At 44.4% G+C, this 72,089-nt stretch overlaps 1 long non-coding RNA gene across 1 annotated transcript; it reads left to right on the top strand.

Annotated features, from left to right (window-relative positions):
- The first annotated feature begins 32,818 nt into the window (after positions 1–32,818).
- LOC130294080 (uncharacterized) lies at positions 32,819–38,875 on the top strand. Its single transcript, XR_008848374.1, has 3 exons — positions 32,819–33,100; positions 35,722–35,763; positions 38,784–38,875. It is a non-coding gene; the product is annotated as an uncharacterized LOC130294080 (long non-coding RNA).
- The last annotated feature ends 33,214 nt before the right edge of the window (positions 38,876–72,089 follow it).

Genomic DNA, 72,089 nt, shown 5'->3' with positions numbered 1-72,089 from the left:
AACTTTTTTTTTTTTTAATCAACTGGTGCCAGGAAATTAAACAGATTTGTAAATCACTTCTATTAAAAAATGTTTATCCTTCTAGTACTTTATAAGTGCTGTATACTAAAGAGAAATCAAAAAAAGAAATGCATTTCCTCTGATGTCATGACCACAGTGCTCTCTGCTGACCTCTGCTGTCCATTTTTAGGAACTGTCCAGAGCAGCATATGTTTTCTATGGGGATTTTGAGCAGGGGATTTCAGCTGAGTGGCATGCAGTTTTGTCAAATGTATCAACCCCATAGTTCATCCCAAAATTAAGTGTGGCAACGTACTATTAAAATTAAAACACAGAAATCATCTGGCCCAGATGGCATCCATTCCAGAGCTTTGCAGGAATTAAATGGTTACTCTCATAAAAAAATGTTTGTTTTTAGTTAAATAGATTATGTAAAAAAAAATTTGTTTCTAATATATTTTATTTTTTAAAAAAAATCACGTCATATGTTTTTTTTGTACATTTGAAAACCTGACCACTAGGTGTCACCCTATATGGCTCAGGATTACTCCCCCCCCCCCCCCCCCCCGCCCATGACGCTCATCACGTTCAGACCATTGCTGGCCGGGCAGCGTGGCGCAGCGTGGTCCGGAATACGCGTTCACAGCGAGCATAGCACTCGTGCGCCCCCGGTGCGCAAAATTTTAATATCCCCTTCCCCCTGCATCTGGCTCTCCTCATTCATTGCAGTGCGCGAGCTGCAGTCTCGGGAGAGAGAGGACATGGGCACATGCTGCAATCAGGAAGACGGGCGGAAGAGAGCCCCGGCCAGGCTACACATGGCGTCACGCCGGCCGGGGCCGCCCACTTCCTGATTTTTGAGGGTTTTCTGAAAGATGGGAATATCTTTATGAAATAACCTTCTGATACAGCACTAACATGGGTTTATGTGGGAGCGGTCCTGTCAGACTAATCTGATCAGCTTCTATGAGGAGGTCAGTTATAGATTGGATCGGGGGGAAGCTGTGTCTGTTGTATATCTGGACTTTTTTAAGGCATTTGATACTGCTCCACAAAAAGGTTAGTACATAAAATGAAAATGCTTGGACTAGGGGAGGACATGGGTTAGCAACTGGCTCAGTGATAGGAAGCAGAGGATACAGTGGGGATCAAAAGTTTGGGCACCCCAGGTAAAAATTTTATTAATGTGCATAAAGAAGCCAAGGAAAGATGGAAAAATCTCCAAAAGGCATCAAATTACAGATTAGACATTCTTATAATACCAACCAACAAATGGGCATTAAGTAGATCAAAAAGAACCAATGTCTCTGTGTATCACAAATTACCAAAGTCACAGAATATAACTACAGAGACAATAATTATGCAAAAAAAGTGTATAACCTTTATTAGAGTGATTATTAAAAACACATAAAATGGAACAGGTACAGAAAGATAAATATAGGCGGCTCAAAAAAGTGGTGTAAGACTGAGTAGCAATATGAATAACAATTGATTGGACAGGCACCTTAATGGATATATACAAAAAACTGCTGCGGAGTTATATAGAAATGACCAATATATAGGCAGGTCTACCCACAGGGCTATACACCAATATGAATATATAAGCTACTCACATGACTAAGGGGTTACCCATAAAGAAATGCACATCCACATAAACAGATGAGGTGCAGTGTTGCCAATACTATAAATGAGGCACTATGTTGTGGGGCACATAATGACTGCCAGTGTGTTGGCAGGTATCAGCCACCACAAACAATAGCCTACAATACAGGTAGGTAAAACACCACACAACATTCGCGTGAAAGAACAGGAGAACCCTTACCACTGAGACCATTAAGGTGCCTGTCCAATCAATTGTTATTCATATTGCTACTCAGTCTTACACCACTTTTTTGAGCCACCTATATTTATCTGTCTGTACCTGTTCCATTTTATGTTTTTTTTAACAATCACTCTAATAAAGGTTATACACTTTTTTGCATAATTATTGTCTCTGTGGTTATATGCTGTGATTCTTATAATACGTCAACAAAAGTTAGATTTTATTTCCATCATTTACACTTTCAAAATAACAGAAAACAAAAAAATGGTGTCTGCAAAAGTTTGGGCACCCTGCAGAATTTATAACATGCACTGCCCCTTTGCAAAGCTGAGACCTGCCAGTGTCATGGATTGTTCTCAATCATCATCTGGGAAGACCAGATGATGTCAATCTCAAAGTTTTTAAATGCCCAGACTAACCTGACCTTGCCCAAACAATCAGCACCATGGGTTCTTCTAAGCAGTTGTCCAGAAATCTGAAACTGAAAATAGTTGACGCTCACAAAGCTGGAGAAGGCTATAAGAAGATAGCAAAACGTTTTCAGATGTCAATATCCTCTGTTCGGAATGTAATTAAGAAATGGCAGTCATCAGGAACAGTGGAAGTTAAAGCAAGATCTGGAAGACCAAGAAAAATATCAGACAGAACAGCTTGCAGGATTGTGAGAAAAACAATTCAAAACCCACGTTTGGCTATGCAATCTCTCCAGAAAGATCTGGCAGACACTGATGCATTTTGGAAACAAGTTCTGTGGACCGATGAGGTTAAAATTTTACTTTTTGGCCGAAATGAGCAAAGGTACGTTTGGAGAAGAAGAATTTAATGAAAAGAACCTCTGTCCAACTGTTAAGCATGGGGGTGAATCAATCATGCTTTGGGGTTGTATTGCAGCTAGTGGCACAGGGAACATCTCACGAGTAGAAGGAAATATGGATTCAATAAAATTTCAGCAAATTTTGGATGCTAACTTGATGCCATCTGGGAAAAAGCTGAAGTTAAAGAGAGGATGGCTTCTACAAATGGATAATGATCCTAAACACACCTCGAAATCCACGGGGTATTACATCAAGAGGCGTAAACTGAAGGTTTTGCCATGGCCTTCACAATCTCCTGACCCTAACATAATTGAAAATCTATGGATAGACCTTAAAAGAGCAGTGCGTGACAGACAGCCCAGAAATCTCAAAGAACTGGAAGACTTTTGTAAGGAAGAATGGGCAAAGATACCTTTCAAGAATTGAAAGACTCATGGCTGGCTACAAAAACATTTACAAGCTGTGATACTTGGCAAAGGGGGCAGTACAAGATATTAACTCTGCAGGGTGCCCAAACTTATGCAGACACCATTTTTTTGTTCTGTTATTTTGAAAGTGTAAATAATGGAAATAAAATCTAACTTTTGTTGACATATTATAAGAATGTCAAATCTGAAATTTGATGCATTTTGGAGAAATGCATCAGAAATGCATCTTTCCTTGGCTTCTTTATGCACATTAATACAATTTTTTACCTGGGGTGCCCAAACTTTTGATCCCCACTGTAAGTATCAATGGAACTTTCTCTGGTTGTCTGTCAGTTACAAGTGGGGTATCACAGGGGTCAGTACTTGGTCCACTTCTTTCCAATATATTTATTAATGCAGTCATTTTTCCGCCACGATGTCCCGTCACTGTATAACGCCCGTAATAAATTACGGGCATATACGGATGCAAACGAGGAGTTACAAAACTGTAAGGCTGCAATGCGATTTAGTCACGGCCGTCAGGGATGTTATAGTGACGGAACTTGTGACGGAAGTTTCTAAACGGAACTATTTCATAGTGTGAAAGAGGCCTAAATCTTTGATCCATAGAAATTTATCAAACTTTCACAGGTATAAACATTCACAGGTACAAATGACAAACCCCTCTTGAGTACATTAATAGTGTTGCTCGCGAATATTCGCAATGCGAATTTTATTCGCGAATTTCACATATTCGCGAATTTGCGAATATTCGCGAATATAGCACTATATATTCGTAATTACAAATAAATATATATATATATATATATATATTTTTTTTTTACCCTACACATCACAGTGATCATCCCTCTCTGCTTCCAGCTTGTGTGGTCTAAAGAAGGCTCTAATACTACTGTGTGACACTGGCGTACGAAGTTTCGCATATGCATAGCGCGAATATTACGAATATGCGAATTTAGCGAATATATGACGAATATTCGTCCATATATTCGCAAAATATCGCGAATTTGAATATGGCCTATGCTGCTCAACACTATACATTAATTTGGTCACTGGTGAGTAACTTGTCAGAAAGATTGATTATCTCTAAGGTGTCGCCTTTTGTTATGTTGGTCTCTGGTGGCGGGAGATCTCCTCTAAAAAAGAGGAGGATGATGCTAGTGAGGAGGAGGAAGAGGAGGCACCTAGTCCCGGTTGGGGGTTGTATCTTGATGAATTAACTTCCCATCTGGGATTGCGATGGGGTGGGTTACTGGGCATGTTGCTTTCGAATCCCTCAGTTGATCTTGATATTTCTCAACAGTAGATTTTAGAATAGCTTCTTGACGAATATATTCCGGGTCAGTCTTAAACTGCAGTGCACGTTGTGCTACTTCACACAAGTTTTTGGATGATTCAGCTAAGGTTTTTCTCTCCTCCTCAAGGAGAAGAGTCATAAACCGCATATACCTCCCAATGGACTCCTGTTCCCATTTTTCCAGCAATGTGTGATTTTGGGAACGTTCCGCAGGAACAATAGTAATCTGGAGACAATTTTCTGTTTAATATAATTCTCAAGTGTTTTAATCTCCCACCTGGACTTGATTTTCTTTCTATAACAGTTGGTCTATTCCTTGAATGTGCTTTTGAGTGTTGGAGTGCCTTCTCCTGTGTTGGTAAAATTATATTTTGATATCTATGTTCTCTGTCTATATATATATATATATATATATATATATATATATATATATATATATATATATATACACACATATATGTGTCTAACTTGGTGTTGGCCGGTTTTATCAAGTTTCAATTAACCACTGTCCTAGTCCTGGCCAGCGCCCAGAAGGTGGAAAACTGTACAAATGACCTTGGTAGATAATAACCCTTTTGTTGCATAACAGGCTTTTTCTATGATAAGGAAGAAGATTGGTAATAAAGTTATACACCATTATCCACCGGGGTTTCCTTAGCCAATAAACTTACACTTAGAGTGTTGCCATATAAAAGAGCTGTAATCTATTTTGGGGTATGATTTTCTTCTGTGGAGCTGTTTCTCTGCTTGTAAGAGAACATCCACCTGTATCGATACATGTGCATTAAATCTGTTTACTAATCAACATGGCTGGAGTTGACTGATCACAGGGAGAAATAGATCCTAACACCTGCAGGAGTCCACTCCTGGTCTGAAAACACATTTGATACATCAGTCAACCATGTCTCATTGTTAACAGTAGTGTCAAGAAAACCTGCCATAACACTAGTCATAACAAATTTCACCGCAACCAAAAATACTCTTAGTGTGACAAGAAGAGAAATCACTGAAAAAAACACTAAGACTTAACCTTTATTAGACCATTTAAAAGCTCAACCAATGAAGGTCCTCAAAAACCATGAAAAAATGTATAACACTATACCAAAGGCCCAGAAGCCACGATAAGGGTCCAGGCCACAATAGTTAGACCAAAAATAAAAGATAAAATTTACACTACTCTATTACTCTGCCAGTCACAAGGATATTGTAGGCGTATAGATGGTAATATACCTCCTATCTAGGGGTGGGGTATAGGTAAAGGAGGGGAGGGGGGAGGACCGGCAGGGGTAGAACAGGCCCAAGTGATGCAGATGGCCTCTACCTGACAATCTCCATAGAGGTTTCCTACTTCCCTCCCCCCCCCCCCAAAAAAAAATGAAATTCTTAACATTCTTCAAAGGAATTGCTCTATTCTACAAGCAGATCCCCTCCTTAGTGAGGCGGTCACAGACCGTCCACTGGTGACATTCAGGAGAGGACACAATCTTGGGGATTGCTTGACTCACAGTCATTATGCTCGACCTGTACCACCTGGTACTTGGTTAGATCGTTGGATTGTAGGCAACTTTAGGTGCAGTGGGTGCAAGGCCTGCATATACAGTACATGTGAAAAACTAAGATTAACACCAGTTCTACAACTGGCGAGGTCTTTGTTTTGAGAGATTTTGTCAATTGTCAGACTAAGGGTCTAGTGCAGTGGTCTTCAACCTGCAGACCTCCAGATGTTGCAAAACTACAACTTCCAGCATGTACGGACAGCCGTTGGCTGTACGTGCATGCTGGGAATTGTAGTTTTGCAACCTCTGGAGGTCCGCAGGTTTAAGACCACTGGTCTAGTGTATCATTGCCAATGTGGCTGTCCGAAACACTACATTGGCAAGACTACCAGGGAGTTCCGCCGTCGAATATGTGAACACGTTAAAGGGGTACTCCGGTGAAAACCTTTTTTCTTTTAAATCAACTGGTGCCAGAAAGTTAAACAGATTTGTAAATTACTTATTAGCTGCTGAATACTACAGAGGAAATTATTTTCTTTTTGGAATTCTCTCTGATGACATCACGAGCACAGTGCTCTTTGCTGATGTCATTATAATAATAATAATAACTCTTTATTTATTGTTGTCCTTAGTGGGATTTGAACCCAAGGCCCCCCAGCACTGCAAGGCAGCAGTGCTAACCACTGAGCCACCATGCTGCCCTTAGCATACATCTGCTATGCACAGTTTCTAAAATGGACAGAGATGTCAGCAGAGAGCACTGTGCTCGTGATGTCATCAGTGTTCCAAAAAGAAAGGAATTTCCTCTGTAGCATTCAGCAGCTAATAAGTACTGGAAGGATTAAGATTTTTTAATAGAAGTAATTTACAAATATGTTTAACTTTCTGGCACCAGTTGATTTAAAAGAAAAAAGGTTTTCACCGGAGTACCCCTTTAACGACATTTTACATCAGCGGGACACACCCATTGCGAAACACGTACACCTGATACATGGAGGGGATCCCAAGGTGTGTTCTCTTTCAGCGCTGGAGGTTATTCGTTCATCCCCAAGAGGGGCTGATTTGGATAAATGATTAATGCAAAAAAAAAAAAAACTCTTTATAGGTTTGGATCAGTAGCTCCACAGGGCCTCAATGAGGTTCTATCCTTTACCCCCTTCATCTTATGCACATGTGGTTTCCCGGTACCGTATTGCATCCAGTACCTAGTGTAGACGTCCCCAAAGTCAGAGTAACTACGTTCAAGTAGGGTTCCTCAGGTGGGACAGCCCCTGGTCGACTCTCCTTAAGTCTAACTGTAATGTTAATAAATGTATATATTAATAATTATAGCTATTGTGACGATCCGTCTTGGGGATTAGCTCTGGGATCGTCCTGGACCACGCCACAGGATGCGTTTCTTCTCAATAAACCAGCAAACAAACACTTGTAATGCAAATCTGGCACCTTGCCAGTTTTATTAGACAGGTTGCAGGGAAAGAAATAAACAAAAAGCAGGAACAAAACAAAATCCTAGACCGTCTGGTCACTGACTAAACAGATCAGCTTGTCCTGACTAACAACCGCTGAGCTTCCCTCAGCCGGTTAAACATATGTCCCCTGCAACCTTCTACTCACAATGTCACTCTCTTTGAGCCCCTCATAGCTCGGGCTGTGTACTCCTCAGCAGGCTCTGTCTCTTCCCTACAGCCCACTTGCTGTCTCCTAGGAAGAGCCCCCATTACACTGAGTCTCCATCTCATATACACTTCCCTTCCCTCCTGCCTCATTACTTAAGAAGCAGGTGAGAGCTTCTGCAGGGTGAGCCAAGGAAATACACCCTTTCCTTGCCACACTGCCACATATCCCCCCCCTTTGCTCAGACCACCGGGAAGGAGCACATGTATTTGAAAGGCAGAAACCATCTGCCTTTCCTTTCTCTTGGACAACTTTTGTCCCACAGTCTCTGAAGGCCTTGACTTTTTTCTTCCGGACTTTTACCAGCCACCAATTGCAAGTCTCTCGGTCACACCTCTCCAGTACTAGGTTCTTCACCCTGGTGTGGGCAGGGTTCTTGAAATTAAGGAGTGAGAGAACCGATGCTTCTAACCTTTGTCTTCTTCTGGCTTGCCGGACCGCTGCCTCTGCTTCAGAGAATCTTTCGGCCTCAGTGGCTTCACCAACCACTGTCTTGTTCTCTGTACCGTCAGAGGACCTCTGACACGGGTCCATCTCAGTTTCAACTTTAGAGGACTTCCCACCTGGTTTCACCTCAGTCTTGATTTCAGTGGATTTCTCACATGGTTTCACCTCATCCCTTCCAGCTTTCTCTTCAGGGGCACTAGCTTCCTCAGGTTTGGCTTCAGAGTCTTTGGCTCCCTCAGATTCGTGTGTAGAATCAGCTTCTACTACTGCAGCTTCTTCAGACTTACTCTTCTCTTCACCTGTAGCTTCAGTTGTGCCATTCTCTTTACTCACAGCTTTTGAGGTTGACTCTGGTTTAGCTTCTGCTTCAGAGGATTTCTCTGCATCAGCATTACCTTCAGAATGTTTGGTCTGCTCAGGTTCAGAGGATTTCCCACCTCTCTTCTCCTTAGTCTCCACTTCAGAGGATTTCCCACCAGGTTTCAGCTCAGTCCTAGCTTCAGGAGACTTCTTACAGGACTTCACCTCAATCTTAGCTTTAGAGGACTTTTTGGCATTCAGAGAAAGCATCCCTGTATCTCGTAACTTCCGCCCCAGAAGCCTTTCTTGAGCCAATTCCGCCATATCTTGGTCTCTGCTCTCTTTTAGGACTTCCTGGTCCTCTTCCTTTTTCTCACATTTTCGCAGCTTACACTGGAGCTTAGCGGACTTCGTCCTCTCTCTGTCAAGTAACTCTGTCAAGTCCCTGACAGTATCTTCCGAAGACAGCAATTGTTTCCTCAATTCTTCATTGTCCGCCAGCACAGCCACCTGCTCGTAGATTTGCGCTCCCAGCAAAACCAAGGCAGCTACGTGGGACCTTCTGCGCATTTCGTTCTGCTCTTCCAGGCTCTCTTTTAAGATCTTCATGTCATCTTCCAGCTTTATATATCTCAGCTGCTCACTCTTGAGTTGTGTGGAGATCATCTTCTCACTGTCCAGCAACTGTTTCTTGGACTTCACTAACTCATTGATAGATTTTCCACTCTCACCAATCTGTTCAGATAGATCTGAGATCTCCTGTTGCAAGTTCTTGTTTTCATGTTGCAGAGTCTCAACTTGTTCCAGGGCCTCCTCATACTGCTCACGGAGCAAGTCATTGTCATGACTAGCAGATTGAAGAGCATGTGCAAGGGCATTCTTCACCTTGACTTCCTCCTCAAGTTGTCTCTTAGCGTTAGAGACACTCCCCAGATTGCTGGCAAGATCATCAACTTCCATCTTCATTTCATTCTTCTCTTTTTCTATTTTTTCCATGGCTAGCAGGCTAGCCTTGTGATCACTCTGCAGAGCCTGATATGCACCATGTAGAAGACTCACTTCTTCTTCCTGGAATGACATCCGCTTGGCCAGACTCTGCACTTCACTCTCCTTGCTGGTCACAAGACCCTGGGAGTGGGACAGTTCATCCTGCAGAGCCACGAACTCACTTCTGTGGTGCTCCATTATTTTTTCCAGCTGAAGCCTCGCTTCTTGCTCTTTCTTAAAGTCAGCATGTGATTTGTCCTTCTCCTCTGTCAAGCGATGTACCTCTTTTTCTTTCTCCAACAACTTCACAGAAACCATCTGCAGGGTTTCTTCCAGATTCTGGATCTGCTCCAGTTTTTTTCCAAGGCCAGCTCGTCTTTTCCGAGACCTTTTACTGACAGCAGTCTCCTCACTCTCGCTGTTAGACCTTGAGACATCCTCTGGTCCTCTGTCAGACACTCGACCCAGCTCTTCTCCATCTCTAGATGAAGTCTCCCCCTTTTTCGGGGTTGCGGCCACATGTGCCTTGTTATCATCATCAACAGGTGCCACCGACACCTGGCACTCTTCCTCTCCCACCACGTTGGCAACTCTGGAGACTCTTGCTAAACACTCCCGTCGGACCGGCAATCCCTTGGCGGTAAGTTTGTTGCCCCTAGCAACAACTTCAATGGCTCTTGGCACCAGCGAGTCAGGGGGATTCCTGATCAGTTCCTCTGAACTGTCTCTTGGCTTCTTGGCAGACTTTTCTTTTGTCTTGTCACAGTCTCCTTCACTTAGGACTCTGTCTGTGACCGTAAGTGCAGCCCCCAGCTCCACTGGTACTCTCTTCCGGAGTTTTGGTTTTTCCGCAGCCATCTCTGGAGCTTCTTTTCCATTCACCTCTTTAACTTGACTCGCGGACTGTTCTTCAGCTCCCCTAGTGGTCTGGCACACTCCCACCTGAGATATACCTAGGGTCTGCTGACACTCCCCGTCCTCAGCTGAGTTACTGTCCCCTGCTATGTGGTGAAAACCAAGTGTTGTGAGCCTATCAGGTGTTCCTGCTCTATTCACCTGACTATCTTCCCACAACTGCTGAAAAAACGGAAAATCCTTCCCCAGCACCACTTCATACTCTAAGGTAGGCTCTATTGCAACCTTGTGACTTATGGTGCCATAGGGAGTAGAAATACACACATTAACTGTTTTATAACCCCAAATACCGGCTTGTATAGACACTATAGCGGGGTCTGGCTTTCTGCAGCTGGTCTTTACCAGACTTATTACACATTTTGGATCTAACAAAACAGTCATCTTTTTACTTTCTATTTCCAGCTCACACAGGTTTTCTTTTGTCCTGCGAGCGGTGGGAATAGAACTCTTTACATCAGAACACATTAACATAAGTGTTTCAAGAAAAACATTATCAGCCTGCATGGGTTCACAATATACAGCACCATTCACACAGTCCAGTAGAGACCCCCCAGTCCTCACTCCTTCCGGAACCTTTGTGTGCGAACTCTCAGGTGCACTCTCAGCATCCCACAGCTGCCAGAAATACGGAAAGTCTCTGCCCAGTACAATTTCCACTGTAAGTTCCGCACATACCTCCATCATATGGCTTACTGTCCCAAAACATGTATCAAAGGTAATTTGAACAGTCTTACCGGGCTCCGGGCGGGACTTCACCAATGGAATTATTTCTGGCATAATCCGAGATACAGTCTGGCAACAATCCAAGTCCACCCACAGTGGGATTCCGCCCACTGACAACTCACGGGACCTCGGCTTCGTCTTGGCGACCACAGCTTGTGGCCCACGTCGGTTGCTCCCAGCAACGACCTTTCGAGGAGGTCCCATTTTCTTGAAAAAAATTCTCGATCCGTTGTCCCTAGCAACGCTCCTCCACAGACACCAAACTGTGCTTGAACTCCTCTGCTGGGCTCCTCCGACTTGCAATCTTGCAGGGGGTTGCTCCTAGCAACGGCTCCTCTCCAATTCGCTTGTTGGTTGCCCTTAGCAACGGCGTGCCCGCATCCTCCACCAAAATGTGATGATCCGTCTTGGGGATTAGCTCTGGGATCGTCCTGGACCACGCCACAGGATGCGTTTCTTCTCAATAAACCAGCAAACAAACGCTTATAATGCAAATCTGGCACCTTGCCAGTTTTATTAGACAGGTTGCAGGGAAAGAAATAAACAAACAGCAGGAACAAAACAAAATCCTAGACCGTCTGGTCACTGACTAAACAGATCAGCTTGTCCTGACTAACAATCGCTGAGCTTCCCTCAGCCGTTTAAACATATGTCCCCTGCAACCTTCTACTCACAATGTCACTCTCTTTGAGCCCCTCATAGCTCGGGCTGTGTACTCCTCAGCAGGCTCTGTCTCTTCCCTACAGCCCACTTGCTGTCTCCTAGGAAGAGCCCCCATTACACTGAGTCTCCATCTCATATACACTTCCCTTCCCTCCTGCCTCATTACTTAAGAAGCAGGTGAGAGCTTCTGCAGGGTGAGCCAAGGAAATACACCCTTTCCTTGCCACACTGCCACACTATATTGTATAGAAATGTATAGTACTTACCTTGTTTTAGCGTCGCAGGACCTTCGGTCATGTGACCATGCTGGTAACCTCTATGGTATGTTGCAGGACCTTAGGAGGTCCTTGGGTCACGTGTTTCCCACGAGTCTCTGTTAGGGGGATTGACATCCGTTTGGACCAATTAGCGTTAGTCCAGCCCCTGCCCATATGGGGGAGCTGCGTCCAATTTTCGCTCTCTTGGGTTGCTGCTCTCAAAAAGCTCAAAAATGTTCGGAGAAGGTAGAATGCGCCGCAATGTATAATCACCCACGCTGATATGGCGGACATACACTTATATGCATGTGGAGCGTCTTGAACATCCCACCTTCTCCAAACATAAGTATTAATTTATATTAATAAGCACACATGTTTGTAATTGATTATCATAAGACCATTCTCTGTTTTTACTTATACTACACAAGTGTGTGGTAATTTTATTATATTAATCACTATATCTAGGTATTTTATATACCCCTTATCACATTTTTAACTATTTTATGCACGTGTTCTTGCACTTTATTATGCTTTTGTATTAATTGAATTTGTATTTTGTATGATTATGTACACTGATTGATTGTAATTGATTTGCACTTGTATGTATAAATATCCTGTTGCATCACTGTTATTTAGCTTGAGAAGGGTGTTGTGAGAACACCGAAACATCGCTCTTGTTCATGGAATAAACACAACTTTATTTTTTCACGAATTTGTGTGCCGCAGTCGCCTTGCTGTTTTGGATATATTTATATATATCCTCCTGGCTTTACATGTTCCCCTTGTTCTATAAGCATCTATGACAAACTAAATGACAACATGTTAGCCATTGAGATCCAGCAATGAATCATTTACTTAATAAAATACTAATTGGTTTTCCGTTCATAAATCTACCAGGGTTAGATGGGCTGCACTGATTATAAAGGACAGTTGCACACCAGGAAAGAAGTTGCAGTTGTCATTAATATATTTTAACAACCCCTCTCAGCTCTTATAGCCTCTGACTTCTTCCATTCAAAAAACTATAAAGACACCTGCCAATTAAAAAATATTTCCTCTGCAGATTCATCCTTTGTATGCCTTCTTACCCCAGCGACACAGCAATTAGGGAGGCACTTAATTAAACAATGAATGGCGTGTGCTGAGAATAAAGAGTGAATGCAACAATAGATAAACTTAACATACCAGAGAACCAGTTGTCCTGTTACTTGACCAGAACGTATTTCTCGCTTTTTTGTTTGGTGTTCATATTGAGATTGAATAAAGCGTGACTTAAATGTTAACTGGAAAATAAAGAGCAGCTCAACGTTTCCATATTTAGGTGATGCCCATGGTGCAATGAAAAACCAATAAAATTGATAGCGTCTTCGTCTGTTTTGCATTCAACATAATATAATGTATAAGGGAAGTTAAGTGAATGTGGGACCATACAAAACTCTCCTAATGGCAACAGATGAAGATGCATATTGTTCTATTTAAAGTCTACCTAGCCCATGAATTTCTGCCATGTATTTAAAAGTCCTGGCTCTTCACGTTTGGCTTTAAGGTTGGTAGTTATTTATTATTATTTTTTGCAATGGTTCAATAGTAAGATTGTCAACTAAAAGAACAAAATATATCAAGTTCAATATTTTAGCTAGGTCACTTTAGTATGTACAGTATCTCACATAAATAAGTACACCCATCACATTTTTGTAACTTTTTTCTTATATCTTCATGTGACAAAACCGAATGACACTCTCCTACAGTATAAAGAAGTGCACACCCTTATAGCTTTGTTTAATGTTGCTGTCACTTCAAAATAACTTAACACACAGTCATAAATGTCCTTGGCAACAAAATGTAATGTCCATTTTTGTATTTTTCTGTTTTGGTTTCTGTTCAGACACTAGGATGTGTCTGAACAGTTTTCTGCTCCCTGGCTAGGGAATAGTTAATGCTATTTTTCTAGTTGTAGCTCGACCGGGGTTATGTAAACCCGAACTCTGCTGGTACTATCTGCCAGTGATTAGTGCATTACTCTTACTATGACTGTTTTATGATTCACCTTTGCTATGTCTGTCTGTCTGTTTATATTCAGAATTTTTACCATGGTTGTTTCCTGTTATGATATAGATTTTAGTCTGCTTGGTTTTAGTATTATGTATGTCCGTTCTGCTTTAACCTTGTTATCTTAGTCTGTGTTCACTCTGTTAGTCTTGTGCTTGTACCCATGCTCAGTATTTAGTATTCCTGTTAGAGTCCTGACCCATATTCCTCCATGTCATGGAGTTTGGTTTTGTAATATTCCTGTTTGTTATCTTGATCCGTATTCCTCCATGTTTTGGAGTTTGGCTTTTGTGGATTCTGTCCAGACTCATCCAGTTCTTAGTCCAGTGTTCTGTGTATTATATTTCTTTTTCCTTCAAGCCAGCATTCTGATATCTCGGTGAGATTACCCTCTGGCTAGGAGTCTATTTGGCTTTGGTATTTATGTCCCTCCATGTTTGGAGTGGCATGTCTTGTTTGTTTCTTTGTTCAGTGTCCAGTGTGAACTGTGTTCTATGTTTCCTGACCTGTTTAGTGTTTGACATTCAGTTAATCTATTTATCCCCTGCATATCCTGGTTTCTGCTGTATACTTATTCCATATCTAGTTTATTGTTTATTTATTTATATCTCACGTTAATCTTGATTCCGGTTTCTGAACTGTATGTTAGTACGCTTTACTCTGCCTTGTTTGCATATTTATATTTGTTCTGATTTTTGTATTCCCGTTATGTTTCTGACCTGTCCCCGATTATGTACTGTATTATTTTTGTACCTTTACCATTGCATTTTAGCTCAGGAAGCCCAGTTGTTGATCCATTATTTTGGGTGGTTGGGCAAGTAGGCAGGGAGAGTGTTTCTAGGGACAGCTTAGGGCTCACTCTCCCTGTCCACCCCCGGTCATGACACAAAACTTAGTAGACCCAATTTGGACATTTCCACCTTGGGGTGTAAAGTGCCAATATTTTGTGTGGCAACCATTATTTTCCAGCACTGCCTTAAACCTCTTAGGCATAGAGTTCACCAGAGTTTCACAGGATGCCACGGAGTCCACTTTCACACCTCCATGATGGCAACATGGAGTTTAGATCTGGAGACATGCATGGCCAGTTCATCACCTTGACCCTGCCCAGTCTCTGAAGGGAGGGGATCATGCTCTACTTCAGTATGTCACAGTACAAGTTTGCATTTACTGGGCATAGAATTTATCATTGTTATCTGTGCTCGATTGCTCCAGTCTGCAGAGCCTGGCTGTAGCATCAAGGGACAGAACAGCTGGTGAGGAGGCAGGTAAGGGACATCCCGCTGTCCTCTCAGCTGATCGGGACATTGCCATTTCCCTGCGCTGATCCCAATCAGCTCCACTGAGCTGCCAGGAGTCTATTTTCGGCATTTTAGATGCCTTAATCAACTTTGATCGCGACATCTAAAGGGTTAATGCCAGGCATCGGCCTGATCGCCAGTGTCCGGCATTAGCCACGGGTCCTGGCTCGGGTCCTAGCTGCGGGTCCTGGCTGCATGACTGTGTGTATATATATATATATATATATATATATATATATATATATACAGCGCTACATTGATGAAAACGAAATAAAATGATGCTCGTATGGGTAGGCAACTTTTGCCAGATAGTAGGATTCAATCAGAAAAAAAAATGGAAAATTAATCACCCTTGTGCACACTGCAGAATTGCTTTATAGATAATGTGTGATGGCTGAATTTAGCAGCTGACACTCACAGTCAATGACCGACATCTGAGATTGGGCTGACATTAGTCATTATTAATCTCTTAAATGCTGCTGCATTTCGGAGGTTTGTGACAGAATAGCAGAAATGACGCTGTCATCTCCATGTGACTGTGGGGGGCTTATTGGTTTCTATGGCAGCCAGAGGCCTTCTGAATGCTGATATGACTGAGCAATGCTATGCAATTGCATAGCATTGTTCAGGATAAGCAAACCAATGATTGCTTATAATAGACCCCTATGGGGACTTAAAAAGTGTAAATGAAGTAACAAACATTTTTGTTAAGTATAAAAAAAAAGCCCCTACCCTAATAAAAATTGATATCACCTTTCTTTTCAATTTTTTACATAAAAAGAAAAATGTTTTAAAACATATTTGGAATCATTGTAGGTGGAACTGTCTGACCTATTAAAATATACTAACATCTACTGATTCAGTATGGTGAACGGCATAAACAAATAAAATAAAATAAAAACTGGGGAAAAAAAAAACCCAACCCCAACATTTCACCCATAAATAATATATCTTTTTGTTATGCTAAACATTTTATGGTCATGGTTTTGGAGCAAAGTACAATTGGTCCTACAAGAAACAAGCCCTCATATTGCACTGTGTTACTTCGTTACATAAATAGTTTATAAGGTTGAAAATCAAGTTCAACCTATATCCCTATTATGTATAGGACATATAAAGGAAGGACTTAGACTTCTTCTTCCTTATGGATCCACTTCTGACTTTGGCTCAAAAACTGCAGAGGCAGTTTTCCAAAAAGCCTGAGACTCATGACTATTGCCCTATTTCAGGGGGGAAAATTCCTTTCCGACTCATAATACAGCAGTCAAAAAAAATCCCTGGATCAACGTTCTGTCCCTATAAATCTATTATCCATAACCTGTAATGTAATTACTCAACAGAAACTCATCCAGTTCTTTTGTGAACTCAAGTTTACCATGACCACTTTCTCTGGCAGAGATTTTCATAGTCTAATTGCTCTTACAGTAAAGAACCCTCGTCTGTGCTTGTGTAGAAACCTTCTTTCCTCTAGAAGTAGAGAATGCCCCCATGTTATACATATAGTCCTGGGTATAAATAGGTCATGGAAGAGATCTCTGTACTGCTCCCTAATATACTTATACATAGTTATTAGGTCACCCTAAACTGTCTTTTTTGTAAACAAAATAACCCTAATTCTGATAATCTTTCTGGGTACTGTTGTCCTTCCATTACCCGTATTACTCTGGTTGCCTGTCTTTGAACCCTCTCCAGCTCCACTATATCTTTCTTGTACACTGGTGCCCAGTACTGTACACAGTATTCCATGTTTGGTCTGACTAGTGATTTTTAAAGTGGTAGAATTATTTCCTTGTCGTGATCATCTATGCCCCTTTTAGATGAACCCCATGATTATTTTTGCCTTGGCAGCAGCTGCCTGACACTGGTCAATACAGGTAAATTTACTTTATTATGTCAATTGTCCACATAATCCCAGCCTGGATTTTTCCTCCCCATATGTATCACCTTACATTAATCAGTGTTCACCCTCATGTGCCACTACCCAGCCCAAACCTCCAACCTATACAGATCCAATTGTAACAGCGTACTATCCTCTATAGTGTTTACCAGTTTACAGTGTTTAGTATCATCTGTAGAGATGAGTGAACTTTTGAAATTTTTTTCGATTTCGATCCGAATTTATTTGTGGCGAATCCATATTAAAAATAGCTATTTCTGGCCTACAGAGAGCATCAATAGGGGTGTAGAACACTTTGCTGTGTTCTAACATGCATATGGAGTGTGCTGGGGTAGTGAAATAATACTGTTATTCAGAATAACATGCAGATTACCGGCATCGCTTTTAGGATCACTGCCGCAGAGCGGCACAATGACAGAGCCTGGAGGTGGCATCAGTATGAGGAGACCATATAGTGGCTGAATGACACAGCTTGGAGGTGTTGAGGTGTTGGCAGCATGAGGAGACCATATAGTGGCTGGATGACACAGCTTGGATAAGGCTGAAGTATGAGGAGACCATATAGTGGCTGAATGACACAGCATGGAGGTGTTCGCAGCATGAGGAGACTATATAGTGGCTGAATGGCACAGCATGGAGGTGTTGGCAGCATAAGAAGATCATATAGTGGCTGAATGACAAAGCTTGGAGGTGTTGGCAGCATGAGGAGACCATATAGTGGCTGAATGACACCGTGTGGAGGTGTTGGCAGCATGAGGAGACCATATAGCGTCTTAATGGCACAGCCAGGAGTTGGCAGCAGCATGAGTAGACACTAGGCCTTCACAATCCCTAAGATTATGAAATGAATTCTGAATTTTAAACCGAAGATTTGGGGTAGCTAGTGCTACCATAACAACATTTTTATTCCCAGACCCAGGCCCAGCAGCATCAGTAAACCATATATTGCCTTAATGGCAGAGCCTGGAGTTGGCTGAAGCATGAGGAGACCATATAGTGTCTGAATGGCACAGCCTGGAGTTGGTGGCACACGAGGAGACAATAGGGCCTCACAATCTCTAATAATAAAAGATGAATTTTGAAATTTAAATTGAAGATGTATGGTACCTAGTGCTACCATAAATATATATAGGTAATGTCCTAGGCTCAGCAGCATCACTAAACCATGTAGTTGCTATAGGACACATACAGGAACAGGCAGCAGCATGAATACACAAGAGGGATTCACAACCCCTAACATTAAAAGGTGAATGTTGAAATCTCTATTGAAGATGCATGTCAGCTAGTGCTACAATCCAAAAATGTAAGGCCCAGGCCCGGCAGCATCAGTAAGCCAAGTAGTTCCTGAAAGAGTCTGGAGCAGTCATCAGCAGTACAATAGAGGGTTTCATAACCCCTTACATTGAAAGATCAATGTTGAAATTTCTATTAAAGGGGTATTCCAGAAAAAAACCTTTTTCATATCAACTGGTTCCAGAAAGTTAAACAGATTTGTAAATTAATTCTATCAAAAAAATCTTAATCCTTTCAATAATTATCAGCTGCTGAAGTTGAGTTGTTGTTTTCTGTCTGGCAACAGTGCTCTCTGCTGACATCTCTGCTTGTCTCGGGAACTGCACAGAGCAGAAGAAGTTTGCTATTGGCATTTGCTTCTAAACTGGGTGGTTCCCAAGACACGTGTCATCAGAGAGCACTTAGACAGAAAAGAGCAACTCAACTTCAGCAGCTAATAAGTACTGAAAGGATTAAGATTTTTTAATAGAAGTAATTTACAAATCTGTTTAACTTTCTGGAGCTAGTTGAGATATATATATATATATATACATATATATATATATTTTTTTTATTCCTCGATAGCCCCTTTAAGCATATATTTAGCTTGTGCTAAACATACAAAAATTTAAGGCCCAAGCCCAGAAGCATCAATAAGCCAAGTAGTTCCTAAAATACATAGTCAGGAGCAGGCGTCAAAAGTACACCAGAGGGTTTCATAACCCATTACATTGAAAGATCAATGTTGAAATTTCTATAAAGCATGTATTTAGTTTGTGCTAAACATCCAAAAATTTAAGGCCCAAGTCCACAAGCATCAGTAAGCCAAATAATTCCTGAAAGACACAGGAGCAGTCAGGAGCAGGCATCAGCAGTACCCAAGATGGTTTCATAACCCCTTACATTGAAAGATCAAGCTTGAAATCTCAATTAAGCATTTATGTTAGCTAGTGCTACCATAACAAATTTGGAGTTAATATCCCAGTCCCAGTAGCACCAGAAAACGATATATTGGCTGAATTACACAGCCTGGAGGTGAGGAAAGCATAAGGAGCCCATGTAGAGTCTGAAAGTTACAGCCTGAAGGTAGCTGAAACATGAGGAGACCATTCAAATACAAGAATTTTAAACAGAAATCTAAGATTTTGAAATTGAAATTGAGGATTTTGAAATGGAACTTTTAACTCCCAAGTTTTAGTGTCCCGGGCCCCGGCGTTTGGGTACAAATGACCTAATCTAACAAGGAGTTCCATGTCACATGTCAGCACAATGACAGCCTGGAGGTGGCATTAGTAGGAGGAAACCATATAGTGTCTGAATGGCACAGCATGAGGAGACCCCAGGGCTTCAGAATCCCTAAGAAAAAAAAGACGAAGTTTGAAATTTAAACTGAAGATTTTGGGTAGCTAGTGCTATTATAACAAAAAATGTTATGCCCAGGCCCAGCAGCATCAGTAAACCAAATATTGGCTGAATGACACAGCCTGGAGTTTGCTGAAGCATGAGGAGACAATATAGTGTCTGAATGGCACAGCCTGGAGTTGACAAGACCATTGAAAGCAGCAGCACGATGGGACCATTGAAATCTATGATTTTTAAATTTAAGATTTTTAAATTGATATAATGGATTTAGTAATTGAAATTTCACTACTCTGCCTGACATACTTATTGCGTATATGAGGGGAGTACAATATGCTTCAGTTTGCTTAAAACAGTATTTGTCTAGAACAGAAGCAGACAGATTAACAGGTACGAATGAACGACTTAAAGCCTACTGGAACTGAGGAACTTCAAATTGGTAAATATACCACCTGGGATAGTCAGTCAATTCCAACAGCCGGTGGTCAGTATCCACAGTTCCCTGTTTCCGCTAGTCCTTGGCAATATTCCTTTTATTACTGGTCTGTTATCAACATGGCAATAATACTGGGAGAGTAACTGAAGGATAGCCACATGTTTCCTACAATACACAGTCAATATATGGAGACCATATAGTGGCTAAATGACACAGCCTGGAGGTGGCTGAAGCATGATGAGACCTTATAGTGTCTGAGTGTCACAGCCTGGAGTTGGCGGCAGATGAGGACAGTGGCGTTGCTAGGGTTGGTGTCACCCGGTGCGGTAGAAAATGGTGTCACCCCCATACCTACCCCCCCCCCTTCAGTAAGTTTTTAGCCTGTTGTGACAGACACCACTGTTGTAGCGCATTATGAGAAATTCCAGTATAATAATCAGATATACCAGTTGCCACAGAATGGGAAAGTGTTAAAGAAGTTTTCACCATTGAAATATACAGCTCCCAGAATTACTTAAAGGGGTACTCCACTGGAAAACATTTACTTTTATATCAACTGGTGCCAGAAAGTTAAACAGATTTTTAAATTACTTCTATTTAAAATCTTAATACTTACAGTACTTATAAGCTGGTGTATGCTCCACAGGAAGTTGTGTAGTTCTTTCCAGTCTGACCACAGTGCTATTTGCTGACACCTCTGTCCATGTCAGGAACTGTCCAGAGCAGGATAGGTTTGCTATGGGGATTTGCTCCTACTATGGACAGTTCTTGACATGGACAGAGGTGTCAGCATAGAGCACTGTGGTCAGACAGAAAATAAATTAAAAAGGAAAATAACTTACTGTGAATCGCTTATACAGCAGCTAATAAGTACTGGAAGGATTAAGATTTTTAAATAGAAGTAATTTACAAATCTGTTTAACTTTGTAGCACCAGCTGATTAAAAAAAATGTTTTCCAGTAGAGTACCCCTTTGAGCAGTGGTGAGGTTATGCTGGGAGTTGTAGTTTCACTGACCTAACTGTAGAACTGACAAGTGACTACAGCTCTGATGTAGAGAGGAGAATGTACAATGGTATCAGTGACTACAGGTGACGTCTTCTCTATAATGAGGAGAATACACAATGATATCAGTGATTACAGGTGACGTCTTCTCTATAGTGAGGAGAATGTACAATGATATCAGTGACTACAGGTGACGTCTTCTCTATAGTGAGGAGAATACACAATGATATCAGTGATTACAGGTGACGTCTTCTCTATAGTGAGGAGAATACACAATGATATCAGTGATTACAGGTGACGTCTTCTCTATAGTGAGGAGAATGTACAATGATATCAGTGACGTCTTCTCTATAGTGAGGGGAATACACAATGATATCAGTGATTACAGGTGACGTCTTCTCTATAGTCTTCCCTTATCTAATTCAGATGGTACATACCGCCAGGACTTGTTCCAGCTAAAACTTCTGTCTGTAGAATGTGACGCCCAGACGTCTCCTCACTATGTCAGCGCATTCTCATCCTCTATATGAAAACAATTATTATTATAAACCTGAGAGACACTGTATCTTCTAAATATAATACTACTATACACTATACTCTTTGATTATAAACCTTCCATACACTGTACCCTCTGAATATAATACTACCACACACTGTACATTCTGAATATAATACCAACACATACTGTACCCTCTGAATATAAATCTGCCACATACTGTGCCCCTGAATATAATACCGCCACACACTGTACCCACTGAATATAATACTACCACATACTGCGCCCTCTGAATATAAATCTGCCACATACTGTACCCTCTGAATATAAATCTGCCACATACTGTACCCTCTGAATATAAATCTGCCACATACTGTACCCCTGAATATAAATCTGCCACATACTGTACCCCCTGAATATAAATCTGCCACATACTGTACCCCCGGAATATAAATCTGCCACATACTGTACCCTCTGAATATAAATCTGCCACATACTGTACCTCTGAATATAAATCTGTCACATACTGTACCTCTGAATATAAATCTGTCACATACTGTACCTCTGAATATAAATCTGTCACATACTGTACCCCTGAATATAAATTTGCCACATACTGTACCCCTGAATATAATACCGCCACATACTGTACCCTCTGAATATAATACTACCACCCACTGCGCCTTCTGAATATAATAATTAGAGATGAGCAAACTACAGTAAATTCAACTCGTCACAAACTTCTCTGCTCGGCAGTTGATAACTTTTCCTGCATAAATTAGTTCAGCTTTCAGGTGCTCCCGTGGGCTGGAAAAGGTGGATACAGTCCTAGGAGACTCTTTCCCAGGACTGTATCCACCTTTTCCAGCCCACCGGAGCACCTGAAGGCTGAACTAATTTACGCAGGATAAGTCATCAACTGCCGAGCCAAGAAGTTTGTGACGAATCGAATTTACTGTAAGTTCGCTCATCTCTAATAATACTACCACAAACTGCGCCCTCTGAATATAATACTACCACAAACTGCGCCCTCTGAATATAATACTACCACAAACTGCGCCCTCTGAATATAATACTACCACAAACTGCGCCCTCTGAATATAATACTACCACAAACTGCGTCCTCTGAATATAATACTACCACAAACTGCGCCCTCTGAATATAACGTTGCCATACAGTGCACCCTCTGAATATAATACTACCACAAACTGCGCCCTCTGAATATAACGTTGCCATACAGTGCACCCTCTGAATATAATACCACAACCGCAGTAACACCCCTCAACATCCGTTAGCTGATGCTATTACATAGTTACATAGTTACATAGTTACATAGTTAGTACGGTCGAAAAAAGACATATGTCCATCAAGTTCAACCAGGGAATTAAGGGGTAGGGGTGTGGCGCGATATTGGGGAAGGGATGAGATTTTATATTTCTTCATAAGCATTAATCTTATTTTGTTCCAGGAATGTATCTAATCCTGTTTTAAAGCTGTTAATTGTTCCTGCTGTGACCAGTTCCTGAGGTAGACCGTTCCATAAATTCACAGTCCTCACGGTAAAGAAGGCGTGTCGCCCCTTGAGACTAAACTTTTTTTTCTCCAGACGGAGGGAGTGCCCCCTCGTCCTTTGGGGGGGTTTAACCTGGAACAGTTTTTCTCCATATTTTTTGTATGGGCCATTAATATACTTATATACGTTTATCATATCCCCCCTTAAACGTCTCTTCTCAAGACTAAACAATTGTAACTCCTTTAATCGCTCCTCATAGCTAAGATGTTCCATGCCCCATATTAGTTTAGTCGCGCGTCTCTGCACCCTTTCCAACTCCGCAGTGTCCCTTTTATGGACAGGTGACCAAAACTGAACAGCATATTCCAGGTGAGGCCGTACCAATGCTTTATAAAGGGGGAGTATTATGTCCCTGTCCCTTGAGTCCATGCCTCTTTTGATACATGACAATATCCTGCCGGCTTTGGAAGCAGCAGCCTGACATTGCATGCTATTCTGAAGTCTGTGATCTACAAGTACACCCAGATCCTTCTCTACCAGTGACTCTGCCAGTTTAATCCCCCCTAAGACATACGATGCATGCAGGTTATTAGTACCCAGATGCATAACTTTACATTTATCCACATTGAACCTCATTTGCCAAGTGGATGCCCAGACACTTAGTCTATCCAAGTCATCTTGTAACTTATGCACATCCTCTATAGACTGTACTGTGCTACAAAGTTTGGTGTCATCTGCAAAGATAGAAACAGAGCTGTTAATACCATCCTCTATATCATTGATAAATAAATTAAACAACAGCGGTCCCAGTACTGAACCTTGGGGTACACCACTAATAACCGGGGACCAATCAGAGTACGAATCATTGACCACCACTCTCTGGGTACGATCCATGAGCCAGTGTTCAATCCAGTTACAAACTAAAATTTCCAAACCCAAAGACCTTAACTTACCTGTCAGACGTCTATGAGGGACAGTATCAAATGCTTTAGCAAAATCCAGAAACACTATATCCACAGCCATTCCTCTGTCAAGGCTTCTACTCACCTCTTCATAAAAGCAAATTAGATTGGTTTGACAACTTCTATCCTTAGTAAACCCATGCTGGCTATCACTTATAATACAATTATCCCCTATGTATTCCTGTATGTAATCCCTTATAAGTCCTTCAAACAATTTACCCACAATGCACGTTAAACTTACCGGTCTATAGTTTCCTGGGGAAGACCTAGAGCCCTTTTTGAAGATTGGCACCACATTCGCCTTGCGCCAGTCCCTTGGCACAATACCAGACACCAGAGAATCTCTAAATATCATGAACAGGGGTACAGATATTACTGAACTTACCTCTCTAAGAACTCTTGGGTGTAGTCCATCCGGTCCTGGGGATTTGCTTACATTTATATCACTTAACTTACCTTGTACCATCTCTACATTAAGCCAGTTCAGTACATTACATGATGTGTTACCAGCACTGACCTGGCCAATGTCAGCTCCTTCTTCCATAGTGTATACAGAACTAAAGAACCCATTCAGTAGCTCCGCCTTCTCTTGATCGCCTGTGACAACCTCCCCATTATCATTATTAAGGGGTCCTACATGCTCTGTCCTTGGTTTTTTTGCATTTATATATCTAAAAAAATATTTAGGATTAGTTTTGCTTTCTTTGGCCACCTGTCTCTCATTTTGAATTTTTGCTGTTTTTATTACATTTTTACAGATTTTATTAAGCTCCTTGTACTGTTTAAATGTTATCGCTGACCCATCAGATTTGTATTTTTTGAAGGCTATTTTTTTGCTGTTTATTGCTCTTTTAACATCATGTGTCAGCCATGTAGGATTTAGTTTCAATCGTTTATATTTGTTCCCCTTTGGTATATATTTAGCTGTATAGTTATTTAGAGTTAATTTAAAGATGTCCCATTTACCTTCTGTATCAGTATTTGAGAACACCTCCCCCCAGTCTATGTCCTGTAGTGCAGCCCTCAGCCCAGGGAAATTTGCCTTTTTAAAGTTATATGTTTTTGCCTTCCCCGCCTGTCTTTGTTTTCTACATTTTAAGTCAAAAGTAACTATATTGTGGTCGCTATTACCAAGGTTTTCCCGCACAGTTACATTACCAACCAGCTCGGGAGGGGGGTATTACGACGGGAGGGGGGTATTGGTGGTGTTGCTAGTGGATGATGGGGGTGCTACTACTCGGGGGGTGTTGCTGGAGGATGATGAGGGTGCTACTAGCCATCCCCCCTGGCAGTATCATCCATCGGCAGGATCATCCTCCTGGCAGGAGCACCGCCATCATCCACCATTAGGATCTGCTAATGGAGGTGCTGCTGGGGGGGGGGGGGGGTGTTGCTAGTGGATGATGAGGGTGCTACTGCCAGGGGGGGAGCATTAGGTAGGCAGCAGTTCCCCCACATTAGGTAGGTCGCAGTTTCCCCACATTAGGTAGCATCTATTCCCCACATTAGGCAGCATAGATTCCCCACATTAGGTAGGTCGCAGTTTCCCCACATTAGGTAGCATCTACTCCCCACATTAGGTAGCATAGATTCCCCACATTTGGTACCAGTTCCCCCACATTAGGTAGGTACCAGTTACCCCACATTAGGTAGCAATTTCCCCACATTAGGTAGCACAGATTCCCCACATAAGGTAGCACAGACTCCCCACATAAGGTAGCATAGACTCCCCACACTTGGTAGTAGTTTCCCCACATTAGGCCGCAGGTTCCCCACAATGGGTCAAAGTCTCCCCACAATAGATCGCTCGTTATACCCCCCCCCCCCCCCCACACACACACACACACACACACACACAACACAGAGAGACACACACACAAACACACACACACAGTCAGAGAGACACACACTCACAGACACACACAGTCACACACACATGCACACAGTCATGCACACAGTCACACACACACACAGAGTCTCACACACACAAACATAGATAGAGACAGACACACACACTCACCCATCCAGCGCAGCGCTCCTTCTCACCGGGCGCCGTGCGAGTGACGTAACTGACGTCCTCCTGCGCGGCCATACGGTGTGACGTCAAGCCGGCGCAGACGTGGGAGCGGAGGCCGGGCACAATGCTGGAGAAGGTGAGGGGGGTGTGATGAGATGATGGACGGGCGCACAGTGCAGGAGAAAGAGGGGGGTTGCTGATGGACGGGCACACACAGCGCGGGGGGGGGTTGTGCTGACGGAGGCCGGTCGGGCACAGATGGGGGAGGTGGTGTCTGTGTAGCTGTGGGGGGGGGGGGTGCGGCTACGGAGCGTCTTGGTGTCACCCCATTAGGTTGGTGTCACCCGGTGCGGGCCGCACCCCCCGCACCCGGGTCGCAACGCCACTGGATGAGGAGACAATATTGCCTCACAATCTCTAAGAATAAAAGATGAATTTTGAAATTTCTATTGAAGATGTATGGTACCTAGTGCTACCATAAACATATACAGGTAATGTTCTAGGCCCAGCAGCATCACTAAACCATGTAGTTGCTGAATGACACAGACAGGAGCAGTCAGCAGCAGGAGTGCACAAGAGAGTTTCATAACCCCTAAGATTGAAAGATCAATGTTGAAATCTCAATTAAGCATGTTTGTAAGCTAGTGCTAACATCCAAAAATGTAAGGCCCAAGCCCAGCAACATCACTAAGCCAAGTAGTTCCTGAAACACACAGCCTGGAGCAGGCATCAGCATCAGTTTACAAGAGGGCTTCACAGCCCCTAACATTAAGTTAATGTTGAAATCTGTCTAGAAGATGTATGTTAGGAAGTGCTAACATCAAAAATTATTAGGCGCAGGCCCAGCAGCATCACTAAACCATATAGTTGCTGAAACACACAGCCTGGATCAGGCAGCAGCAGAAGTACACAAGAGGGCTTAATAACCCTTAACACTAAAAGGTGAAAATTGAAAGCTGTATAGAACATGTTTGTTAGCTAGTGCTAACTTCCAATAAATTTTGGCAAAGGCCCAGCAGCATCGGTAAAGCTAAGTAGTTTCTGAAACATACAGCCTGGATCAGGCAGCAGGATGAGTACATAAGGGGGCTTCACAAGCCCTAACATTAAAAGATCAATGTTGAAATCTTTATTGAGCATGTATGTTTGCTAGTGCTAACCTAACATTTTTTTAGGTAATATCCAAGACAGTTCCAGCAGCATCAGAAAACAATGTATTGGCTGAATGACACAGCCTTGAGGTGGGGAAAGCATAAGGAGCCCATATAGTGTCTGAATGGCACAGACTGGAGGTGGCTGAAGCATGAGGATACCATATAGTGGCTTAATGGCACAGCTTGGAGGTGGCATCAGGAGTCCTTAAAGTGACCCTAATGCAAGGAATTTCTGAAACTGGGGACCAGCACCTTAATTATGTTTTGCAGTATCCATGGCAGCACAATGAGAGTGGTAGCATCAGCATGAGAAAACCATATGGTGACACAATGACAGAGCATGGAACTGGTAGCATTAGCATGAGGAGACCATAGAGCAGCATAATGAGAGAGCCTGGAGGTGGCAGCATCAGCATGAGGAGACCATATTGCAGCACAATGACAGAGCCTGGAGGTGACAGCATCAGCATGAGGAGACCATATTGCGGCACAATGACAGAGCCTGGAGGAGGCGGCAGCAGCAGCATGAGGGCCATGCCAACTGAGGGTTGAGTGCGAGAAACCCACTGACTGTTGACTGGGGGTGTCGAATGTCACTTGAGGTGAAGTCAATGACCGAGTGAACCGATCAATCACGGCTGCTGGGTTGCTGGTCGCGACACGACTGCTAGCTGACACCGGGAGCTCAGACCTCTCTCTGCGACTCCGGCTGCCACACACCCCTACTCTGCTGTGACCTCTGCCTGCGCCTGATGAATTTAGGCCTCTGCCACTCCTCTGTGCATGTCCTGGCAATACTCTTCCTGACATACTTATTGCGTATATGAGGGGAGTTCAATACGCTTCACTACACTTAAAACAGTATTTGTCTAGAACAGCAACAGGTGTGTACTATTGGCTATCCTTACACAGTATCTAGGCCTTTGACAGATTAACAAGTCCAAAATAGTACACTACTTAGATGTAGGTATGCGGTATGCACTGATTAGAGCAGAAAAATGCGCTACAATAAGCCTAACAACTCTGTATTTTTGTAAAACACCAGCTGGTGAGCACTTTAGCTTGGACTTTCATAGTATGTAGGTCCTTGACAGATTAACAGGTACAAAATAGTACACTACTTAGGTGTACGTATGTGGCATGCACTTATGAGGGCAAAAAAATGTGCTCCAATGCGCCTAAAAACTCAGTATTTTTGTAAAACACCAGCCGATGATTACTTTTATCTGTCCTTTCACAGTATGTAGGCCCTTGACAGATTAACAGGTACAAATAGCACACTACTTAGATGTACGTATGCGGTATGCACTTGTGAGGGCAGAAAAATGCGCTACAATGAGCCTGAAAACTCTGTAATTTTTTTTTAAACACCAGTCAGTGATTACTTTTGGATGTCCTTTCACAGTATGTAGGCCTTTGACAGATTAACAGGTGCAAAATGGAACACTACTTAGATGTAGGTATGTGGTATGCACTTATGATGGCAAAAAAATGTGCTACAGTACACTTGGAAAACATATTTTCATAAAACAGCCAGTGATTACTTTTCCCTGACCTTTCACTGTATGTAGCCTTGTTACAGATTAACAGGTACAAAAAAGTACACTACTTAGATGTAGGTATATGGTAGGCACGTATCATGGGAAGAAAAATGTGCTACAGTCTGCTGAAAAAACATATTTTTGCACAACAGCTGCAGTACACAATAGTGCAGCGCCACAAAAAAAAGTGTATTAAACACAAAATTGCACTCTGTCAAAGAGTATTAAGAATAGAGTGAACTGCTGGTTATTATACAGACTAGTATAAGCAGCAGATGATTTCTTGTGGAAATAATACACAGAATTGCGCTGAAAAATCATTCCTGCCTCCTATGATACGGTTCATGAAGTTAAGGCAGCTTGTTGATATATATGAGGCAACGAAAAGCTATCTGCACCTCTCTGATAAAATGCTGAATAAAGTGACTGGGAGGTTAATGGCTGGCGTAAAAATCCTTTTCCGTGACAACAAGCAAAGCACTGCACTGCTCTCTGTCCACAACGCTGATGTTTATCACCGACTAGGGAATCACTTACAAAGTTTAGTGATCCTATATTATCGTAATGATAAATGTCAAGAGGATCTTAGCAAGAAAAGTCACCGAGAAATCGTCCTCATGATCAGTACAAAATAATGTTTAAAATATAACTTTTAATGTACTACAGACTAAAATTAGAAGATAGCAATTGAACTAAAGTATGTGCTACATGTACTAAATAGTGCTAGGGAGCCCGGGGGTGTGCAGACCCAAATCTTGAGGATAGATAAGTAAACCAGGCCTATAGTAGATAAAGATGGATGATCTAAGATAAGAACGACTGAGGTCCTGGATTAGAGGTTGTAAATATACGACTATTCAGCAATGAAATAATCCATAGATGAGAGAGATGGAGGGATATGTGCCCACTATGATCAATATACCCATCCCTCTTTCCCTGCCTTTTGAGGGACCCACCTCCTTAACAGGGTGGCCTCAACCATGGTGACGTTCCCTGCTCTCACTAGGTGAGGGGAAAAAACAACAAAATAAGGCAATAGATAGAAGGGGATAGGGCTGCACAACCCGAGGCTCCAGAGACAAAGTGTGTGTGATAACCACAATAGTGCAAAACAATCAAAAAATAACCCAACTCCAACGCGTTTCACCTGTCAAATTTAAACAAGATCATCAGGGAAAACAGTGGCACCAAACATAAATATTAGTGATAGTGATAGCACCAATTTTAAAACAGGGCACTTATGATGACCAAGTGTTCCCTCAGAACGCAGCGAACCAAGCCCAGATAGTGGCTAATTCCTCCAAGTTTGCCCTCCTAGTGTGGGATGTACACAACGCTGATGTGACTAACAGTTGGAAGTGGAACGCTGCAGTATGATCAATTCAGCGTGTCTGTGTAACACACAGAGACACGCAGTCCATCCTATCCCTCTGCAGTGTATGGCATTTAATGAGCAGCCGCAAAATGGCTGCTGATTATATAGGGCTGTGACATCACAGGGGTGACTGGCTGCTGATAGGCTACATCCTGCATGTGATTCAGGGTCATCCCACCTACCTCTTTTCCCGCCTTGCCTTCCCACTTCTCAGCATCCCCTGCCCCATGTACTGATATGTGAATCCGCCATTTTAGGTGTCCGGGAGCCTGGAACGCTGTAAAACGGAGTTTAATCAAGCGATTCGCACGATAGAATTGCGGAGATATTCGCATTCGTTGCAAATCCAAAATTTCATGAAATTCGTAATGAATTTGGATTTGTCTGCTTCGATTCGCTCATCTCTAATCATCTGCACAGATTGACGCTATACTATACAATCCCTCTACAAGGTCATTAATAAATATATTAAAAAGAATAGGACCCAAAACTGACCCCTGTGGTACCCCACTAATAACAGTCACCCAATCAGAATATGTACTAGAGATGAGCGAACTTACAGTAATTTCAATTCGTCACGAACTTCTCGGCTCGGCAGTTGATGACTTTTCCTGCATAAATTAGTTCAGCTTTCCGGTGCTCCGGTGGGCTGGAAAAGGTGGATACAGTCCTAGGAGACTCTTTCCTAGGAATGTATCCACCTTTTCCAGCCCACCGGAGCACCTGAAGGCTGAACTAATTTACGCAGGAAAAGTCATCAACTGCCGAGCCGAGAAGTTCGTGACGAATAAAATTTACTGTAAGTTCGCTCATCTCTAATATGTACCATTAATAACCACCCTCTGTTTCCTGTCACTGAGCCATGTTCTTGACAAACATTTTCCCCCAGCCTAAGCATTCTCTTTATATGTACCTAGTAAACTCAAGGGGGAGATTTATGAAGGGATTTAGATGTTTGTTTTTTTTATTGCTTACAAAAGTCACACAAAAAGTTGCACGGGCGCATAAGCAACTTTTTGTGCGATTTTTGTGGGTAAGCAAAAAATACCAATCAGCCCTACCTTAGCAATTTTCAGTTTTCACTTTGCAGTGGTCAGGAATTTAAAGGGGTACTCCGGTGGTCAACGTGTTTTTCCGTTTTTGACTTACCCTATTTGTTTTGTTTCATTTCTATTTTTGTTGTTTAGCCTACTCTATTTCCGTTCTTTGTTGTCTTTTTATCCCCCACTTTGTTTTCCTATCTTTGCTTCAATTTCCTGTTTCTTGCTGTGCTGAAAACTACAAATCCCAGCATGCCACCTGCCTTGCTGGTTTGGGGCGGCTTCTTTTTTTTATTTTTATTTTTTTGTTCCGCCCTTTACCCATCCTACTATTTTCCCGGGTCAGCCCCCTTATACACAGCACACTTATATAATCAGCCCTGGTTGGGATACACACACACAAGGGACTACAACTCCCAGCATGTGTCATTCAGGAGTCTTCAGTCTGTGGTATAACACCAGCATGCTGCCTCTGTAGTCTCCTGGGGGTTGTAGTTCACCACACCTCTGTAGGGCATACACCAGTGTTTCCCAACCAGGGTGCCTCCAGGTGTTGCAAAACTACAACTTCCAGCATGCCCTGATAGCCTTTGGGCATGCTAGGAGTTGTAGTTTTGCAACAGCTGGAGGCACACTGGTTGGGAAACACTGGTGTAACATGATGTGTATGCTGAATAGGCTACAACAGTGTTTCCCAACCAGTGTACCTCCAGCTGTTGCAAATCTACAACTCCTAGCATGCCCAAAGTCTGTCAGGGCATGCTGGGAGTTGTAGTTTTGCAACAGCTGGAGGCACACTGGTTTGTAAACACTAGCATACACTACAACTCCCAGCATGTGTCATTCAGGAGTCCCCCCCCCCCTCCCCCTTCACATATAGGGGGAGATTTATCAAAACCTGTGCATAGGAAAACTTGCCCAGTTGCTCATAGCAACCAATCAGCTTGCTGCTTTCATTTTTATGAAGGCCTGTGAAAAATGAAAGAAGCAATCTGATTGGTTGCTATGGACAACTGGGCAAGTTTTCCTCTGAACAGGTTTTGATAAATCTCCCCCATAGAGATCATTCCCAGTCTGAGATTTATTCTCCTGCAGTCCATACATCTCTAGTGTTGAGCGGCATAGGCCATATTCGAATTCGCGAATATTCGCGAATATATGGACGAATATTCGTCATATATTCGCGAATATTCGCATATTCGTTATATCCTCGTTTTATTTTCGCATATGCGCAAATTCGCGTATGCAAAAATTAACATATGTGAAAATTAGCATATACAAAATTAGCATACGCGAAAATTCGGATATGCGAAAATGAGCATATGCTAATTTTCGCATATGCGAATTTTCGCGCGCCAGTCTCGCACAGTAGTATTACAGCCTTCTTTACACCACACAAGCTGGAAGCAGAGAGGGGTGATCACTGTGATGAGTACTGTGAAGAAAAAAAAAAAAAAAAACGAATATTCGTAATTACGAATATATAGCGCTATATTCGCGAAATTCGCGAATTTGCGAATATGCGATATTCGCGAATAATATTCGAATTGCGAATATTCGCGAGCAACCCTATACATCTCCAGCCCGTGCACCTTCTCATCCTCCCCTTCAGATAACACTTATCTTCTCTGTGTTCATTCTCCTGTGCAGACCTGCGTCCTTAGAATACAGAGCAGGGGGAGGGGAGGTGAGGAGCTGTGTACTCAGCTGGATGAGATGAGGGGGCGTGGCTTATTCCTCTCATGCAGACAGAGAGAAAAATAAAGCTGTGACATCTTGTCCACAACAGACTCAGAACTGTGGACAACAGTAAAAGAAAACCCTCTGAACTACAGAACTTCCTGCCCAACAAACAGGTAAGAAAAACACACACATGCTGCCAAAACATATAACACATGTATATTGCAAAAAAACTAAACTTACAAAGAAGATGCCATATAGTCAAAAAAATTAACCACCGGAGTACCCCTTTAAGACGCACGTAAGCAAATATGAAGTTACGGCACTGTAATTTCATATTTCCCTCTGGCAGGAGGTCTGGACCAATCACAGGTCTGCTCAGGAAATATGAAATTACAGTGCTGTAATTTCATATTCCTGTCGGCCGGGTCCGTTCCCCGACCACCCGCCCGCTGTTGCAGAACTAAAACTCCCAGCATACACTTACAGTGAGGACATGCTGGGAGTTATAGTTACAACAGCTTGTGAGCAGGTGGTAGAAATGGGTGGATGGCCGGGGAGTGGAGCCAGCCGGCTGGAATATTAATTTACAGCACTGTAATTTAATATTTCCCCGGAAGACCTGTGATTGGTCCAAACCTCCTGGCCATTCACAGCTGCCAGAGGGAAATATGAAGTTACAGTGCCGTAACTTCATTTTCCCCACTGGGAAGCCAGAGAGTGGAGCACAATGCCGCCCGCTTCCTTGTCACGTGCCCACGCTGCACTACCACAACTCCCAACATGCCCTTACAGTAAGGACATGCTGGGAGTTCCAGTGGTGTGGTGCAGGCGGAAGATGTGCGGGCAGGTGATTGTAACCCACTCGCCCGCGACACATGACTGCAACTCCCAGCATGCCCTTATAATAAGAACATGCTGGGAGTTGTAGTTGTGCGGCGTGGGTGGGCAGAAGATGTGCAGGCAGGTGACAAGCTGGTCACCCACCCGCACGCACATTGTTTGCCTTCCTGCCCGTGCCGCACGACTACAACTCCCAGCTTGTCCTTATTGTAAGGGTATGCTGGGAGTTGTAGTCATCCGGAGGGTGGGCGGAAGATGTGCGGGCAGGTGATAAGCTTGCAACCCTCCCGCACATCTCCTTCTCGAGCAACACGATTACAACTCCCAGCATGCTCTTACAGTAAGGACATGCTGGGAGTTGTAGTCGTGTGGCAGGGCGGGTGACAAGCTTGTCACCTGCCCCTGCTGCACAAGTACAACTCAACACATTGAAGAGTTAGGGCACTATCTCAGTAATGGACCATAGGCCACTTAATACATACATACATACATTAATACACCAAAAATTTAGGCCAAAAGAAATGGTCATAAAAGTATTAATCTTTATCACAAAAAATGCTTAAAGAGTACCTGTCATCATCTAAACTTTCCCTGATCCCCCTTCCCATCTGTCCCCTTCTCTAACTGTCTATCCCTGTGTTTATTGAGGTTTAAAACACTGTGGAAATACCTTTTTTTATCCCTCTTCATTAGCTCAGGAGCACTGTCTTTCTGAGGGGTGGAAGGAGGCGGGTCCTGGCAGACATGATGTCACATGAAGCCTGGCTGGGGCTCTGCTTCTGCCAGTCTTCCTGTATGCTCCTCTCCCTCTGCAACAGTGTTTCCCAACCAGGGCACCTCCAGCTGTTGCAAAACTACAACTCCCAGCATGCCCAGACAGCCAACAGCTGTCCAGACATGCTGGGAGTTGTAGTTTTGCAACAGCTGGAGGCACCCTGGTTGGGAAACACTGCAGTGTGCATACAGACTAAGTACAGGTGAGGGACGGCAGCCTCTGTCTCTCTCTCTCCTGTGTCTCTCTGCACTAAAATGTCAATTCTGAGAACCAGGGGCTGAGGGAGCAATTACAGAGGCAGTAAGTAAGATGAATGTCAGGGGGGGGGGGGGGGGGGGGGTGGGCGGCACAGAGCAGGGAGTGCAGTGAGATAATACAATGTATAAGATAACATGTGGTGAGGGGCAGGGAGAACACAGAGCAGGGGGGAGGGGGAGGTGACTGGCTGTTATATGAGAGGTATGTGCAGGCTTGTAGCTCACAGGCTGGGAGCGAATCCTGAGCTGAGAATACTGAACTTCCGGTGGAAGGACCAGAGCCCTTCAGCATTAGTCCTAAAAGCTGTATACTTACTATGAAAAGCATAGGATGCTGCTTGCAGACCAGGCATAGAAGAGTGACCCCTAGTGGCCAAAAGTATAAAATGAAAAAACTGGTATAAATATTAATATTTTTTAATGAAGATATATTACAATACCTCTTCATTTATGATTATGAACAACATATTAAAAGGTTTTGTTGATGACAGGTACTCTTTAAAACAATTCAACAGATTAAAACAACAGCATTGGTGAGAGGACGGTTACACACACCGAAGAACGAGAGATGAGGATATCGCAGAAGGCGCCTGGTGACAGTTATAAACCTACATAAAAATAGGTTAAAATTTGAGATGGTATCACAAGTGATATGTCCAATAGGGTAAAGACTGCGCAACAGTAACTAAGACAATGATAGTTATATAATGCAAGGGAAAAGGCTGGAAGAAATAAGGTCACAGACAGCAATATAGAGCAATATAGAGCAATATAGCAATATTATAATATAATATATTATATGTTACACTATTGCATGTTACACTATTGTAATTACTTACCCTCTTACACTGTTTTTATATTCATGTATTTATTTACATGTTTTGCACTTATACTTATATTTTGTTATGTAATTTTTTCACAGGCTATTTCTGAATTTGAAATATGCTTCTCCTTCTGTTGGTGGGTGAGTTTTTTTTTTCTTTTGCACCTTCACGTTTTGAGCACAATCCTTTGCAGCACCCCGGTGTTACCTGTCTGTTTTTGTCCGTAACTCTTTAGCATTCAGTAACCTAGCAACCATCACTCAGGCGCATCACGTGACGGCCGACGCAAGGCGCGCTTACATCATGCGCGTCTGTGTGTATGCGCACTCCCGGAGAATCAGTGTGAATTGACTGCGCTGCGACTGACGTGAGTCTCGCACATCGCGATTCTTCCGCAGTGATGTGCGCATCACATGACCGTGCGCACGTCACTGTGTTAATCCCGGTGCATTGCTGTGGAATGAGATTTGCCATAGAATGAGATGGTCCGCCTCCATCACATCCTATTGGCTCTCTCTTGTCACGTGACATATTTAAACGTCACGCATCGATGCGCACAGCAGTGTCAGTTTGGCTATCACAGGGAGAGGATCTCCTCACCCTGTGATAGCTGAAGGTGTACGGAGCTCTCATGGCCTCTGTGGCCCGACAGAAGTTCACACATGTACGCAGCTCATACGGCTGCCTCATATACATTTACTGTTGATCCACAGCGCTATCGGGATCTCGATGCCCGATGGCGCTGTCATCAGGATCCCCACGCCCGCAGCTGTACTCCCCGTCCCCAGCAGCTGTACTCCCCGTCCCCCGCAGCTGTACTCCCCGTCCCCCGCAGCTGTACTCCCCGTCCCCCGCATCTCTACTCCCCGTCCCCCGCAGTTCTACTCCCCGTCCCCCGCATCTCTACTCCCCGTCCTACGCAGCTGTACTCCCCGTCCCCCGCATCTCTACTCCCCGTCCCCCGCAGCTCTACTCCCCGTCCTACGCAGCTCTACTCCCCGTCCCCTGTGAACGCTCAGGGAGCGATCCACAGCGCTATGTGGATTCCTACGCCCCGATGGCGCTGTCATCAGTGTGCGTCCCCGCGAGCGTCCCTCCGTAGCTCTACTCCCCGTCCCGTTAGCGCTCAGGGAGCGGGGAACAGAAAGTAGAGCATCGGGCGCAGGTAAAGTAGTACTGCACATGCGCAGCACTACGCGAATAACTTAACCTGCGCCCGATGCTCTACTTTCTGTTCCCCACTCCCTGAGCGTTAACGGGACGGGGAGTAGAGCTGCGGGGGACGGGGAGTAGAGCTGCGGGGGGCGGAGGACGGGGAGTAGAGCTGCGGGCGTGGGGCGCTCGCGGGGACGCACACTGATGACAGCGCCATCGGGCATCGGGATCCTGATAGCGCTGTGGATCAACAGTAAATGTATATGAGGCAGCCGTATGAGCTGCGTACATGTGTGAACTTCTGTCGGGCCACAGAGGCCATGAGAGCTCCGTACAGCTTCAGCTATCACAGGGTGAGGAGATCCTCTCCCTGTGATAGCCAAATTGACACTGCTGTGCGCATCTATGCGTGACGTTTAAATATGTCACGTGACAAGAGAGAGCCAATAGGATGTGATGGAGGCGGACCATCTCATTCTATGGCAAATCTCATTCCACGGCAATGCACCGGATACCCAACGGCATCTACGGGCGGTGCATAGACATGTTGAATCACATGACAGGCGAGTATGATGTTCATTGGCGGGCTCTGTGTACTTAAAAGGCTGGCTTCCTTCCTGAGACACGCCCCTTGACAAAGCCTTAGCGAAAACGCGTTCAGGGTGAGGTATTGAGGTATATGGTGTGGCCGGTCTCTATATTGCTATCTGTGACCTTGTTTCTTCCAGCCTTTTCCCTTGCATTGTATAACTAGCATTGTACATATCACTTACTTGTGATCCCATCTCAAATTTTAACCTATTGTTATGTAGGTTTATAACTGTCACCAGGCGCCTTCTGCGATATCCTCATCTCTTGTTCTTCGGTGTGTGTAACCGTCCTCTCACCAATGCTGTTGTTTTAATCTGTTGAATTGTTTTAAGCATTTTTTGTAATGAAGATAAATACTTTTATGACCATTTCTTTTGGCCTCAATTTTTGGTGTACAAGTACAACTCCCAGCATGCCCTTACAGTAAGGGCATGCTGGGAGTTGTAGTCATGCAGCGGGGGCAGGTGACAAGCACATCTCTCACCGGCCTGTTTCACAAGACTACAACTTCCAGCATGTCCTTACTGTAAAGGCATGCTGGAAGTTGTAGTTATGCGGTGGGGCAGGTGGCAAGCTTGTCACCCGTCCGCACGTCTCCCTCCCGCACTGCATTACTGCAGTTCCCAGCATGTACTTATTGTAAGGGCATGCTGGGAGTTGTAGTCATGCGGAACGGGCGGCAGGAGATGTGCGAACAGGTAACAAGCTTCCCTGACTTGCTTGTCACAAGCCTGCACATCTCCCACCAGCCTGCTGTCGCATGACTACAACTCCCAGATTGCCCTTACAGTGAGGACATGCTGGGAGTTGAAGTCGTGCAACGCGGGCGGAAGATGTGCGGGCGGGGGACAAGCTTGTCATCTGCCCGTACATCTCCCTCCCACATTGCATGACTACAACTCCCAGCATGCCCTTACAGTAAGGACATGCTGGGAGTTGCAGTGGTGTGGTGCAGGTGGGGGAAAGATGTGCGGGCAGGTGATTGTCACCTACCCTCACATTTCCCGCCTGCGTCACACAACTACAGCTCCTAGCACACCCTTACAGTAAGGACATGCTGGGAGTTGTAGTGGTGTGGCGCGGGGCGAAGATGTGCGGGCAGGTCATTGTCACCCACACACACATCTCCCACTCACCCCACACGACTACAACTCCCAGCATGCCCTTACAATAAGGACATGCTGGGAGTTGTGGTCATAAGGCACGGGCGGCAGGAGATGTGCGAGCGGGTGACAAGCTTCCCTGACTTGCTTGTTGCCCGCCTGCACATCTCCCACCAGCCTGCTGTCGTGTGACTACAATTCCCAGCTTGACCTTACAGTGAGGACATGCTGGGAGTTGTAGTCGTGCGGTGACGGGCGGGTGACCAAAAATTGTACTAACCTATTTTCTGTTTTTCTTCTTCTCATTTCAGTTCCGTGTATCCCGTGGACTACTTCGGATTTGGTGTACTACTATGATGACCGGCGTTTTTTTTATATTGTTAATTAAATGGTTAATGAGGGCTGATGGAGGAGTGTTTTTTTTTAAATACGTTTTTTTTTTTACTTGTGTGTTTTTATTTTATTTATTTCTTAATTTATTTACTTTACAGGCTTAGTAGTGGAAGCTGTCTCATAGACGGAATCCATTACTAAGCCAGGGCTTAGCATTAGCCCCAAAAACAGCTAGCTTTATCTTAATTCTGTAGGTCCATATGGATACAAGGATACCTGACTTATATAGGTTTTATTTTATTTTACAACTTAAATTTTTTTTATAACTACATGCAGCAAAATTAGTATGTTTAAAATTGTCCAATTCTGACCAGTATAACTTTTTTATTTTTCCATATATATGGATGTATTAGGGCTCATCTTTTGCGCCATGATCTGAAGTTTTTATCAAGACCGATTTTTTTTTTCATGGCACCTTTTGATTGCGCCTTTTATCGTGCGGTTTAATTAACATTATATTTTAATATTTCAGAAATTTACACATGCGGCAATACCACACATGTGTAGGTTTAATTATTTTCTTTTTTTACCCTTTTTTTTACCCCCATAGGGGATTATAACATGCAATCTTTAGATTGCATACACTGATCAATGCTTCTCCATAGGAGAGGATTGATCAGTGTTATCTGTGCTCCATTGCTTCAGCCTAGCATATGCAAAGGCTGAAGCACCAATCGGATAGCAGGGAAGAAGGTAAGACACCTCCCCCCATCCTCTAAGCTAATCTGGATGCCGCGGTTTCGCTGCGGCAGTTCCGATCAGCCCACTGAGCTATCCGGGAATGGAATTAACCGCTATTAGATGCCGCAATCAACTTTAATCACAGCATCTAAAGGGTTAATGCCAGCCATCAGCCCGATTGATGATGTCTGGCATTAACCGTGGGTCATGGTTTCTGATAGCAAGGGGGACCCACCGGGTATGATGCTCACTCATCTGCTGAGCGCGCATCATACAGCGGTAGCCCGCAGTGGACGTACATATACGTCCATTTGCGGGAAGGGATTAAAGAGTACCTCTTATGATCTTATTAAATTTTATAATCCTCCCAGTTTACTGCTCCCATCATGATAAACCACACCCTTCCTTTATTTTTATAATTTTTTTTAGTTTTGTACCTTGATATTGTGCTGTATTTCCTGCTCAGTCTCAGTCAGACTGGGAAGGGGCATTACCCAGCAGGCGTGGCATCATCTGAAGCCATACAGGGGAGAACTTCTTCCCTCACTCTGCTACACACAGCCCAGAGCAGTTTCAGTGTGAACAGCGTACGGGTGTGTCCCTTGTTGAGCTCCACAAACTTCCAGCAGACCAGAGCAGGTGATCCATCAGCCTTTCCCAGGAGTGCGGCAGGCTTCTGGGGAGGGCTTTCCAGCATGGAGTCCCGGGCCTCCACTTCCCGTTCTTCCAGGCTAGCGGGGGTGGGGAGAAAACTGCAAGAGCCATTGCTCCGGCTGGAGGGAGAAAATCTAGCAGAGTCTGCAGCAATTCAGGCTCTGCTTCCCAGGCAACGGGTGCAAGCCAGAGATACAGCAATGGAAGGAAGGTGAGGAGGAAAAGCATGGAGATGTGGGCTGAGAGAGGGCCCAAGGAGTCAAGCGCAACATACTGCTTCTGCATGGCTGCACGGTTTGCGGAATACGACCAGTGCGGCAAGGAGCTGAGGGAGGGAGGATTTACGTGTGGCTCAGAATCTGGCAAGCACGGGGTCCAAAAAGAACAGGCCAGAGCTAAGAAATAGGATCACGGTGCTGAAAAGCGAGATCATGAAGCTGGAGGAGAAGAGAGCAGAGATACTGGAGGGAAGCGGTCTCTTTAAGGAGAAGATGGAGAATGATGATCGTTTTACCACCATGAAATCCCCAGGTAACGTGAAAGTGGAGGTGGATGATGGGGAGAGTAGTGGCAGTGAAGAAAGTGAGAATGGCTGTGATGGTGTAAAGGAGCAGGAGAGGGTGGAAGAAGATGTGCCTGTAGCTCCATGTGACACCATGACCACCCAGGACAGCTACATTGAGCCGGCACAGGTGGCGCTTTCACTAAGCGATAATGAAGAGGAGGATGTGGAGAGTGAGGCTGTTGGATTGCTGAGGGCTATAGTGATGCAGGAGTCCCCAGCCCATCTCCAGAATTTTACCTTTGGAGACGACCTATGTGAGGATGTGGCTCTGAAGAAGAAAGCAAAGAAACAAGACACAAGAATCTGTGCAGTATGTGTTTGTTCCTTTCCAGCAGTCTGGGCCAGCTGCAAAGCTGGTTCAGGATGCTGGGCCCCCCAGACTGCCAGACCCTGTTTCTGTGGTGGAACGGAGCCAGCATGGGGGGTACAGCATGGCATCAGAAAAGGCTGCGGGCGCAATAGATGTGAAGCCCACTCATCCTGCTGGTAGGGAGGGGCAGGATGGGCTTATGGTGGGCAGCTCTGGCACTACACATCCCCCCGCACCCCAGGGTGGCGGGGGGATGTGTCCAAGTGCCAGGGGCGAGTTTTTCCGCCGTGTGCTCGGGGGCGATTCCCTGAGTACTGTGGGCATTAATGACACTGCGGGGCACTCCCCTGTGAGGGGGGGGGGGTGTGTGTGTGTCCGGTTGCCGGTGGCAGAGTGCGTTGGATCCGTGTACTCGGGAGGCGGTCCTCAGAGTACAGTGTGTTCTGCGGGCACTGCAGGGCACTCCACTGTGAGGGGGGGGGGGGGTGTCCGGGTGCTGACATCATCGGTAGAGCCCGTGCGGTCAGGCAAAGCAAGTGCTGGCGTTGTGGGTGGAGCTGGGGTGTGCTCGGAGGGGCAACCCCAGACACAGGAGGTGACAAAAGCCATGGAGGAGGAGCCATCAGCGCCAAGCTAGCACAGAGACTGTTAATTAAACCAGCAGTACTACAGGTCCCAGCCAGCCCAGAATCTGTTAGGCAGGAAAAGAGTGGAAGATGTGAAAGTGTAGTAGTGTTGTGGATGAGAGGAGTGTAGGTGGGAGTGTAAGTGGAGTGAATGATGGTGGGAGTAGTAGTGGTAAGAATGGGAAGTCCGGTATGGATGGAAATAAAGATGGGAGTAGTGGTCTGAGTGGCTGTACTGATGGTTCTGGGTCTGGTCTGGCTCCCCCCCCCCCCCCCCCCCCAGGTAGTGATTGCTCCTAGGAGCTATGCTAATGTCACTGCCGGGGATTGTCAGATCTAGCCTCCCTGGTAAAAGCCAGAAGAGAGTGGAGGCGCGGGCCCCTCCACTGGTCTCTTGCGGCTGAGCTGTATAGTGTGTAGGCTGTCCTTATTACCACTCCGGTTGAATGCAGACAGGTTATTGAGTTAGAAATGGGGAGGTGCTTGATCTTAGATGTCCTCATGAAGGGACAAGAGTTCTGGCTCATTAATAACTACGCCCCACAAACAAAGTGGGGACGTAAGGATCTCTTTATGAGGATAAGGATTAAGCCCTTTCTTTTTACAAGCAGACAGGTGATCTTTGGAGGGGATTTCAGTAATGTCAAAAGATCCCAAGATAGGAGAGGCTCCAATGATCGGTTGGGTTAAGATAGCATAGCTCTCAATAGTATAGTTAGGGAAGCTCGCCTCTAAAAAGGTTTCGCCTTTAATCGAGGTAGCTGTAGGTCTAGGTTAGGTTTTATTTGAAGGAGGAAGCCGTCTTTTCCGCATTGTCCGTGGTTGAGCTGGAGTTCTCCGATCACTGTATGATTTTGTTTACCTTGAATGTTTCAGAGACCCCCCGGATGGGAGAAGGTTATTGGAAGCTGAATTCGTCTCACTGGAGGAAGCGGAGGTGAGACAGTCCTTTGAGGATTTTCTTCAGAGTCAGGTACCTTTACTGGACCTATGTAGTTGTAAGTCAGAGTGGTGGGAGATATTCAAGAAGCGCATTGCGGGGTTCTTCTGCCAGCTCTCAAGCCTCAGGTCCCTGAATAGGTTTCGCCTGTATCAGGGTCTGAGGAGGAAACTCGAACTTCTCGTCACGACTGGAGGTAGATGAGAGGATATCTCCAGAGTGAAGACCTTGCTGATGAGGTGTCACTACGATAGGCACGCATCTTTGGTTTTTGAGAGGGATTACGGGAGGTACCGCTCGCCCGACCCTTACAGAAACTACAAGATGTCAGTGAGTAGTAAAGTAATTTCAGGACTGATTGATAGTACGGGATCTCTGAATCGGTCCAGATCCGGGATCTTAGAGGTCGTCAGATCCTTCTACTCGCACTTCTTGGGAAGGAAGGATCTGGATCAGGTTGTGATGTCGGGTTTCCTGGCTGAAGAGATCAGGGAAGAGGAAGTCAGACTGGCGATCGAGGGGCTTGCCCCTAAGAAGTCACCAGGTCCGGATGGCTTAACATCCGAGTGGTACAGGACTTTTAAGGAGTCTTAAGCTCCCCTCTTGTCTGAGGTATTCAATGAGTGTCTCTCCTTGGGCACTCTGCCGAAGTCAATGAGGAGGTCAGCCGTGATTCTTCTCTCAAAGGGTAAAGATCCCAGCTGTATTGAGAATTGGAGGCCCATAGCTCTTCTCAATACGGACAGGAAGCTTCTGGATAAGATACTGTTTAATTGGTTGGTGAAGTTTGCGCCCCGGCTCCTTTCAGAGGCCCAGCACTGCACTGTTCCAGGCCAAAGTGCCTTAAGTGCTGTCCTTAGCTTCAGGGAGGCAGTGGAGTGGAGAAGTGCAGGTCTCTGGAAGGAGTACTTGCTGTCCTTGGATCAGGCCAAAGCATTTGATCGGGTGTACCTCTGGTCCGTCCTCCTGAGATATGGCTTACCGTGTACTTTTGTTAATCGGCTTAGGATCTTGTATGCAGGGGCAGAGAGTTTCCCGCTGATGAACAGGTGGTCTGGCCACTCTTTTGAGGTTGGGTCCGGAGTCCGCCAGGGTTGTCCTTTGAGCCCGCTCTTATATGTGTTCGTGATCGATCCATTCCTTAGGAGGGTGAGTCGCGGACCATTGGCAGGATTCGGGATGAGTCTGGCAGAGCCCGATGTCGCACAGAGAGTGGTGGCGTACGCTGATGATGTCACTATTTTCATCTCCTCGAGAGTGGAGGTCGATGTGGGGATGTCGGAGGTGGACCGCTACTCGGAGGCATCCGGGTCTAAGATCAACCGGGATAAGTGTGAGAGTCTCTGGCTGGGAGGAGGGATCCCACGTTTGATCTGTCGGACACCATTCTAGGGCCCCAAGAATCAGCAAAAGTCTTAGGCATCACATTCGGCCAGGATGATTATCCCACCAAAAACTGGGATGGTAAGCTCCAGGATTCCACTCAGAGGGTGAACCAGTGGAAGGGTTGGTCTTTGACCCTCAGGGAAAGGGTGCACCTGATCAAATCGTACCTGCTCCCCTTGTTTATCTATCTGGGCAGTGTATGTATCTTGCCAGAGGCTTACTATACTAGGATCTACAGCCTGTTTTTCCAACTGTTATGGGGGAACAGGATGAACCTAGTCAAGAGGGAGGTTACGTACCACACAAGGAGACTAGGGGGTTTATCTATGGTAAACCCGGTGGTGTTCTTTACGAACACCTTCTTGAAAGCTAGCATGTAAAACCTCTGGAAAGAGAGCGCTCCTACGTGGGTACTCTCCTGCAGGGAATGGTTTCGGCCTTTCTTCCAGGGATGGGAGAGAGGAGGGTGAGTGGAGGACCTCCGTACGCCCCATGGATATCTTCCGGCTTACTCTACCCCGATTCTGAGGGCGATACGTCGGTAGGGTTTCGGAGTGTGGGAGATTAGGACCCAGTCAAGGCAGTTCCTTGACAAACAGGTTCTGTTGACCCACTTCCAGAAGCCTCTGGCGCTCAGGGACTGCCCAGGTCGGGATCTGAGGGTGGGGTTGTATCTTTTAAACATGAAAAGGATCCCCCAGAAGTTTTGGGACTTGGCCTGGCACTGCTTTCAGGGGAAGCTATATGTAAGGTAAAACCTGAAGTACAGGAACTCTGATGACCAGGGATGTCCCCAAAAAGAGTGTGGGGACACGCTGGAAAGCATGGATCACTTCCTGCTTCATTGTCCCTTTAATATAGGGGTCTACAACCGGGTGGGCGCTTCCATCGGCTGGAGTCAACTTGCCGACCTTACATACCCGGAGTGGGCTTATGGGGCATTTAGGAACTTGGGTGGCCGAGACCAGGGCACTTTATTCTTTGTTAGCTTAATAGTTAGGAACTACACCACAGAGTTTAGTATCGACCCAACAGAAAATCCTCTCCGAGGTGGAGCTCTGTAGGAATATCACAGGTGACCTCGGGAAGATTAGGTCTTTGGAGTATGGCAGCCTGGGTACCAGTAGGGCTTCTCTCCTGTGGAGAGGGTTATCTTTTGATGTGCCCTAGGTACTAGACCAGTGGTCCTCAAACTACGGCCAGCGGGCCACATGCGGCCCACCGAGGACATTTATCCGGCCCGCCGCTGCCTGGGACATCCCTGTGTCCCGAAAGATGTTTTCGGGACACGGGGATGCGCTCTCGGAGACCCCGCGTTTACTTTAAAAACACAGGGGCGCCGGGAAGGTGGCGCACGCAGGGACGTCACTCATGCCGTGCGTGCGCCCATAGCAAGATAGCAACGGAGCGTGGAGGAGCGGGGCAGCGATGAGGACGTGCGCTGGCCAGCTAGGTAAGTGTTACCAGCGGCACGTCAGCTTCGGTGCTCCGACCACCGCTCCTTCGGTCCCGGAACTTACTACTATGTCCGGATCGGAGGAGCGGTGGTTGGAGCACTGAAGTGGGGCAGAACACAGGCATACAGCCTCCAGCCATGCACTGTATGGCTGGAGGCTGTATGTCTGTGGGGGAACATACTGCACCTAATGTGGGAGCACATACTGCACCTAATGTGGGGAACTATACTGCACCTAATTTGGGGGATCTATACTGCACCTAACTTGGGGGATCTATACTGCACCTAATGTGAGGGAACATGCTGCACCTAATATGGGACTATACTGCACCTAATGTGGGGAGCTATACTGCACCTAATTTGGGGAACTATACTGCACCTAATGTGGGAGATCTATACTGCACCTAATGTGGGGGAACATGCTGCACCTAATGTGGGGAGCTATACTGCACCTAATGTGGGGAGCTATACTGCACCTAATTTGGGGAACTATACTGCACCTAATGTGGGGAGCTATACTGCACCTAATGTGGGGGAGCTATACTGCACCTAATGTGGGGGAGCTATACTGCACCTAATGTGGGGAGCTATACTGCCCCTAATGTGGGGAGCTATACTGCACCTAATGTTGGGAACTATACTGCACCTAATGTGGGGAGCTATACTGCACCTAATGTGGAGAACTATACTGCACCTAATGTGGGGGAAATGTACTGCACCTAATGTGGGGGAACTATACTGCACCTAATGTGGGGGAACATGCTGCACCTAATGTGGGGAGCTATACTGCCCCTAATGTGGGGGTACATGCTGCACCTAATGTGGGGAGCTATACTGCACCTAATTTGGGGGATCTATACTGCCCCTAATGTTGGGGAACATTATACTGCACCTAATGTGGGGAGCTATACTGCACCTAATGTGGGGGAACATTATACTGCACCTAATGTGGGGGAACATTATACTGCACCTAATGTGGGGGAACATTATACTACACCTAATGTGGGGGAACATTATACTGCACCTAATGTGGGGGAACATTATACTGCACCTAATGGGGGGAACATTATACTGCACCTAATTTTGGGGATCTATACTGCACCTAATGTGGGGGAACATGCTGCACCTAATGTGGGGAGCTATACTGCACCTAATGTGGGAGATCTATACTGCACCTAATGTGGGGGAACATGCTGCACCTAATGTGGGGAGCTATACTGCACCTCATTTGGGGGATCTATACTGCACCTAATGTGGGGGAACATGCTGCATCTAATGTGGGGAGCTATACTGCACCTAATGTGGGGGAACATTATACTGCACCTAATGTGGGGGAACATTATACTGCACCTAATGTGGAGGAAAATTATACTGCACCTAATGTGGGGGAACATTATACTGCACTTAATGTGGGGGAACTATACTGCACCTAATGTGGGGGAACTGTACTGCACCTAATGTGGGGGAACGGTACTGCACCTAATGTGGGGGAACTGTACTGCACCTAATGTGGGGGAACTGTACTGCACCTAATGTGGGGGAACTGTACTGCACCTAATGTGGGGGAATTGTACTGCACCTAATGTGGGGGAATTGTACTGCACCTAATGTGGGGGAATTGTACTGCACCTAATGTGGGGGAACTGTACTGCCAACCCTAATGTGGGGGAACTGTACTGCCAACCCTAATGTGGGGGAACTGTACTGCCAACCCTAATGTGTGGGAACTACAACCTAATGTGGGGGATCTATACTGCCAACCTAATTTGGGGGGAACTGTGCTGCGTACGTAAAATGGTAGTCCACTAATAAGATATATAAGTGTGCATAGGAATTTGTTCATATTTTGATATCTATAGTCCGGTCCTCCAACGGTCTGAGGGACCGTGAACTGGCCCCCCGTTTAAAAAGTTTGAGGACCCCTGTACCAGACCTTTTGGGTAGAGTACCTTTATTTTGGTTAGGGGAAGTGTTATAGGGATATAGATAGGGTGAGAGTAGGGTCAGTTTTACTGGAGGGATAGAATTAGGGAGAATTGTATGGGAAGTTAGGGAAAGAGTTTAAAATAATTTTGATGCATCAAGTCTGCCATCCTTCTTCCCGGTGGCGGGCTAATGCATGTGCACACTAGCTTTTTGTTTTGTTTTAGGCTGATACTTTATAAGGGGCTTACAGGCGACCAAACTTGGGCCTAAAGTGGGTTGTGTTTCAGTGTTTAGAAGTTTGTGTATAAGTTGGTTGGGAGGAGTGCTAGGTGGGGAGGGTGTATTTGTGGGTGGTGGTGTTTTTCTTCTTTGAACTGTACGAATAATATGGACTCTGACCCATTTCAGGAGGGGTGGTAAGGGTACAGTTTTAGTGTAGGGATTTTCCTAGGGTTTTCAATTGATTTTGTAGGCGTTTTCTATAGTGCATACATTTTATATTTTATTTATATATTTTATTTAATTGATATATTATATTTAGTGATTTTGTAAATATATTGTATTTTATATCTATATTGTTTTATATTATTGTAGTTATGGCAGCTGGACCAGTAGTTGTGTTGATATGTGGTTTATGTGGTGTATTTCAGTTTATTTGGTCTAGGGTTTTTTTTTTCTTTCAGTGGTGTGCTTGCTATGTTTTCTGTTTTGTTTTCTTGATGTGTGTTTCCTTGTTGTGTATTTCCTTATAGCCATGCTAAATCTTATGTTTATTTTGATACGTTAAGTTGTGCTATTTTTGTTAGTTTTCAGTATGTATGTGTGAGTGTGTGATTTGATAGTTGTATGTTTTTGGTATTTTCATAAGTCCCAGATTCGGATTCAGTAAATTTACCTTGTTCAGGATGCCGGGCGTATGCATACGCCCTGCATCCACAGTCCTTAAGGACTGAGGGCGTATGGATACGCCCGTGGGAATTCCGGTCCCCGCCGCTAGCCGGTTGGGGACCGGATCGGGATGCCTGCTGAAATCATTCAGCAGGCACCCCGGCACATCGCCCAGGGGGGTCCTGAGAACCCCCCCCCCCCCATGTCGGCGATCATAGAAAATCGCATGTCTGAATTGACTTAGATTTTCTGCTATTCCGGGCTGATCGGGTCTCTAGTGACCCGATCACCCGGAAAATAGCGATGATCTGAGCTGTCAGCCCCGATCATCTTGAGGGCTAGGAGTGAGGTCGCAGAGCTGCAATCTCCTCCTATCCCCTGCCATTGGTCAGAACTGATTCTGACCAATGGCAGAGCAGGACAGTGGATTGCCATGGCAACCCCCCATTCTGCCCACCCCTGGATGTCGAGGGGATCGTGGGAAGAAGGTGGAGGCCGGTACCTGCAGGAGAAGATGCCTGGGGACCCCGGATCTTCGCTGGAGACTGCTGGATACTGGATCAGGTAGGGAAACTACGGTTGGGGGGGGGGGAGGGGGGGAATTGAAAGTGAAAGTAAAACGATCTTTACTGTGGCAACCACTAGGAAGGCCAAACTGCAACTCCCAGCATGCTCATACAGCCAAAGGCTGTCTGGGCATGCTGGGAGTTGTAGTTTTGCAACATCTGGAGGGTCACAGTTTGGAGACCACTGTTACAGTGGTGCCCAAACGGTTGCCCTCCAAATGTTGCCAAGCTGCCCAGGAATGCTGGGAGTTATAGTTCTGTAACATCTGTCCCTTCAGATTTAGCAATTTTCATGAATTTTTTGAAATTTGCGCCTCTACTTTGAAGCCCTCTAATTTTTTCAAAAAGCAAAAATATGTCCATTTTATGATGCAAACATAAAATGGACATATTGTATTTGTGAATAAAAATAAAATTTATTGTGAATATCCATTTTCCTTACAAGTAGAGAGCTTCAAAGTTAGAAAAATGCCAAATTTTCAAAATTTTCTAATTTTGGGATGTTTCACCAAAAAAAGATGCAAGTAACGCCAAAAATTTACCACCAAAATAAAGTAGAATATGTCACGAAAAAAAAAATCTCAGAATATTCGGTAAAAGCATTTTCGCGTTATTAATTCGTAAAGCGATGGTGGTCAGAATTGCGAAAAGGGGCTCAGTCCTTAAGGTGAAAAAGGGCTGCGTCCTTAAGGGATTAATTTGGTCTAGTTTTGCAAGTGAATGTGTGTGTTATACGATGATTTATTTTTTTTTTTCTTTAAAGAAGGGGAAGGAAGAAAAAAAAAGAAAAAAGGGATTTAAAAAAAAGAAACTGTTTTTTTTTTTTTGTTGGTGTGCTTGTTATTTTTCTGCTTTGTTTTCTTGTTGTGTGTTCCCAAGTATGGATGGTTTTGAGTTATAGCCGGGTAATGCTAAATTTTTGTTTTTATTTTAAGCCAAGTTGTACTATTTTTATGTTTATTTTTGGTATGCATGTAAGTGTTAGATAGTTTGGCTATATTTTAGTATTTTAGTAAAGCTGGGCTGGCTGGTTAGGCAGGGTTTTAGTTCTAGAGTATTTCTTTATGTTATAGCTGGTTTAAGCTTGCTTTGTTTTGTGTTTTTGTATTTGATAAGTTTTGTATTTTTCTAATATAAAAGAGTTTCAGTGTGAGATGAGCTAGGATAGGCTAAGGCTGCACACACACCCTCAGCACTCAGAACTGCATTTCCTGATTTTGGACTTCCGCCAGGCCAGCAGGAGTCCAACGTCTGTGCAAGAGATAGGGGGAAATGTGCTCTGGACAAGTAGGGAGACACCTAGTGGCAGCTTTTTTAAACACAAATAAAACAGAAAACTTAAATTTTTCAAAGCAAAGTACATTAGAAAGATTTTTTTTATTTACCATAAGAAGTGCAAGAGCAAAAAAATAGTTTTAATGATAGTGCCCAGTTAAATTAAGTTTTCTCAAATTTTTTCTGATCTCCTCTCCTGTACACCCCCCCCCCCCACACACACACACACACTATTCTCAGGCTGTGCACCTTGCTTTAAAAACACTTCATAATTGCTTGAATCTTATTTAAAGTTAAAATTTACATTAGGCTCTGAGACTCTTCTTTTTCCAGCTCGGTGCTCACGCCAACTCATTGCAGGAGATGGGCTCCTTTATCGATTAAGAATCCTGTCTCAGACACCGAGCCAGGGAGCTTCACCCTGCTATATACTGTATAGAGATCCTGGGAGTGTAAATCATGTCCCTTTCCCTTCTTTCCTCCAGGTTCAAATTTAGTTTTTCTGTGTTTCCTGATAAGTTTTTCACGTAAAACCTTCCATTTTAATAGCCCGCTTTTGGACCTATTCTATTTTATTAATATAGTTTTGTAAGTGAGGACTCCAGGACTGATGTGGTCTCCATATGGAACAAATGTAGTTATTTGTGTTTCCTGATACGTTTTACCCTGAAAGGAATAGTCTGGTACAGACTATTCTTATTCTATCCTACCCGGGCTGCAAAAAAGTGAAAATAAACTTTCACATACCTTCCTACGTTCCCCCAGAGCTCCGCTACAGCTGATGGGTCGGCCGGGCTGTCTTCTTCCTACTTTCCATTAGCCCGGCCGACCAATCAGCTGTAACGGAGCTAAAGGGGAACGTGGGAAGGTAAGTGAAAGTTTATTTTCACTTTTTTTTTTTGCAGCCCGGGCAGGATAGAATAAGAATAATCCGTAACGGACTATTCCTTTAAGACCTCCACCATTTTTGTAGCCCATTTTTTAAGACCTATGCTGTTTTATTAATATCTTTTTGTATGTGAAGTCTCTAGAACTGAAGTCTCCAAAGACTGACGACTCCCCAGAGTTCTACACATTGGTGTCAAAGGTTCCCTCTTTATTCCGGTTATACTGCTAGCTGTGCAGTCAAGCATTATTCCCTACCACTTGGCCGCACTGTTGACTCATTTTGAGACTACTAGAAATCTCTAAATCAGATCCTTTTCTTGTGAAATCTTGACTTACACAGAGCTGCCAATACATTCAGATTCATAGAGTATTCCCTCTCCCCGAGTGCATTAGTTTACATTTAGAAACACTGGTAGACTATGTAACTATGGTACACAATTTCTACTATAGATATATACATTTAACAAACCTTACCTTTCAAACCTTTTCCTATATCACTTACACAGTCCTGTCAACATATTGTCTGATGTCATGTGATACAACATAAGCACATCTCCATGGACAGTTTATAAAAACTACTCCTCTCTTTTCACATATGTGTGCCAGTAGCCATAAATCCTATTAGCAAATTTGCATCTATACATGCTTTGACCTAAAGAACCTTGTATGTTAACAAATATAGCAAGGAGATGTGCTTGTTTCTTCTTATACATAAGACATTTCTGGTAACACTGTAGATGACGTAGGAAGGTTCCAGGGTTTCTCTGTTTCAAACAGCCACTAAAATAAATTCTGACTCCAGAACAATGTTTTCTCTCATGTTAGCAAGTCAGCAAATGACACATTTGGATTAGCGTGCTGGTGTAAAAGCATGGAAGATAAAGACTTAACGGAGCCAGACAGACAACTATTTAATTCTGCATTCTTTTATCCTGTATGAGATTTAGCCTCTCCAGTGATATAGTCATTTACATATATTTTTTTTGTAGAAGTAAATTTTTTTGAGGAACATTTTGAATACTAGTTTGAAATATGTAAAAAAAAGAATAGAGGTAGAATATTGATTGCACCCAAATACATATGTGTATATTTATAGTAACAATGAACACAAATAGGGATTGGAATGGCATTCAAGCCAAGTTAAATAAAATTTCTCTAATATAGATGGATATTTCAAAGATTTAAAAGATTTCTATTACATAGTTACATAGTTACATAGTTAGTACGGTCGAAAAAAGACATATGTCCATCAAGTTCAACCAGGGAATTAAGGGGTAGGGGTGTGGCGCGATATTGGGGAAGGGATGAGATTTTATAATTCTGCATAAACATTAATGTTATTTTGTTCCAGGAATGTATCTAATCCTGTTTTAAAGCTGTTAATTGTTCCTGCTGTGACCAGTTCCTGAGGTAGACCGTTCCATAAATTCACAGTCCTCACGGTAAAGAAGGCGTGTCGCCCCTTGAGACTAAACTTTTTCTTCTCCAGACGGAGGGAGTGCCCCCTCGTCCTTTGGGGGGGTTTAACCTGGAACAGTTTTTCTCCATATTTTTTGTATGGGCCATTAATATACTTATATACGTTTATCATATCCCCCCTTAAACGTCTCTTCTCAAGACTAAACAATTGTAACTCCTTTAATCGCTCCTCATAGCTAAGATGTTCCATGCCCCATATTAGTTTAGTCGCGCGTCTCTGCACCCTTTCCAACTCCGCAGTGTCCCTTTTATGGACAGGTGCCCAAAACTGAACAGCATATTCCAGGTGAGGCCGTACCAATGATTTATAAAGGGGGAGTATTATGTCCCTGTCCCTTGAGTATTAGATTGGTTTGACAACTTCTATCCTTAGTAAACCCATGCTGGCTATCACTTATAATACAATTATCCCCTATGTATTCCTGTATGTAATCCCTTATAAGTCCTTCAAACAATTTACCCACAATGCACGTTAAACTTACCGGTCTATAGTTTCCTGGGGAAGACCTAGAGCCCTTTTTGAAGATTGGCACCACATTCGCCTTGCGCCAGTCCCTTGGTACAATACCAGACACCAGAGAATCTCTAAATATCATGAACAGGGGTACAGATATTACTGAACTTACCTCTCTAAGAACTCTTGGGTGTAGTCCATCCGGTCCTGGGGATTTGCTTACATTTATATCACTTAACTTACCTTGTACCATCTCTACATTAAGCCAGTTCAGTACATTACATGATGTGTTACCAGCACTGACCTGGCCAATGTCAGCTCCTTTTTCCCTAGTATATACAGAACTAAAGAACACATTTAGTAGCGCCGCCTTCTCTTGATCGCCCGTGACAACCTCCCCATTATCATTATTAAGGGGTCCTACATGCTCTGTCCTTGGTTTTTTTGCATTTATATATCTAAAAAAATATTTAGGATTAGTTTTGCTTTCTTTGGCCACCTGTCTCTCATTTAGAATTTTTGCTGTTTTTATTACATTTTTACAGATTTTATTAAGTTCCTTGTACTGTTTAAATGTTATAGCTGACCCATCAGATATGTATTTTTTGAAGGCTATTTTTTTGTTGTTTATTGCTCTTTTAACCTCATTTGTCAGCCATGTAGGATTTAGTTTTAATCGTTTATATTTGTTCCCCTTTGGTATATATTTAGCTGTATAGTTATTTAGAGTTGATTTAAAGATGTCCCATTTACCTTCTGTATCAGTATTTGACAACACCTCCCCCCAGTCTATGTCCTGTAGTGCAGCCCTCAGCCCAGGGAAATTTGCCTTTTTAAAGTTATATGCTTTTGCCTTCCCCGCCTGTCTTTGTTTTCTACATTTTAAGTCAAAAGTAACTATATTGTGGTCGCTATTACCAAGGTTTTCACGCACAGTTACATTACCAACCAGCTCTGCGTTGTTGGAAATGATCAGATCCAACAAGGCATCACTTCTTGTTGGGTCCTCCACAAACTGGCCCATAAAATTATCCTGCAATAAATTTAGGAATTGTCGCCCCTTTGTAGTTTTAGCCAACCCCGGACCCCAATCTATATCTGGATAGTTAAAATCTCCCATTATTACCACTGTACCTGCCCGGGCGGCCCTCTCTATTTGTTTATGAAGCCGAACTTCTATCTCTTCAGTGATATTAGGGGGTCTGTAGATTACACCAAATACTATTTTTTCAGTATTTCCCTCCTTTTGCAATTCTACCCACAATGATTCCACATCCTCAGAATCATCACACACTATGGCATCATTCAGACTGACTTTCATACCACTTCTTACATACAGACAGACTCCACCACCTTTTCTGTTCATTCTATCCTTGCGAAACAATGTAAACCCCTGCAGATTGACAGCCCAGTCATGCGAGGAGTCCAGCCATGTCTCAGTGACCCCAACTATATCAATATGTTCCTCCAGTATCAAGGCCTCAAGCTCCCCCATTTTATTTGCTAGGCTTCTGGCATTTGTGAACATACACTTTACATTTCCATCCTTTATGTTATTGGGGTTAATGGGATTCAAGGGTGTAAGTTTTATTTTCCTATGAAGCTTATTCCTATTAACTATTCTAACCCCTCCCTCCGCTCCACCCCCAGGTACATTTATAATCCCCACCTCTCTATCTACACTATCTTCCCCCTCTTTGCTGTAGGTTCCCTCCCCCCCAAGTCCCTAGTTTAAACACTCCTCCACCCTTCTAGCCATCTTCTCCCCAAGCAAAGCTGCACCCTCCCCATTGAGGTGCAGCCCGTCCCTACGGTAGAGCCGGTAACCGACAGCGAAGTCAGCCCAGTTCTCCATGAACCCAAACCCTTCCTTCCTACACCAGCTTCTGAGCCACTTGTTTACCTCCCTGATCTCCCGCTGCCTCTCTGGTGCTCGTGGTACTGGTAGTATTTCAGAAAAGACTACCTTGGAGGTCCTTGCCTTAAGCTTGCGGCCTAAGTCCCTGAAATCATTTTTAAGGACACTCCACCTACCTCTTACTTTGTCATTGGTGCCAATATGTACCATGACTGCTGGGTCCTCTCCATCCCCGCCCAACAACCTGTCAACCCTATCCGCGATGTGCCGAACTCGTGCGCCAGGCAGACAACACACTGTTCGGCGATCCCGGTCTTTGTGACAGATTGCCCTGTCTGTCCCCCTAATAATTGAGTCCCCCACCACTAGTACCTGTCTGGCCTGCCCTGTACTCCTCCCTCCCTCCTTACTGGAGCAGACACCCCCCTGGAGGTCAGAGGCGGTATCCTGCTGCAGTTCTGCTAGCTCTGTAAAGGCATCCCCCTCATCTGCCAAGCGGGCAAACTTGTTGGGGTGTGCCAGTTCAGGACTAGCCTCCCTGACACTTTTTCCCCTACCCCTCTTTCTAACTGTAACCCAGCTAACTGCCTGACTGTCCTGCAACTCCGTCCCACTGTCCTCCCCCACCTCTATTCCCGAGAGTGCCTGCTCAGTGAGCACGAGACTCCTCTCCATGTTGTTAATGCTTCTCATTGTTGCCAGTCGCCCCTCTAGATGCAGGATCTGGGCTTCCAAACGGACAACTAGCACACATCTCGCACAACAATATGCACCCTCAAACTGTTGTTCAAGGATTGCATACATTGAACAGGATGTACATTGGACTGCATTTTCCAACATGGAGGCCATCTAGTTATGGGGATTTCACAAATGTATAGGAAAAAACAGACAGTCAAAATTACACTTAAACATTTTTTGTAGACCTTGTGGGTTCAAAAATTTAAACTCACAGCGATCTCAACCCCCTGCTTTCAAACTCCAGTTTTTGAAACTCCTCTTTCACGCCCCCTCTTACACAGCAACACTCAGAAAGAGCAAGCTCTCAATAAGAGTCCCAAGCTAAGATTTATACACCTGTGCCCAATCTACTCCTCCTCCCCCTAGAGGTGGAACAGAGAAAAAATAAATAAAATGAAAAAGGGTGTTTAAACTCTAACAGTTATCCCACTATGTGCAAAAGAGAAAAACTTACCCAAAATATGAATGTGGGCTATAGGCAGTCGCACCCACTCCACAGATTCACTCCGCACAACAGATAATCACAGTTTTTGAAACTCCTCTTTCACGCCCCCTCTTACACAGCAACACTCAGAAAGAGCAAGCTCTCAATAAGAGTCCCAAGCTAAGATTTATACACCTGTGCCCAATCTACTCCTCCTCCCCCTAGAGGTGGAACAGAGAAAAAAAAATAAAAATGAAAAAGGGTGTTTAAACTCTAACAGTTATCCCACTATGTGCAAAAGAGAAAAACGTACCCAAAATATGAATGTGGGCTATAGGCAGTCGCACCCACTCCACAGATTCACTCCGCACAACAGATAATCACAGTTTTTGAAACTCCTCTTTCACGCCCCCTCTTACACAGCAACACTCAGAAAGAGCAAGCTCTCAATAAGAGTCCCAAGCTAAGATTTATACACCTGTGCCCAATCTACTCCTCCTCCCCCTAGAGGTGGAACAGAGAAAAAAAAAAATGAAAAAGGGTGTTTAAACTCTAACAGTTATCCCATTATGTGCAAAAGAGAAAAACTTACCCAAAATATGAATGTGGGCTATAGGCAGTCGCACCCACTCCACAGATTCACTCCGCACATAGTACATAAGGTTGAAAAGACCGGAGTCCATCAAGTTCTACCTATAACCCTAATGAGTCCCTACTGAGTTGATCCAGAGGAAGGCAAAAAACCCTCATACTAGAGGTAAAAATTCCTTTCCGACTCCAAATATGGCAGTCAGAATAAATCCCTGGATCAACGTTCTGTCCCTATAAATCTAATATACATAACCGGTGATGTTATTATTCTCTAAAAATGCATCCAGACCCCTTTTGAACTATTTTACAGAGTTCACCATGAGCACCTCCTCAGGCAGGTACTGGTGTAGAAACCTCCTTTCCTCTAAACGTAGAGGATTCCCCCTTGTTATAGAGACAGTCCTGGGTATAAATAGATCATGGGAGAGATCTCTGTACGGTCCAGTGATATATTTATACATAGTTATTAGGTCTCCCCTAAGCCTTCTTTTTTCTAAACGAAATAACCCTAATTCTGATAATCTTTCGGGGTACTGTAGTCCTCCCATTCCCCGTATTACCCTGGTTGCCCGTCTTTGAACCCTCTCCAGCTACACTATATCTTTCTTGTACACTGGTGCCCAGTACTGTACACAGTATTCTATGTGTGGTCTGACTAGTGATTTGTACAGCGGTAGAATTATTTCCTTGTCGTGGGCATCTATGCCCCTATTGATGCACCTATTGACATACAAAAACATATCTGGAATAGTATTTTATATGAAATATATTTAGAAGTTGGGTACTGTCGGGATATAAGTCCCAAATATGAATCACTATTTCTAATATAACGTGGCAATATGATCCACCATTTTGTGTGAATTTTCAGAAGGCCTAAAATGGAGCCTTTGAGACACCAAAAGTTCATCTCTTGCAAATGTGTATCTCTTCTAAGGGTTTATTGTCAAATCTCAAATAAGCCAAACAATTGTTTATCGGTAGGTTCCTTACCAAACAATGGCAGAAGTCTTGGGAGAAGAGCCTTCACAGATTAACCTTGTTAGTCAAGATTTCAGTACAATGGCTCTCATGTGTATTGAGCTGAGTGATACTGGGGGAATGTAAACAATGGACAGATCCCTGAGAAAGTGTCAATATACAATGATTTCAACATGACTAGTTCCAGTCAGGTGAACTAAAAAGGCTAAAATATAATGTCTTCTTACAGAGCATTCTCATGGTATAATCCTTATAGCATGAAGGGAGGGAGGAAGATGGAGCTGGTAGGAGACCTGATTAATCCGACTCTTGATTTTGTAGGGTCCCAAGTAGCGAGGACCCAACCTGTAGCTTGGAACCTTGAATCGGATGTATTTCGAGGAGAGTCAAACCTTGTCACCTGGGCGGAATTCCGGAGGAGCTCTGCGTCTCTTGTCGGCTTGGACCTTCATACGAGCAGATGCCTTGAGGAGAGCCATTTGAGTATCATGCCAGATGGTGGAAAAGTCCAGTACTAGATTGTCAACAGCAGGTACAGAATAAGGGGTGGAAGACTGCGGCAGAGGTGGAAGAGGATGAGTCAAATTTAATCCCAAATTGCCCACAAAGGGCCCTCCAGAACTTGGAGACAAATTGTACCCCACGATCCGAGACGATATGTTCGGGGAGGCCATGGAGACGGAAGATATGTTGGAAGAATAGTTTGGCTAACATGGGTGCAGAAGGTAGACTGGAGAGAGGTACAAAGTGAGCCATTTTGGAGAAGCGATCTACCACAACCCAGATAACAGCCATGCCATGGGAGGAGGGAAGGTCTGTAACAAAGTCCATAGCAATGTGAGACCAGGGCCTTGCAGGAACGGGCAGAGGCAAGAGAAGACCCGCTGGTTTCTGACGGGGCGATTTATCCCGAGCGCAAATCACACAGGGGTGGACAAAGTCCGAGACATCCTTCTCCAGAGATGGCCACCAGTATCTTTGGGAGATCAGCTGAAGGGATTTTTGTATCCCTGGATGCCCGGCAAAAAGAGAAGAGTGGCCCCACTTGAGTACCTGCAACCACTGACGTGGTGGTACATAAGATTTGCCGGGAGGAAGAAGACTCAGGTCCACGGGAGCTACGGCAATCAGCCGTTCGGGTGGGATAATATGTTGAGGTGTTAGTTCATCGCCCACTACATCAGAAGAGCGAGACAGAGCATCTGCTCTAATGTTCTTGCATGCAGGATGGAAATGGATTTCAAAATTAAAGCGGGCGAAGAACAAGGACCATCGAGCTTGGCGGGGATTTAGTCGTTGGGCGGACTGGAGATAAGCCAAGTTCTTGTGATCAGTGAAGATGTTCACAGGGTGTGAGGCGCCCTCGAGTAAATGCCTCCATTCCTCCAGTGCCAATTTAATGGCCAGCAGTTCTCTGTCTCCAATAGAATAGTTTCTCTCTGCGGGGGAGAATGTTTTAGAAAAGAAGCCACAAGTTATTGTTTTGCCCCCGGGAGACTTTTGGGTAAGGACAGCTCCAGCGCCCACCGAGGAGGCATCCCCTTCGAGAGAGAAGGGCTTGGTGGAATCTGGCCTAGAGAGAACCGGTGCAGAGGCAAAGGCAGCTTTCAGTGACTGGAAGGCTTCTTCGGCTTGAGAAGGCCAAGATTTGGGGTTGGCTCCTTTTTTTGTTAAAGCCACGATAGGAGCCACGAGGGTGGAATACTGCGGAATAAACTGTCTGTAGTAATTAGCAAAGCCCAGAAATCTTTGTATGGATCGGAGTCCAGAGGGGCGTGGCCAATCCAGTACCGCAGAGAGCTTGTCTGGATCCATTTGAAGTCCTTGGGCTGAGATAATGTATCCCAGGAAAGGTAGGGAGGACCGTTCAAAAAGGCATTTCTCAAGTTTGGCATATAGGCGATTGCTCCTAAGGCAGGTGAGAACTTGACGCACATGGACCCGATGTTGAATCAAATTGGAGGAGAAGATTAGGATGTCATCCAAGTATACAACCACGCAGGTATAGAGTAGGTCTCTGAAGATGTCGTTGACAAATTCCTGGAAGACGGCAGGTGCATTACAAAGGCCGAAGGGCATCACCAGATACTCAAAGTGCCCGTCCCTTTTGTTGAAGGCGTTCTTCCACTCGTCCCCCTCTCGGATGCGGATCAAATTATAGGCCCCTCGTAGGTCCAATTTGGTGAAGATCTTTGCCCCTTGGAGGCGATCGAACAGTTCCGAGATCAGGGGCAGAGGATAAAGGTTCTTGATGGTGATCTTATTAAGTCCTCTGTAGTCAATGCAGGGATGGAGAGAACCGTCCTTCTTAGTCACAAAGAAAAACCCGGCTCCAGCAGTGCAGGAAGACTTTCTAATAAATCCTCTCTCTAGATTCTCACGAATTTAGTCAGACATGGCAAGAGTCTGAGGAGGTGAAAGAGGATAGATCCTACCCCGTGGTGGGTCGAACCGGGCACAAGGTCAATATGACAGTCATAATGTCTGTGAGGAGGAAGGACCTCAGCTTGTTTCTTGCAAAAGACATCCGCAAAAGAAAGGTACGGCTTGGGCAGACCAGGAGGTGGAGCGACTTGCTGGACCTGTTTGACAGGAGGAGGCTTGAGACAACAGCCAGAACAAGAGGAGCCCCAACGCAGGATTTCACCAGAGGTCCAATTCAGGACGGGACAATGTCGTTGTAGCCACGGCAGACCCAGGAGGAGTTCGGAGGAGCAGAAAGGGAGGACAAAGAACTCTAAGGTTCGGTATGGAATATTCCAATGTCCATCTGCAGAGGCTGGGTACGGAACTGCACAGTGGTAGAGAGTCTCTCACCGTTAACTGTAGAAATGAGGAACGGCTTAGGAAGACGGGTTACTGGAATATGGTACTTGTCAACCAAGGAAGCATGAATGAAGTTGCCAGCTGAACCGGAATCCAAGAAGGCAGAAGCGGAGAAAGAGGACTTGGAAGAGATAAACAACTGCACGGGTATGATGAGTTGTGGAGAGGAGGAATCCACACCTAGCAACGCCTCTCCCACGTTTACTAGGTGCGAGCGTTTCCCGAACGTCGTGGACGGAGAGGACAGTCTCGTAGGAAGTGCTCAGTACTGGCGCAGTACAGACATAGGTTCTCATCTCTGCAACGGCTTCGTTCTTGCGGAGTCAGGCGTGACCGATCCACCTGCATGGTTTCCACATCGGGAGGCCCGGAAAGAGGTTGAGGTGGACGCTGGAAAACGGGAGCCAGACGAGGGTAGCATCTAGGTTGAGCTTTTCCTTTTTCTAGAAGAAGTTCCTCCCATCTCTCGGCGAAACGCTTGTCGATTCTAGTGGCCAGCAAGATGAGGTCACTAAGGGTGGAAGGTTGTTCATGTGCAGCCAGAAAGTCCTTTACTTCACTATCAAGTCCCTTCTTGAAAGTGGCACAAAGGGCATCATTGTTCCAGTTCAGTTCTGAGGCTAGGGTGCGAAACTGAATGGCGTAGTCGCCCATGGTAGAGTTTCCCTGGGACAAGTTTAGTAAGGCAGTCTCTGCAGAGGTAACCCGGGCCGGTTCTTCGAAAACATTCCGGAACTCTTGGCAGAAGCTCTGGACGGAGGAGGTGGCTGGATCAGCGTGGTCCCACAGCGGTGTACTGGTCAGACAGTAGCTCGAGGTGGAGAGAGCACTGTGAGAGGAACCCTCGGCACTGCTTAGGATCTCCATCATACTTGTCTGGCAGGGATAGACGGACTCGGGAACCGGTGGCAACTGCATGTGGTGGAGATACAGCAGATTCAGGAGGAGGAGCTGGCTGTTGCTGAGACGGCAGGAGCTGCTGCATCATGTCGGTTAGCTGGGCCAGCTGCTGACCTTGCTGGGCCACAATGGAGGTGAGGTCTGCTAGGCTTGGCAAAGGAACATCAGCGAGATCCATGGCCGGATCTTACTGTCACGTACCGGCAGGACTGGTAGTGGATCCTCTGGATCAGAAAGGCGATGGCGCGGGTTGTACCAGAGGACCGGTTCTAAGTGGTTACTGGTTTTCACCAGAGCCCTCTGCAAGGCGGGATGGTCTTGCTGCGGCGGTAACCACCAGGTCGTATCCTCCAGTAGCAACTCAATCTCTCAGGCAGCTGATATGGCGTGGTACACAGGGAGCAGGCAGGAGCGTAGTCGGACTTAGCAGAGGTCAGGGCAGACGGCAAGGGTTCACAGGCGAGTAGGCGGTAGCAACGGGTTCGGCAACAGGCAAGGCAATACACACTATAGGAACGCTTTCTCAGAGGCACTAGGGCACAAAGATCCGGCAAGAGCAGGAAGGGGCAGGTGCCTTTTATAGGGAAGGCAGGGGAAGTGAGGAACCAGCGCACCAATTACCGTTGCGCTGACCCTTTAAATTTACTGAAGGCAGCACACGCGCGCCCTAGAGAGCGGGGCCGAGCGTGCCGGGAGGCAGAGAAGGACGGCGCAAGGAGCGGGGAGCCAGGTGAGTGGAGCTGGGACGCGGCATGTGAACGGGGGCCAGCCGTCACGACAGCCGCGTCCCCGACACAAGGGAACCCGGGCTCCCGGTCAGTGTGATCCCGGGGGCAGAAGGCCGAGGGGGCGGATGCTCCGGTCCGGGGGCGGGGACCGGAGCGCACGCTTTAACAGCTGTATTCAGATGTTTAATCATATAATTGGTATTGCCTGATGGATTAATTCATAATTATTAATCTCAGGAATAATATAGCGTACTATGAAAATATAGTAGCCATGATGTATGTATATGTGTACAGTATATATATATATATATATATATATATATATATATATATCCCTTATGGTGAATTTAATCATACTGGCTGTAATAAATGATTAGCTGTGATGTCATGAGCTTAGACATGTGACTTGCCCTGATCTCCATACACACACCCTCCAAACGTCATTGGATAATATGATATTTGTGGTTGGAGGATCTTTTAGATAGGGGAAAAGTTAAAAAGCGGGGGTGGGACAGACCCAGGACACACATCCAGAGGGAGATCCAGATACAGACAGAGGGACCCATCCTGATCACAAAGGCTATCTGAAGGGGCGGAGCCATGAAGAGTCAGGGAGAAATACTTTAGTCCATATGCCCATTTCTTCCCTACTCGCCGGTTATTAACTTCAGGTGTTCCCATGGGATCCAGGCAGCCATCTTTCTTTTATCCAGAAGGGCTCTTGGTAAGATACACTGGCTTCTTATTTGAATGAGTTATCTCATTTTATATGGACAGTTATGCCATGTTTATGAGCAGACCGGCTTATTACATTTATATATATATATATATATATATATATTCTCCATTGTGAGATAGTACCAGTAGTGTATAAGCTACCCCCTTCTACTGCAGATGAATGGGGCGTCTTATGGAGATTAATGCAATACTCATATTGCATATATAGCATAGCCTGTTGGGATCCCACTCTGCTTATATACATGACATAATAATAATAATTACGACGAGAAAAATTATTTTACGTTTTCCTAATAAAGTATATTTTAAATACTGTATCTTACCAAGGAAAAGCTGTGGTTAGAACTTGGCGGGGTTTATTCCCATTTTATATATCTAGAAATAATATGCCCATAGGATATCACATAATGTGATGATCTCTACACATAGTAATCTACTGATATCTGAACTAACCCACTTCTGTGATTAGATTTAATCTTTTAATAATTTAATAATATATCTTTGTCTTATATCTGACATTATGTCATTGATCTTTTCCTTATATCATTTCATTGATATCATGGTCTGTTTTTATTACTCTCCTTAATGTTAATCAACTGTAACAAATAAATGTATATATCATTTTTATAATAACTGCATTATTATTTTATTATATTGTAAAAGTTACACTACCACTACTACAGAACTCATATCTGTGAAAATAGTCGGGCCCAGATGTGGTGAATTGCATTTTGTTTATTTTTGGCAACTCATAACGGTCATACTATTTTTCATATTTTTGTTGACCATAATTAATAATTCATAATTCATAAATGAGTTATTAACCCCCGACAGTACCACAAGATTCAGTACTGGGTCCACTTCTTTTCAATATGTTTATTAACCCCCTAAGGACCGACCCATTTTTTACCTCTATGACCAGGCTCTTTTTTTTTTATAAATTTGACATGTATCTCTTTAAATGGTAATAACTTTACAGCGCTCTTTCTGAGCAGGGCAATTCTGAGCTTATTTTTTCATGACATATTGTACTTTATATAACTGGTGCATTTTTGTTGACACATGAAGCATTTTTTGTGAACATTTCTGGCGTTTTTATTTTAACCCCTTAAGGACGGAGCCCATTTTCACCTCTAGGACGAAGCCCTTTTTTGCAAATCTAACCACTGTCACTTTAAACATTAATAACTCTGGAATGCTTTTAGTTATCATTCTGATTCTGAGATTGTTTTTTCGTGACATATTCTACTTTAACTTAGTGGTAAAATTTTGTGGTAACTTGCATCCTTTCTTGGTGAAAAATTCCAAAATTTGATGAAAAAATAAAAAAATTGTCATTTTTCTAAATTTGAAGCTCTCTGCTTGTAAGGAAAATGGATATTCCAAATAATTTTTTGGGGGATTCACATATACAATATGTCTACTTTATGTTTGCATCATAAAATTGACGAGTTTTTACTTTTGGAAGACACCAGAGGGCTTCAAAGTTCAGCAGCAATTTTCCAATTTTTCACAAAATTTTCAAACTCAGAATTTTTCAGGGACCAGTTCAGGTTTGAAGTGGATTTGAAGGGTCTTCATATTAGAAATACCCCATAAATGACCCCATTATAAAAACTGCACCCCCCAAAGTATTCAAAATGACATTCAGTAAATGTTTTAACCCTTTAGGTGTTTCACAGGAAAAGCAGCAAAGTGAAGGAGAAAATTCAAAATCTTCATTTTTTACACTCGCATGTTCTTGTAGACCCAATTTTTGAATTTTTACAAGGGGTAAAAGGAGAAAATGTATACTTATATTTGTAGCCCAATTTCTCTCGAGTAAGCACATACCTCATATGTCTATGTAAAGTGTTCGGCGGGCGCAGTAGAGGGCTCAGAAGCGAAGGAGCGACAAGGGGATTTTAGAGAGTACGTTTTTCTGAAATGGTTTTTGGGGGGCATGTCACCTTTAGGAAGCCCCTATGGTGCCAGAACAGCAAAAAGAAAACACATGGCATACCATTTTGGAAACTAGACCCCTTGAGGAACGTAACATGGGATAAAGTGAGCCTTAATACCCCACAGGTGTTTCACGACTTTTGCATATGTAAAAAAAAAAAAAATAAATTTCACTAAAATGTGGGTTTCCCCCCAAATTTCACATTTTTGCAAGGGTTAATAGCAGAAAAGACCCCCCAAAATTTGTAACCCCATCTCTTCTGAGTATGGAGGTACCCCATAAGTGGACCTGAAGTGCACTACGGGCGAACTACAATGCTCAGAAGGGAAGGCGTCATATTTGGCTTTTTGAGAGCAAATTTTGCTCGGGGGGCATGTCGCATTTAGGAAGCCCCTATGGTGCCAGAACAGCAAAATAACCCCCACATGGCATACCATTTTGGAAACGAGACCCCTCACAGAATGTAATGAGGGGTACAGTGAGCATTTACCCCCCACTGGTGTCTGACAGATCTTTGGAACAGTGGGCTGTGCAAAATTTTTCATTTTCACGGACCACTGTTCCAAAGATCCGTCAGACACCTCTGGGGTGTAAATTCTCACTGCACCCCTTATTACATTCCGTGAGGGGTGTAGTTTTCAAAATGGGGTCACATGTGGGTGTGTTTTTTTTTTTTTGCGCTTGTCAGAACCGCTGTAACAATCAGCCACCTCTGTGCAAATCACGTCAAATGTACATGGCGCACTCTCCCTTCTGGGCCTTGTTGTGCGCCCCCAGAGCACTTTGCGCCCACATATGGGGTATCTCCGTACTCGGGAGAAATTGTGTTACAAATTTTGGGGGGCGTTTTTCCCTTTTACCTCTTGTGAAAATGAAACGTATAGGGCAACACCAGCATGTTAGTGTAAAAATTTTTATTTTTTTACACTAACATGCTAGTGTAGACCCCAACTGTTCCCTTTCATAAGGGGTAAAAGGAGAAAAAGCCCCCCAGAATTTGTTAGGCAATTTCTCCCGAGTACGGCGATACCCCATATGTGACCCTATTCTGTTGCCTTGAAATACGACAGGGCTCCAAAGTGAGAGAGCCATGTGCATTTGAGGCCTGAATTAGGGACTTGCATAGGGGTGGACATAGGGGTATTCTACGCCAGTGATTCCCAAACAGGGCGCCTCCAGCTGTTGCTAAACTCCCAGCATGCTTGGACAGTCAATTGCTGTCCAGAAATGCTGGGAGTTTTTGTTTTGCAACAGCTGGAGGCTCCATGTTAGAAACACTGCCGTACAATACGTTTTTCATTTTTATTGGAGAAGGGGGGTGGGTGGGGCAGTGTACGTGTGTATATTTAGTGTTTTACTCTTTATTTTATGTTAGTGTAGTGTTTTTAGGTTACATTCACACTGGCGGCAGATTACACTGAGTCTCCCGCTAGGAGTTTGAGCTGCGGCGGAAAATTTGCCGCATCTCAAATTTGCAGCGGGGAACTCACTGTTATCTGCCGCCAGTGTGAATGTAGCCTGTACATTCACACGGGAGGGGGGTCAAAACTACAACTCCCAGCATGCACTGACAGACCATGCATGCTGGGAATTGTAATTTTGCAACAGCTGGAGGCACACTGGCTGGAAAACCTTGAGTTAGGTTCTATGACCTAACTCAGTATTTTCCAACCAGTGTGCCTCCAGCTGTTGCAAAACTGCAACTCCCAGCATGTACTGATTGCGGAAGGGCATGCTGGGAGATGTAGTTATGCAATGGCTGGAGGCACGCAAGTACAACTCCCAGCATGCCAAGACAGCCTTATGCTGTTCCTGAATGCTGGGAGTTGTAGTTTTGCAAGATTTAGAGGGGTTCAAGTTGTAAATCACTGTCCAGTGGTCTCAAAACTGTGGCCCTCCAGATGTTGCAAAACTACAACTCTCAGCATGCCCAGCCAGCAAACTGCTGTCTGGGCATGCTGAGAGTTGTAGTTTTGCAACATCTGGAGGGCTACAGTTTGAGACCACTTAGTGATCTACAACCTGAACCCCTCTAAATATTGCAAAACTACAAGTCCCAGCATGCCCACACAGCAAACAGCTGTCTGGGCATGCTGGGAGTTGTAGTTTTGCAACATCTGGAGGGCCACGGTTTAGAGACCACTGTAAACTGTGGCCCTCCGGATGTTGCTAGGCAACAACTCACCTAGCAGGACCCGGAAGCCGCCGCCGCCGAACGTGGGGGATCCCCGCTTGGAGGGTCGCGATCCGGGATCCAGGTAGGGACCTTCGGCGCCGACCCTCCCTGGACGGTTCCCCCGTTTTGCCCGGACACCGATAGGTGGGCAAAGCGGGGGAACCGAACTTTAACCCCCCCCCCCCTCCCCCGGTCTGCTATCGGTCGGTCGCTCGGCCGACCAATAGCAGGGATAGGAGGGGTGGCAACCCTGCCACCAAACTCCTATCCCTTTAGGGGGATCTAGGGTGTCTCGGACACCTACGATCCCTCTTATTTTCCGGGTCACCGGGTCACCAGTGACCCGTATGACCCGGAATCGCGCAGATCGCAGGTCTGAATTGACCTGCGATTTGCGCGCATCGCGGTCATGGGGGGGTCTCAGGACCCCCCTCGGCGATGTGCCGGGATGCCTGCTGTTAGATAACAGCAGTCATCCCGGCCCCATCACCGCTACCGGTGACGCGGCGCTCCCGGAACCCCGCGACGTACATGTACGTCGCCGCGCGCCAAGTGACACTTCGCGGCGCCGTACATGTACGTCGCTCGTTGTGAAGGGGTTAATTCTTTTTTTTATGGTGTACACTGTGAGGTAAATGTGACATTACATTTCTTCTGTGGATCAGTACGATTATGGCGATACCCATTTTATATAGCTTTCTATGTTCTTTTTCCTTTTCTGAGCAAAATTATTTTTCTGCCATTCACTTTCCAACAGCCGTAACTTTTATTTTTTGTCCGACGCCCTTGAGTAAGGGCTTATTTTTTGTGGGATGAGCTGTACTTTTTATTGGTATCATTTTTGTGCTTCGTGCTACCTTCTGATCTTTTTATTCCGATATTTGTACCAAAATTGGCGAATTTTGCACTTTTTTTAATGTTTTTTTTTTTACGGCGTTCACCGTGCGGGATAATTTATATTATAGTTTTATAGTACACATCACTACGGACGTGGCAATACCTATTATGTATATGATTTGCGTATTTTTTATTTTTGGTGATAATACAGGGCTTTTATTGGAAAGGGGCATTTTTTTAATATTTTTTTTTACACTTCATACTTTTTTTGAAGAACTATTTATTAAATTTTTTTTACACTTTTTACAGGTTATACTATGCTGCAATACATTTGTACTGCAGCACAGTATAACCTGATGAGCTGCAGACACCACAGCCTCTGGCTGGATCTCACAGGCTTTCGTAGCAGGCATACAGGAGGTCATGATCTAACCTCCTGCTGCCATAGCAGCCAACAGCGACCCGCGATTGTGTCACGGCACCACCGTTGGAGAACAGGGGGAGCGCGCTCCCCCTGTCAACACCATAGATGCCGCGATCAGGATTGATCACGGCATCTATGGGGTTAATGCTGCCGGGACCGACGCGATCGCGGCTCCGGCAACTGCGGCGGGACTCTGGCTGTGATTGACAGCCGGGTCCCGTCGCCAACCTCCTGCGCTGCCCGCGGCAGTGCCGGAGATCGCTATAACGTATGCATACGACCAATTGCGCGAACGTGTCGGATGATTGGACGTATGCATACGTCCTATAGCAGGAAGGGGTTAATGACCTTGTAGAGGGATTGCAAAGTAGAATTTCTATATTTGCAGATGACACTAAACTGGGTAGGGTGATCACCACAGAGGATGATTACATAATATTACCGAGGGATCTGGGGAAGCTTGAGGCTCAGACGCAGACATGGCTAATAAAGTTTAATGTGGATAAACGTAAGGTTATGCACTTGGGCCGTAAAAACATAATGTAAAACTTAAGGTAAAACTTCTACCGTAAAGGACTTGGAGATACTTGTGAACAGTAAGCTTGACTAGTGATCAGTGCCAGGAATCTGCTGCCAAGGGATGTATCAAGAGAGGCATAGAGGCACGTGATAAGAACAGTTTTGCCTATGTATAAATCATTAGCTAGATTGCACATGGAGTATTGTATTCAATTTTGAGCCCCTGTAAAGAAGAACATGGCTAAAATGGAGAGGGGGCGCAGAGTAGGGCAAGTGGAGAAATAACATCTTAGGGGTGATTTGATGTACAAATATATAAAGGGACATTCCAGAGATCTTTCTAGTGATCTTTTTTTTTTTTTTAAACTAGGCCAGTAACCATGACAAGGGAGCATCCTCTAGGTCTAGAGGAAATAAGGTTTCACCATCAACACAGAAGTGGATTCTGAATTTTATCTCTGCAATGGGGCTATTGGCTATTCTTGCTTCCTCGGGATCAACAAAGTAGGGTTTTAGGTTAAACTCTGTGAACTCTTTTCTTTTTTTAACCGTACAAACTATGTCACTATGTAAATTCAGGGGTTTGAAAACGATATAAAAATTTGCATAGTCCCACACAGACTTAGATGACCTGTTTTGCCTGCTGCCAGACTCCGGATGCCTACAGTTCTTGGCAAGTGGGATGCTAAAGCAACTAGTTGCTCACTAAAAATTTTCCAAATGCTCTAAGATGAAGAAAAACGTAATTTGGAAAGCCACGCATAAGTTGGAGGCGCAAAGAGAACTTGCCCTCAAATTTAATTGTCAGGTACTGTCAGGTACAACAACTTTTTAATATTTTGTATATTTTGGCAAAACATTAACCTTTCTAATATACATCATAAGAAAATGTTTATTTTTTTTATAGAAATTATAGATGAGCGCACTTTTCAAAAATACGATTCGGCCGATTCGCAGAATTTTCCCGAAAAGTTTGTTTCGATCCGAATTTGTTTGTGGCGAATCAATATTAAAAAACGCTATTTCTAGCCTACATACAGCCTCTATAGGGGTATAGAACACTTTGCTGTGTCCTAAAACGCATATGGAGTGTGCTGGGGTAGTGAAATAATACTGTTATTCAGAATAACATGCAGATTACCGGCATCACTCTTAGAATCACTGCCGCACAGCAGCACAATGACAGAGCCTGGTGGTGGCATCAGTGTCAGGAGACCACATAGTGACTGATTGACATAGCGTGGACATGTTGGCAGCAAGAGGAGACCATTTAGTGGCTGAATGGCACAGCGTGGAGTTGGCTGATGCACTAGTACACTACACACGAGGGCTTCACAATCCCCCCAAAAAAAGAACACAATATATGACATTTTTGACAAAGATTTCTCATTGGTAGCACCCGCTATCCAAAAATTTGAAATTAACAGACCCAGGCCCCACCTCTGCAGCATCAGTAACCCATATATTGCCTGAAAAACACAGCCTGGAGTTGGCTTATGCACCAGTACACACCAGGGCTTCGCATTCCCCCCCCCCCCCCCAAAAAAAAACAACACAATATATGACATTTTGACAAAGATTTCTCATAGGTAGCACCCACTATCCAAAAATTCGAAATTTCCAGGCCCCACCTCTGCGGCATCAGGAACCCATATATTGCCTGAAGGACATTGCCTGGAGTTGGCTGATGCGCCAGTACACACCCGGGCTTCACAATCCCCTCCAAAAAACAACAACATTTTAGAAATTTTTTAAAGAAATACCTTTGTGTAAGAACAAGCGCATATCCAACAGTTCACAAGACTCTATAATGCAGGACAGTGGACCACTCAAAGACATTCTTCTCAAAAATAATAAACCACACAATGTTTGAATTTTTTTTACAAAAACTAATTCAATATGAGTGTAAGCGCATCTGTCTCCAAAAGATCAGATCACCAAAGGACTTTTTTCGCCCAAAATGATGAAGCACAGTTAATCCCTGTCCGTTTTTTTTTTCATAAAAAAATCACATGCAACAAGTGTTCCGTTGTGTAACGATTAGCATTCTGAAAAAATTTAATTTTATTACCGATAAAATTATCAGTAAAGTAAAAAAAAAAACATTACCCAAGAGTGTTTAATTACCCTATACATTACACCAGGAGCAGTCAGGTGTAGGCCTCAGCAGTACCCAAGAGGCTTTAATAACCCCCTATCTATGCACGATCAATTGCGAGATCAAGCAATACCAGGTGTGTTATGCCCTCAGATTTCCGGGGCCGCATGCGCGCTCCACTGAACGGATTAGCGTGTCTCTATCTTTCATCGACCGATGCTGGTAACCCGCTAACTCCCGGAAAGGTAAGCTGCCGCGAAGCAGGTGGTCTCCCTCGGGCACCTTTGGCTCCAGAATTTCCTCTACTGCCACACCACGCTGACTGCCAACTGTGCTACCGCCTTGCTGACTCAAGGGCAACCTGCAACTCTCTTCTCCCGATGATGAACCCCCCCTTCTCCTGAGATTGAGCAATAACAGGTGTGTTATGCCCTGAGATGTCCGGGGCCGCAGGCGTGCTCCACTGAACGGATTAGGGTGTGTCCATCTTTTTTGGTAGCACCCGCAATCCAAAAATGTTTAATTCCCAGACGTAGGCCCCTCCTCTGCGGCATCAGGAACCCATAGATTGCCTGAAAGACACAGCCTGGAGTTTGCTGATGCAAGAGTACACACCAGGGCTTCACAATCCCCCCCCCCCCCCAAAAAAAAAAAAACACAATATATGACATTTTGACAAAGATTTCTCATAGGTAGCACCCGCTATCCAAAAATTCTAAATTTCCAGACCCAGGCCCCACCTCTGCGGCATCAGTAACCCATATATTGCCTGCATGACACAGCCTGGAGTTGGCTGATGCAAGAGTACACACCAGGGCTTCACAATCCCCCCCCCCCCAAAAAAAAAAAAAACACAATATATGACATTTTGACAAAGATTTCTCATAGGTTGCACCCGCTATCCAAAAATTCGAAATTTCCAGACCCAGGCCCCACCTCTGCGGCATCAGGAACCCATATATTGCCTGAAGGACACAGCCTGGAGTTGGCTGATGCACCAGTACACACCCGGGCTTCACAATCCCCTCCAAAAAACAACAACATTTTAGAAATTTTTTTAAGAAATACCTTTGTGTAAGAACATGCACATATCCAACAGTTCACAAGACTCTATAATGCAGGACGGTGGACCACCCAAAGACATTCTTCTCAAAAATAATAAACCACACAATGTTTGAATTTTTTTTACAAAAACTAACTCAATATGTGTGTAAGCGCATCTGTCTCCAAAAGATCAGATCACCAAAGGACTTTTTTCGCCCAAAATGATGAAGCAGAGTTAATCCCTGTCCGTTTTTTTTTTTTTTTTCATAAAAAAATCACATGCAACAAGCGTTCCGTTGTGTAACGATT

Source organism: Hyla sarda, chromosome 10, assembly GCF_029499605.1.
Source record: "Hyla sarda isolate aHylSar1 chromosome 10, aHylSar1.hap1, whole genome shotgun sequence".
Classification (NCBI taxonomy): domain Eukaryota; kingdom Metazoa; phylum Chordata; class Amphibia; order Anura; family Hylidae; genus Hyla; species Hyla sarda.
This window is presented reverse-complemented; position numbering and strand designations above follow the sequence as displayed.